General features: G+C 35.5%; 1 protein-coding gene across 1 annotated transcript; it reads right to left on the bottom strand.

Moving 5' to 3' along the window:
• Positions 1 to 29,437: 29,437 nt before the first annotated feature.
• On the bottom strand, positions 29,438 to 49,974 carry Tbx22 (T-box transcription factor 22). The gene is made up of 10 exons (XM_034485542.2): positions 49,822 to 49,974; positions 41,723 to 41,899; positions 40,992 to 41,163; positions 40,099 to 40,200; positions 38,405 to 38,579; positions 36,998 to 37,162; positions 36,604 to 36,668; positions 36,099 to 36,163; positions 32,837 to 33,483; positions 29,438 to 31,137 (listed from the first exon to the last, which is right to left on the bottom strand). The coding sequence occupies exons 1-9, from the start codon at positions 49,859 to 49,861 to the stop codon at positions 32,870 to 32,872; spliced, it is 1,575 nt and encodes a 524-aa protein (XP_034341433.1). The 5' UTR covers positions 49,862 to 49,974; the 3' UTR covers positions 29,438 to 31,137; positions 32,837 to 32,869.
• Between the last annotated feature and the right edge of the window lie 22,115 nt (positions 49,975 to 72,089).

Below are 72,089 nucleotides of genomic sequence, written 5' to 3'. Positions count from 1 at the left end.
ACACTCCAATCTCCACTTCTTTTTCTCTTCATGTTACCCAAGCTCCACTTCTTTTTCCTATCTGTTTACCACATACTTACACATGGCAGTAGTTCCCTCTGCAGGCTGGTCACATGCTGGCATTGCTTGGATGACAAGCTTGGCAGCAAGCAGGTACCTATGGTTTATATGTGCTGTGTGCAAGAGGGCAGGTCTGTGGATGATATGGCAGTCTGCAGGTCTGTCTTTGTCCTCCTTTGCTCCCTGGATTGATTTAATTTGATATGATTTTTTGTGTCCTAGGCATAAAACAGCTTTGGCTTGTTGGGAGCCGACTTTTAGCAGAAAGTGGCTAGATTATTTTTGCAGCCATCTGGAACCATATACCCTGATAAGAGATTTGGTTTTCAACAGCCTACAACAGCTGAAGCACACTCTGATATCCCACATATTTTGTTTTGCTGTTTATTGCCCCCAGCTGCAAGGCGCACGTGGTAGCCACGCCTGCAAGGCATGCAGTTCACGTGCTGTCCACGTGCTATCCAGGCCATATATGCCTGTAAGGCACACGTGGTATCCAAGCCTGCAAGGCGCACGGTGCATGTGCTATCCACACTATAGACGCCTGTAAGGCTTACGACATATCAACACCTGCAAGGCATGTGGTATCCACACACCTACAAGGCACGTGGCAAAAGCGTATAAATACCTCAGAATTCCCTTCAATAAACGAGACTAGAGACTTGAGACTTGAGAAAAGAGACTTGAGACTTGATCACACCCTGTTTTGTCTCCATTCTTTGCGTCTCTTCCCCTGCAGCCCCACTCTCTCTCTTGACCAGAGCACTTAGCCCCAAAAGCGTTGAGGCAGAGCACGGGTCCCAACACTTTGGCCCCCAAGCGAGTACGGGCTGCAACATTGGTTATTGTGGTGGTTTGAATATGCTTGGCCCAGGGAGTGGCACTATTAGGAGACATGTCATTATTGGAGTGGATGTGGCCTTGTTGGAAGAAGTGTATCACTTTAGGGGTGGGTTTTAATACCCTTCTCCTAGCTAGTTGGAAGAGACAGTCTACTCCTGGCTTCCTTTAGATGAAGATGTAGAACTCTCAACTCCTCCAGTGCCGTGCCTGCCTGGGCACCACCATGGTTCCCAGCATGACGATAATGAACTGAACCTCAGAACCTATAAGCCAGCCCCAAATAAATGTTGTCATTTATAAGAGTTGCTTTGGTCATGGTGTTTCTTCACAGCAATGGAAACCCAAACCAAGACAGCTACCAAGACAGGTATCGAACTAGTATGAACAAAGGACTTCCATCTACTCTGCCCCTGACTGATACAAGAACACCACCAACAACAAGGTGTCTCTTTGCTTCTTTGACCATTGCAGTAGGAGAATGGGGGAGCACGGGATGGGACAACACATGACTATTATTTTATTTGTGCTTATATTTCTGATAAAACAAGCTAAGTAAGTAATCTTTATTCATACATATTAATTTGTGTGTAAAAGATTTAAAATCTGCTTTTCCTTATTTGAAATATACAATTTAAAATGATTTGTATTGTTGAGAAAAAATTATATACATATGCCTTGTCATATATATGCATATGTACTGACATACATATATAAATGGATTAAATACACATTTTTTTCTTCAGTCTTGAAGTGATTCATAGCTTCTTTAATTTTACAACAGAGAAAGTTGTTGGCTTGGTATATGAATACTGTTATAAAGTAAATAATTGAAGCAATAGAGTAACAATGAATGTTCTGAAGTGAGAATAGGGAAATTGTCACCCTCCAAAGGATAGTTTACACTAATTAACAGTTCATATCTCAAGCACAAAATTCTATTCTGCAGACTTACATAGAATGGTAAATTAAATCATCTTCAGTATCTAAATCATATTGTATCTTACATCATTTGTCTCTTAGCTGTTTTTAATTAACTTAGCTATCTTCCTATTGAGTTTGCATAATTTCAACGCACTTACAAAATAAGACTATTGTTCTTTATAATCTCCTCTAGCCAAATGCAATTTACTTCTAGGATAAGAGTAGGTTAATGTTAGAAAATTTTAAAAAATATTATTATGAATATAGCTGTTTAATATATTAGATTATTATTATGAAATAATAAGTTCAATATTTGATACAAAGGAACTAGTAAGTTCAATATTTGATACAAAGGAATTTTACAAAGTTGAACTTCTAATCCTGACCACAAAATTTAATAATAAAATTACAAGATGTGCCAGCGACCTTTATGAAGAAAAACTTAAGATTTACATGGGATCAGTTTTTAATGAAATTTGACAGAATGAAAAGAAATCTTATTTTCCTTGAGTAGAAAGTGAGAAGTATTGCATTTGTTAAAAGCCACAAATTGTCTTTGAATTATCCTATAAATTAAATATGATATTATGAGAAAGATCTATCAATTAGGGGGTGAGAATTATACAAAGAGATTCATATAGAAAAATATATACATACATGTCTTCATTAGGGTTTTACTGCTGTGAACTGACACCGTGACTAAGGCAACTCTTATAAAGACAACATTTAATTTGGGCTGGCTTACAGGTTTAGATGTTCAGTTTGTTACCATCAAGGCAGGAGCATGGCAGTGTCTAAGCAGGCATGGTGCAGAATGAGCTGAGAGTTCTATGTCTTCATCTGAAGGATGCTAGGAGAAGACTGGCTTCCACTTGATTATGAGGAGGGTCTCATTGCCCACTCACACAATGACACACTCCCTTCAACAAGGCCACATCTGCTCCAACAACGCCATAATTTCTAATAGTGCCACTCCCTGGGTTAAGCATATTTAAACCACCAAAATACAATAACAACAAGGTTTTCATTAATAACAAGACTGTGCATGTGTAACTCACTTTCTCTGATTTATATCACTCTGCTACTGCCATATGAATAAACAGAAAAGGTTAGAGATTGTAGTAGCCTATATTAGGTCCAAAGAAAAGTTTAAAAGTAAATGTAATTGCCTGATTTGGATACAGTTTGTTCCTCAGCTGTTGATATATGCAACCTTTGTTCCTTGTGGTGAGTGTTGAGGTGATGACAATAAGTAGAAAGTGATGGTGGATCATCCCTCATGAGTGCACTGTTAGCATGTGAGAGTTGGGCAGATCTCATAATTAGTTTCTGTGACAGTACATAGAGACATAAAAACAATGCTAGTCCCACAGTTTTGTTCATTTACTAAAATACATGGTTGTTCTGCAGACAGACAGTTTCCATGCCTGTCTTGTGCAAGTTTCATGCAGATAGGAGGCCCTCTCTAAATTATTGACACCAGCTCTATATTTCATAACTAGGGGGATTATAAGACAAACTACTTCTTAATGCAATATATTTCAGTGATATTGTTTTAGCAACAAAAAAATGAATTAACAAAGTAGAAAACATTTCAAATTGATAGAGAGAATTAAGATGATAAAATTAATAAATTACATCTTTTCACCACATTTTCATAAACTCCCTTGAGCCTCACCTATAAAGGTACTAAACTCATTCATGAGAACTTCATACTTGTTACCTAATTGCTTCCCAAATATCCCACTTTTTAATTTCATTACATTGTTTTAATATATTAATTCCAGGTAGATAAAATTGTCTTACTCAATCACTCATTAAAGTCAAGGGAAAACTAGAATAAACCACTAGAAAAGTATAAATTTCCAATAAACATAAGTATCCTTTTTTACTCTAAATGAATTCAAGTAAAATAGCAATATAATCCTGTATTCTATCATATTGGCAACCACTTAAATGCTTGATTTACCACCACACCCTTTTCATCAAGTCATCAAAAATATTAAAGTGAAGATTGTACAGTTTTAAAAAACAGTAGTTGTAAGAGAAAGGTAGAGCTTAGCTTGTAGAATATCTGTCTGCTGTGTCCAAGGCCCAGGGTTTAGAACCCAGGGCCACAAAACAGCAGATGTGTCAACAGATTTTTTAAGTATTTATTTTATATATGAATATATCTGAGTATATATGTGAATAGTGGTGTAAATGCTCATAAAAGCCAAAAGAAGACATTGGATCCTCTGGAGCTAGAGTGACAGGTGGTTGTGAGTCATCTAATTTGTGTGCTAGGAACTGAACTTGGGACCACTGGAGAAGTAGCAAGTGGCCTTAACCACTTAGCCATCTCTCCAGCTCCAAAGAAATTTTATCCATACATAGGCTCAATGATATATATTCAAAGATGCCTATTACACAATTAATGGTAGAAAAATGTGGAATCAATTTAACTGTTAATAAGGGACCAAGAGTTAAATAAACTGAAACATGTTTATACTATGGACACCCTTAAAAGGTATGAGAAACAATTCTAGGCACTACTTTTGAGAAGATATGGAAGATATCCTATTAAAGAAAAGAGATACAGGGTGAAATACAGGCCAGAATTTGCTTTTTGCTTTTGAAAAATAACTCTGGAAGACAGAGTCTGAGGTAGCCATTATGATCCTGCCTTCTGGTAGTCATTGTTTGTGTACCACAAGTTCCTTCATTCATTGTTCCAGATACCTATATAAATCCTTTTGTATACTTAATACATTAGTAACATTTTTTTTTGCTAGATGGTTAACAAAAATAGTTGTCTTAACTCCTTGTGTCAATGCTATTGCAGAAGCAGTGGTGCTAGCAATTAATGAAATTAAAGCTGTTATACCAACAGTAATCAAGCCCGCTACTCTCTTGTTTCTGCTTAAAGCCTAACTCACTTCTTCCAGCACTTTCAAGCTTTTTTCAGCAAATCAATGTTTTCTAATACTCAGGGCAGTAAGACACATGCTGGTTGATAGATCCCTGTAACAGACATTAGGCTTCTGTTTTCTTATTGGTAATAATTACACCTTTCTCATAGCATCTTTTCAGAAGATTCTATAAGATATAAGTTGAGGATCTACATTAATTTTCCAGTAAATGTTAAGGTTTCATATGTACATATACTTTTAAAATGGAGATCTTACTAAACACACTGAAAGGATTTTCATATGGTCATGTGCCACATTGATACTATGTGAAACACAAAGGGGAAACCTCAACAAAGAAAGATGAAGCTCAGTCCCATAACCAACAAGAATATGATAGAGCATGGGTAGGTCTGCCTGTTCCCATTGCAATGCTTCTTTTGTCATGTTTAATGGCTGAAGCAGAGCTTGATGTAACTAGATATCAGACACCCCATTGCCTGCAGCGACTTCCTCTACTGTTTCTACTTGTGCACCAAGCAAAGGAGATATAATTGTTTATTATTGTAACAGTAGTGAGATCTGAGCAAGGAGGAATTTCCACTTGCTTTACACAGCCGTTTTATTCACTGTTTTCCTCTCTGCAGGTCTGTGTCTGCCACATGTTCCACTGTTTTCTTTTGTGTTACTTAAACTGGGCCCAAAGCTTGCAACTTGATGCTTCCTTAACTGCCCCCCACAGGCAGAGTGTCACAAGGGCACTCTCCTGGCATGTGCCTTCCCTCCTGGACACATGTTTGTCAAACTGTCACTTAACCTTTAGACCATTAATTTGTTAGCAGATTTTCAGCAGGCCTTATAAGGGCATAACAAACCTGACAGACCTACACACTTCCAGGGGGATTTCCCATTTAAGGACCTTTCCACCTGGAGCTGCCAGGGTCTGAGGAATGTGTGCTCTTATTGCAGGTGGCTAGGGCAAGTGTTCGCAGAAAACAAATCAGTGCGCAAGCCCCCAGAAGCCCACTAGCCAGGAGCAGTTTACACAGAGATGGCTGCAATAAACTAATGTTACTCAAGACATGCAGCGGTGTTTAGGAATGCTAGTTATCACATTGCTGGAGTTCAAGGAAGTTTTTAAGGAGACAGGGTAGAAAACAAGAAAGGGTAAGCATAGAAAGTACAATTGCGAAATGGAATATTGGTTGCAATGAAACAATTAAGAAGCATACCTGACTCACAAGTTTACAATTTCATTGGAGTCTACTTTTTAAATTAACAGCATGAGCTCTCAGACAATGTTAAGTGGTAAACAGACAAACTGACTAGATTTTCTAAAGTGGGAGTTATAGTGGATGGAATTGAGTGCATTAGAGAAACTAAATTCAGCTTTGTCCTACATTAATCTTCCAAGAAGAAAGTTATTTAGCTAACTTAAAACATATTTTAGATAGCTTTATATGCTCCCCCGTTTCTAAAAAAAATTAAAATAGGCTATGCATTAACACATAAAGGAAAATAGGCACCCTAAGGAAGAAACTATGTCAAATTGTCTCTATCAGTGTCTCTCAGATCCAAGTTGCCACCAGAAGTTTCTAAACTTGCTGCCCACCTTCAAAGTAGCCATTTCTGCTCATTTGTAGTGGGACATGAAATTCTAGCTTTCTAACAAGCTCTGGAAATAGTTTCAATGCCTCTAGTTCAGGGACCATACCTCAAGAATCCTTGTCCTAAAGAAAACAGAAGCAATGTTAACAACCCTAGGGTTAGTCACTTACAGCAAACTGACACTAATTTTGAAGAGAATTAAAAGGATTGACAAACTCTTGTGTGTCAGTGCTGCGTTGGGCATGCTTATGTTATCTCCTGTTGCTTATTTTATCTTTGGGAGTTTAGGAAGCTCTGTGAAAAAATTGAAAAATTGTGTTGTATTTTTCAAATTCTTATGAGACAATGTATGCATTTATCAGCAGAGACATATTTTTTTTGAAACCAGCACTAAATGTTCCCTTGAGAGGAAAAGAACTCCCCAAACCAGAATCAAGGACAAGGGGAAATAGCTATTGTTATAACCTCAACCCCAGTTTGTGCCTTCCTTCCATCATTTTGTTATTTTATGGCTATTCTTTTGCCTTTCAAAGGAAAACCTTGTTCCCAAAAGATTACCACAGAGCTCAAATAAGCTATCATCTGGGAAAATTTGTGAGCAAACTTCCTTCGTATCTACTTTGCAATACTTAGTGTCAGATTATACTGAGAAGACTCGTCCTACAAAACAATTTGTATCTTAGGAGGAAAGGCATTTAAGGAAGAAGGACTTCTTAAATGAATCTTGTTTACCAAAAGAAAAGTCTATTGTGCTAAAGGAGGGAAAGTTATCAAAATATATAATGGAATGCAACTAATAGATTTAGAAGAATGTTATATAAATAAAGACTTCTGATAAAAATAAAACTAACAACCCCAAAAAACTTGTAGAATACTTGGAAAATAGTAATGACTGAAGTAAAAAATATATAGTTGGAGATCAAACAAATAAACAGCTCAGGAAAGGATCACTCATCATAAATTAAAGGCCAGTACCCTAATGATGACTCCCTTTACTGCCTTCATGTAGAAAACCACATGTAAATGAAATTAACAATAAGTTATGCCTGGAACAACAAATGATTGAGTTCAGTTCATCTTAAGGGCAGGTCTTATATGAAATATGAGGAATATATGTGAGAGACAAAATATGAATTTATTCAAGAAATAATTTGTCTATGTATGTTTGGATTAAATTTAGCCCATATTCTTAAGACATAGGTATTGATTCTCTCACTAAACTTGCTTAAAATTAATGTACCTTATAATCATGTGAATAATTGTTATTTTCCCAAATAATGCTGGATAAATAAAAATTAGATACATATTGTCTCAAGGATTTGAAAACCTGAGAAATAAAGCAACTACAACAAGACTTGGGGTTCGATCCTCAGCACCACAAACCAGAAACATGTGCAGAGACTACTCGGTTTTTCTTTCACTGTCATCTTGGTAGATTCACTTTACCCAGGTTGAGTAGTAGCAACAAAACTAAGAAACAATATATATCTTTCCAGGTGTATTTTATTGTTTTGAGAAAAGTTCTAATTATATAGCTCAGGCTGGTCTTGAACTCATGATCTTCCTGTTTTAGCTACCAGAGTGCTAGATACAGGCATGTATCACTGATCCTGGTTGCTATTTTTCTTCTAGTGAAAAAATCGAAGCCATGATACATGTTCTAAGATACCCTACCACGAATGGTAGTATTTTATATGCCATGATAGAGCACATATTGATTCCTCTCAATTTATCTAAAAACAAAAGATGCTAAAATGGAAAAAAACTAAATTTTTTCTTCTCCCTCCGGTACCCATGATTTATTAATCTCTCATAATCTCATCATAATCAGTTTTTTGATGTATTCATCTATACTTTTCTCATTGATTGAATCACAAAAAAGTTACTTAAAATTAAAGAATTGATGTTTAAAGTAAAATCCCTCAATTTCCATGGCCTTTTCTGGCCACACTATCTGTAAATGGTGTGAGCATAGGTAATGGTGTGTGACTAAACAGCTAGATTCATTACATGTACATAGATTTTGGTACTGGTATGTTTATCCTACAAAGCTTAGCTCCCTTGCCTCTAAGAGCCATGTGTTCATGATGCCATTTACCACATTAGCTTAGTCTTTGGCATAAGTATTACGAACATACTAATGTAATTGCTTCATGAGAACAGTAGTGAAGACACCCTATAAACAGACACCTCTATCTCACTAATGGGCTACCTTTAGCACCACTAAGCAGACCCATTCCATAACGCTCAGCCTAATTATTAAAAGTTAATTCACAAGAACTTATTTTTTATTGTATATTTTATTTGTTTACATTTCAGACAGCATCCCCTTTCCCCATGTCCCCTCCCTAGAACCCCCTATCCCATCCTCCCTCCTCCTTTATGCTTTTATACCATTTTAATTATGTGCAAGTATTAAGGTAAGTTCTAGGTTGAGGAACTAGTAGTACAACAGATGCAAATAGTCAAGAAACGAGCAAGACAAGAATGGTCAAAGAACAAGCAAGGCAATAAACAAAATTCTGTGAACACTCCCTTGATCACTGTTTCTAAGGGTTTATCAGGATGACCAAAATATCTGAGCCAATTTTCCTGTCCTAGCCCAAAGTCATTTTCATGTCTGAAGCCTACTTCCTTGTTTAAGCCTAAAATTTAGATTCCTACCTGAAATTACTTTTTTGTTCTAGTCTAAGATTTAGGTTCTTGCCTGAAATTACTTCTTGGTTTGTGTGTGTGTGTGTGTGTGTGTGTGTGTGTGTGTGTGTGTGTGTATGTATGTATAATGAGGGGGCAGATGATCATAAAACAATAGCAAATAAATAAATGGGAGATTAATAAATCATGAGTACCTGAAGGAGAAGAAAAATTTCAGTTTCTTCCATTTTAGCTTCTTTTGTTCTTAGATAAATTGAGAGGAATCAGTATGTGCTCTATTATGGTATATAAAATGCTACCATTAGAGATTCATGGGGTATCTTAAAACATTTATCATGGCTTTGATTTTTTTAAAATATTGACAACAATACATTCAAAGAGACCCTACATACTTAAATAAATGACCAGCTTAATTTATATGAAAAATTTAATCAAGATACCTTGGAGTGTATCTCAGGAACTTAATAAATATTATTGGTTTACCAGCACTTTTGCCAATAAGTCATACTATATTTTGTGACAAAGGAATAAGTATGGATTAAAAGAAATGTGTCTTTCAAGAAATTTAAGAAAGATTGTATTTAAACAAGGAGACTATTTCACTGTTTCTCCAATTTCTTTAAAGAACACTTTGACAAGCTAATGAACATGTTGGTCCTTCATAATGTTTCTGCACATTGAAAGAGTAGTTGAGCATCCTTTTGTAATATGGAACTCAGTCAACTATAGTCATCCAGTATATTACTGTCCACCTTCACCCAGTGTTTAATAGTTATTCTCCCCACTATAATTTTCCTTCCTTCCCTTTCTTCCTTCCTTCCTTCCCTTTATTCCCTTTCTTTCTTTCTTTCTTTCTTTCTTTCTTTCTTTCTTTCTTTCTTTCTTTCTTTCTTTCATTCATTCTTTCTTTCTCTCTTTCTTTCTTTCTTTCAGCTACTGTGTACTGTTGCTATACACTGGGTGTATTTAGCTATTTTTGATATTTCAGGAATACAGCATTGATCTAACAAGATGAAATCCCTGCTCTAACACATTTTGACAATTGGAGACCAAGTATATAAGTGAAACAAGAAACCAGATGACTTAACTCTTATGATATCAATAAAATGAAGAGAGGAGGGAGGAAATAATAATTAAGGATATGAATGCAGAGCTTTCATCGTGAAGGGAGCTCATTCAAACAAGAAGCAAACACTCTGAATAAATAAATTAAGGATATTTGAGAGGGAAAATGATGCAAAAAAAAAAAAAAAACCCCAAAGATCACATTTCACATTTCAAGGGAAACAAAGAAACTTCAGTATAATTGAAGAATGTTGAACATATGGGGGCATTATGTAACAGGATCATGAATGGTAGGTAGAGAGCTAGATCTTGTAGAGTCTAGTGAGTATGCAGAGTATACCGGGAAGATAGTGAAAGGTGCTAATTTAAGTGGCATGTATTGTTTGTACTACTTTGTGGGGGGTAGGTGAGATTATGCAGAATTTTCAGGTAAATGAGGTAGTTGTTGTTATAAGAATTTATTGATTTTAGTTATAGTTTGGACATACAGACACAATAGGACTTGCTGATGCATTGAGTGTTCAAATGAGAAAAATGAATGAAGGATAAGTCTTAGTTGTTTCACCTGAGTTACTAGGGAGAATATATAAAATTCACTGATTCGGTAAGTGTTTGTGTGCGCACGTGTACATGTGCATGTAAGTGTGTGTGTGGGAATAGATGAGTAAGCAAGCAGTAATAAAGGATTTTTTCCTGAAGTCTTTCTAGAAAGGACTCTGAATATATTACTTAAATGGCTTGTAGACTAATTAAGTGATTTATTCTCTTTTCCATTTTCTTATTTTTATAGTAACTACCAAAATATTTTTCACTTTTCCTTTAATTTATTCTTTAAAATAAATGCTAAAGCAAAGTTTGAGAATTTTCTCCAAAGTTTTCAAATTCTAAATTACTATTTTGGATTTGTACTGAGAACACATGACCTTGTACTACGTAATTAACCCTTTATGTCAAGTCAAAGTTATAGATTATGAGATATCAAGTTCTAGAACTAGACTTAGAAGAGAATGAAAGAGCTCTTGTAAGTGGAGAGTGGCGCTAACTTAAAAAAAAAATAAAGACTATTTCTTCCCTTAGTTCTGCTTGAAAAGATGAGAAATGTATTCCTAGCATAAACTTTAAAACAGACAGGAATCACTGTGGTGTTGTGCTGTAATTCTACTTTCCTCTTAATCATACACTTTTGGATATGTTACTTAATTCCCCAAGGTTTAAAGTGATAATCTCGAAAATGGGTCATGATTTGTTCAATTTACCTCAAGGTCCCAGATGTTTTTGTCATCTTAAGCAAGAGATTCATGCAAACTATTCTTGAAAATGAATAGATAATTGAATAGGTAATTAAAATACCTTTCTCATGAATAAATGTATATCACTCTCCTCCATTTTAGAATAATCATCATAACTCTAAATTTGGCACTTTTTATCCAGATGAACTCTCATGACAGTTTTCACCTTTAAGCCTTGAGACTGTTTATTCATTCAGATTGCTGTGTTTAAAGTCAGGGGAAGTCTGTTATACTCATATCCAGTTTGGAAGGCAAAACAGGCAATGCATGTCACTGGCCACTGTATCTATATGGAGGAAGCTTTCACCTTAAAACTCATCTCTGCTTTTTCTTAAGTAAAACAGCAAAAGGCACCAAATGTCCCCTCTGTAGGTTAATGACCTCCCAAGAGCAGCCCCAAATACACACCATCTGCAGAGAGACAAAAAGCACAGGAGGCAGCCAGTGACTTCCACCCCAGGGGAGAGCACACTTGTTAGGTTATTATTTCCAGGCTGGAAGTTGACCCCCTGTTGATGCCTTGTGTGAGGGTGGAGTTTATTTGATCTTCATTTGCATGTGATTAGTCAGGCATAAACTATGTAGGTGCTACTTAAGTCAAGGCAGTCCTTTCCTAACAAAGGAAATTCTGGAAGAAATTCTAAGTCAGAGGCAAGCCATCTCTAAATGAGATTCCACATTGTTTAATTACAACTACATCCAGGTCAGCGTATACTTATTACGTTGATACAGGGAGATTTTTGCCTATTTTTAAGCAGCTATAAAATTGTGTTAACAGGAAGATTCTTTCAAGTCCCAGATCCCAATATGCCTGCATTACCTACTGCCAATCATTTGTCTTACCCATAGTTTGAGTTAAGTTTACCATCAATCATTCAAGCCAGCCCAACAAGGTCTTACACAATTGATGAGAAAAGTTTTCACCTTCCTTGTGTGTTCCTTTCACTTGCAACTCAACCATATGTTTTCTTTTTTTTTTTTTTTTTGAAAGCAGATACCTAAGAATGGGATTATATGTACAACCTTATGTTCTATAAGAAAGTTCCTTTTGGATATTTGCATTTTGGAGAATGAGATGGTATTAATAAAAGGTCAGATATATTTCTATTTGTGAAGAAGAGACTTAGAAGCCTTTTAAACCATGACCATCGATCAAATTACATTGCTTAAGTAGGACAACTACATCTCTTCTTCTTACAATATTCCAAACACTGTACTATGTGATTTTTCTATAATCTTCTATTTGATCATTCAACATGTGTTCGGTGTAAGTATAATGTTTCTCCTTTCATAGTTGAAAAAACAGACCTAAAAGGATTTAAGTAGATACTATGAATGATATCAGATTGTTTATGCATGGACTATTAAACCCCAAGGTGAAATCTTCTAATCTTTGAAATCTTCAAAAGATAACAACTATATCCCTAAGCTAGGAGTCTAGAAGAGGAGCCTACAAACATTAACTACATTAAATAAAAAAAAAAAAAACTTATCTGAAGACCTTCTAGGATTATCTAGTAACCTCCAGAGAATGAGGGCTGACTTCTCAAAGAATTGAAGATATACTAATGTTGTATATGCTTTTTATTGTTTTCTGTACCACATTGTGAAGAGGCCAAGTTTATTTGGTAGTATGTTCAACTCAATGACATATACATCCCCCACTTTTTATTTATTTACTTTTAAAATATTTTATTGTTTCTTTGAGAATTTTCTACAGTGTATTTTAGCCATAATCATTCCCCTCCCCCAAATATACCCTCTCTAACCTTACTTCCTTACCCAATCAGCTTCAAGTCCAATTTGTTTTGGCAAACTTCTCTTGGGTGTGGGTCCTCCCTGCAGTTTGATTGATATGCCAGGAGTCAAACCACTAAAGAAAACTGGCTCTCTCCACTAACAACTATCAAATTCCAGTGCTCCTCAGCTGGCAGTAGGATTTTGTGCCAACTCTCCATGTTTGTATATTGTCTGATTTAATCTTGCCTGGACCTCATGAGTGCTGTCACAATCATGGTGACTTCATATGTACAACTTTACACTGTTACCTTAAAATCATCCATCACCTTGGGTTCTCACAGTCTTTCTGTCCTTTCTTCTGAGATGAACTCTGAGCCTTTTGAGGAGGGATTATCCCTCCTCAAAACCATCCAGATTGTTTTTGATAGTCTCTTATTGCCTCACTAGATTGGCATACCAATAAACTTGAAATATCCTCCTATCTCTGCCTCCATTATGCTAGGAATTCAAGTATACACCTTGATAGCTGGCTATCTCCACAGGTGCTTGGGTTAGAAGTAAATGCCCTTATGTTCATACAGCAAACTACCAACAAGGCTATTCCCCAGCCTATATAAATAGTTTTATATATGTTATTCTGAGATGTGTGGTATGATAAAGAATAGTCTCCTATGTGAAAGAAGGAGCTTAAAACAAATTACTGCTGCTCTGTTTAAAATCTTTAATCAAAGTAGATTTGGGTGGAGTAAAAGTGGGGTTAGATTCTTTTAACAATATTTTAAATATATGATCTCAGTAATAATATATTTGGCTTAAAACAAATCTTAAAGATGCTTTATGTTGGCCTACTACGATACCAGAAATGGTTGGTTATCTAGAACAATGTAAAAAGTTTATTCTTAGTATCACTATGCTTTATTTGTTTAATTTTATTATTTTAAGCATTCACCTTACATCTTGTTCACTGCCCTCCTCCCAATCACTCCGTCCTGTAATCCTTCCTGCTTACCCCCTCCCCTTCCGAGACCCCCCCCCACACACACACACAGGTATACTCCTACCCTAGCACTCTAAGTCTCTGTGAGGCTAGACACTTCCTCTCCCACTGAGGCCATACAAGGGCATCCCAGCTAGTAGAACATATCACATGTACAGGCAACAGGTTTTGGGATAGCCCTGTTCCAGTTATTCAGGACCCACATAAAGGTCAAGCTACACATCTGTTACATATGTGCAGGAAGGCCTAGAGAACTGCTACTCATTTTACTTTTTCTTCTTAAATTACTTTTATTTTTTTTAAAAGTCCAGCCATTGCCCCCTCCCAGTCCTCCCTCCCATAGTTCCTTATCCCATTCCTCCTCTCCATGTCTTCAAGAGAATATTCCCCCTCAACCTCTACCCCCACCAGGCCTCCCTCCTCCCTAGGGCCTCAAGTCTCTCAAGGGTTAGTGTGGAAGACTGCTAGTCTTAGCCATGTGAACTTAATTAAGACTCATCGCACTGAAATAATTTATCCACAAATGCATAATGAATGGTTATAAGATATTATTACAATAGTCACTATCAGATTATAAATCTGAGATTGTACATACCCTAAATTGAAGACTTAGCTTCCTCTCCTGAGTTTGTTCTACCCAGAGCCATCCTATTTTAGCAGGTAGTACCTCCATCCTTTTCTTTGCTCCAAATAAAACTGTTGGTAACATCTTGGATTGTTTTAGCTGCTGTTCAATAATATACTTTGCCTTGTCAGAAAATTATGTTGTCTCCACATGCCAATACTTCTAGTAATACTTCCACTTTTAGTAGTTAGTTTTTGTACTTTCTCTCTGCTGTGTTTTTTTCAAGCTGTTTTCCCTTCTTATGTGCTATACTCACAGGCATGTCAATTCTTACACAACTTCTGCAAGGCCGACCCTATATCTGATCTTTTGGAATGCGAAATGAATAATACAACTTGTAAGAATCATTTTCTTCTTATTCTGCATTACAATTGTAATCAACACCTCAAATTTTGCTTTTTTTTCTGATAATCACAAAATTGTCTTCTATTTTTCTAATTTTATAAATATTTAAGGGCTAAATTTGTGCTTTGTAGGCCTCATATAATGCATAATCGTCTAATTATGTTATCTGTTAATAATGCACTGACTACACTCTTTTGATGCATTATGCATCTGGAATTACAATCCCAGATGTATCATTACAAAAGTCATGTGAAACAGAGTTCTTGATCTTAAGTTTTCTTGGAAGCTACTTTGCCTTAGTACTCTTCACTACAATGGAATTTTCAACGAGTTCAAAACTTTCTTGGCTAAATTCGTAGTATCATTTACTAACAATCACAGATTCCTTAGCTGAAGTCCAGCTAAAGAAACTGTTAGAGAAAATTCAAGTGTACTTAGTATTTGGTGCCAAAGTGGGGGAAGGAGAGAGAAAAATCAATGTTTACCAAATGGAAGGCAGCAGATTTTAATTTGGCATGAAGTACTCATGATGACAATCACTTACCAGCATGTGGTAAGAAACACATCCAGTGATAAACTGTACCCAACTGTGAATGACCTTTTGTTGGTATAAGCTTTCTGTGAGGTAATGGTCATAGAATGGGGTTGGCTAAATTAGTGCTACCATAAGTAGAATACAGGACCTCTGGCTGCTACAAAAGTGCAGAAAGCCTGGGGACAATTCTATTCACATCTCTAAACTTTAAAATCTGAAATACGTAGGAATGAAACTCAAAGACAAGTAGGATGAGCAGAAAGTGATAGCTGAAGAGAGAATGTGACTCTGCACACAGTACTACTGCACTTGGCTCCTGAAAGTAAGAAACGGGTGGCTTTAAAGAACAATTCAACACAAAAACACACTTCAGTTGCACCTTTAAAGTAAAATATGGCAAGAACTCCATTTTCCAATTCTTGATTGACTTGCTACAATTCCTAGGATATTAGCAGAAATGGCATCTCCATTTCATGAGGCTTTGAAATAGAAATTTTCAATCTGTAGTTTGCAACTCCTTTGGGGAGTCAAATAATCCTTTCACAGGGACTCACACATCATATATCCTACATATTAGGTGTTCATATTACAATTCATAAAAGTAGCGAGGTAGCAATGAAATAATTTTATGGATGAGGATCTCCACAACATGAGGAACTGGATTAAAGAGTCGCAGCATTAGGAAGGGTGAGAATCACTGCTCTGGGGTCATTTTCCAGAAAACTTTGGTTCAAAAGAACTGAACTCTATAATTCTCCACTCAGCAAAGCACACAGTGTTACCTACCCTGAAACATTTTATGCACTTTTTTTTTCAATGAGAAAACAAAATAGGAACTGAAAAGTTGTTCAAGTTTTTGCAGTCAGTTTCTCAGAACTTTATCTAATGGCCCTTCAGTCCTTGATAGTCAACAATTCTGAATTTTCTAATTGGCAAAGGTTCTTTCTGGAATAATCCGTGACTAGTTCTTATAGTTTCAATACTCTAATAGAGGTCTGGAAGTAGCCCAGTGTTAGATTTCTTGTGGTTCTGTAATAACAGCAGCAGCAACAACAACTTAATATATTAAAATGACTCTGGCAATCTGCATTATAATTTCTAAGTCACTGTGTGATCTGTAGTCTGCACTTCTTTTGCACAGTATCTCAATGTATGAATGCATTTGAAGGGCAAATTAAGAACACTGAATTCTTGTAGTTCTAGGTTTCATTACATTTGTTACCTTTCTTTCCATCATTTTCCAAAGTCACTAACATCTTAAGGATCAATTCGCAAACCCATATAAATAAGTTATCCTTATATATTTAGTTATGGCTTTCTGCTATGCACTACTGTTGATTGGCATGTGTCTGTTGAATAAAAAGTATCTTATTTCAAACAAAATAGATGTCAGGTGCCATGTTGAGACATGGTACTTATCTATTTCAGAATTAATAACCTGCAATAATTTGATTTGCTTCAAATTATCAGTTGGTACAAACAAGTTAAAGAATTTTTGAATTGAGATGATTAAATATGATAGGTCTATATTTAAAAAAATAATACCATCAACAAGACTAAAGAATTTTAGCATGCAGATTCTGAAACAGCCCCAAATACTTTTTTATTTAAAAAAAATAATAGAAGCAAACAAACCCAAAATAGCCTTATCTAAAATTTCCCATAAAGAAAATCTGTCTTCACATAAAAATTACCTGTCAAATCAGGCCAAGTCAATTCACCCTGTGAATAATATAATTATTATATAATTATACACCCTGTGAATAATATAATGTGAATAACATAATGTCTCATGGCACCTGAACATTCAAAGATTGAAATAATTCTCTGTATATTTGAATGTCTTGACAGAATGGTAAGTTGTCTCTGCCTATTTGGACAAATTTAGCATCAAGTTACCTCTTGTTTTCACTGAATAAGGGAAGTCTTTTTGCTTTCAAGCAAAACCTTACAATTTATTATCTACTCATAGTGTTGCCCACAATTTATGGAATAAACATTTCCATTTCATTTTAATTTCATATCATTGGAGAATAATAGAGACAGTCTAGTTATTAGCCACAGCTTTGTTGATGTTACTTGTAACCTTAAGAATTATGCTGTCAAGTCCACAGAACAAGGGTTACTGATTTTGCCTTAAAATCTGGATACAAGTTAAATAAGGGATTTTATTTAAAATTTAGACAAATTTAAGTATTATTTTAAAGCATAGCTTTAAAGTAATAAAGATTAACTCAAATTAACAAAATTTTGCTTTAGCACTGCCAGAGGATAACAAGATAATTTTGGCAGCATTTTATGAAACACAGAAGTGGTTTTTTTTCTGACTCTAAATTTTTACATTTCCCTATACCCCATTGCTACCATTGAAATGCAGGTCCCCCCAACCCCAGGGAGAGATGGAAAGTGTGTTTCTGTCCTCATAAACGTATAAAAAGGTTTTTGCAGTTGAGCACTCACTGAACAAAAGCCACGATTGTTTCTGTCTACGTGGATCAATAGTTATCATAGCTCAAATGTGACAAAGTACGGGAATGCACAGAAGGAGGAGGCTTCTGCCGGACATCTCCTAAGACAAAGTTGCTATAATGAATTTGTTTTATCAACAGTGTGGTTCACTATTGATACACAGTAAAGAGAGAGTCAGTCAGTGCATTTGAAAACAAGAATTGAGAAGTATATACTGCTGTGCAAAACACTGGGAAATTATTTTATTTAATACCTACTCCAGCATCTGGACTAATTTAGGAAGCAACAAAGAGTTCTTACACTTAGAGATAGCATATATTTCTTTATCTTGTTATCAACAGCCAGCTTGTACAAAATGAGAAGGCAATGTTAAACTAAATTGGCTAGTAGAACTTGGAATCAAAATTACTCAAGTAAGGCTTACTGAATCTATTTAGCAAATTTCATATAAATGGTATAAAAGACAACACCAAGTCCCATAAAAATAATGACATCTTTTAAGACATTTGCAGAAAGGAAATACCCTGCCTTCGTTTTTATTTCACCACGGGTACAGGAGTGTTAGATAGGAAGCGTGTTTAATAGAATAAATGAGGCAAGATTGAAACAACGTCTAATTGGAAATCATCCTGTTAAGAAGTGTTTGCTAAGTGGGAAGAGGATTTCTAAACGGCCAGATACATTCGGTTGTAAGGCAACAAGAGAGAGGTTTGGGATCTGTAAAAAATGTAGATTGCTCAAGGTCAAGTTTTGTAACTAGATTTTGTGTGGAACAAGTAAGGATGCTTTTGTTTGTTTGTTTTTGTTTTTGTTTTAATGAAATAGTCCATCAGTATAGAAGATTATTGAATTGTACAGTTTTGGGGTCTGGTTGACTTTGGTGCATGATTTGTTTTTCATTTGCAATGTTTTCTTAAAATAAAGTTAAAAATAAAATAGCCCATGAATGACACTAGATTCTGTGACAGTAATTTTCTTATCTCATTTAAAGGCTGACTTCTACTTTCACCGAAAAGCATCTAATATTTTGTACAAATAACATTCTTGGTGTTTTCTCACTTCCTAGAAAGCATGACCACTGCAGAGTGGTCAGCCCTGAAACTATATACACTCAAATAACAAAAAATGATCTTATCAGATTCTACTTATATATTTGTAGTACTAATAATAAAAGAAAAATAGGTTATCAATATTTGAATGTGGGGGTGGTGGAGATGGGAGAGATATGAGGTAGGTGTTGGAGGAAGAAAAGGGAGGTGAGAAAGTGACATAATTCTATTTAATTATAATATATCTTACATTTTAAAAAACAGGACATAATTTCTGCCTGAAATAATTCTATGAAGTAATGCAGAGAAAATGTGATGTTATATGTGCAATAGATTTATTTTTAATTTGCAATAAATTATGAAAAAGAAAGGAAGTGCTTAGTTGAAACCATTTATTCTCTGGCTTCAGGAAAGATCTGATGTATATTCTCTTAAACACTCTTGTCTTACAATATGGTTCTACAATGCTACTACTGTTCTCTGCTTCACATTGGTGAAACACTATGCTTTCTCTCTTTAAATTTGCAAATTTTTCTAGAAATCATATGCCTTAAGCATTGCCAGTCATTAATACCTCTATTTATATGGGCTAACCACATTTATTAAGTCCTTCGTTCACTAAGAATCTTCTGAGTACCCACTTGGTAGATACAGATAGTACAATGTAAGAATTCCATATCGATACAGCTCTCTGACAAGTTATAATTAAGTGAGATCTAATCAATAAAATACTTGACTAATTTGAAGCAAGCAGAAAGAATCAGTCAAAAGAACTTTCTGTTCTGATTGCTTCTGTGTCTTGTACCAATATTTGGTTGGAAAAATAGTTGACCATATATAAAACCACAAGAAATGCACTCTCAATGTCAGCCTGTATTTTCTATCTATAAAAGAATACGGGCACTACTTTATTCAATGCCTAATACTTGAAATCCAAAGTATTTTAAATACATCTCCTTTGTTTTACAGTAGGGTCAAAGTATATTATTAATAGCATTTTTAAAAGGATTATAAACAAGTTGAACAGTAGCTACTTTGCTTGCATGAGTCACTGCCAAGGACCTTTTGATGGGAAATGGATGTGATCATACCCAAGTATGACATTAAAGCAGACTAGGTAAGAGCTGACCTAATAAACTTGAAATTTCAAAAGAAATTCTCATTTCTGGCATAGGAACATATACTCAAAACTTCCCACAGTGATTTATCATCCTCACTCACAGTCTACTTTTCACCTACAAAATTAAGATATAATCCTTATTTTCACATGTAGTCTTTGATACTCCCAACAAGCTCTTGTGCATGATCAAACAATAACTATTTCACAGGGAACAACATTCCAGGAGAAGAAACTACTGTAGTATTGTTTGAATGATCAGATAAATTTGGCACTGGCTTGGAGGAGGAATAGGAACATAGGTCAGAACATTTGTTGCCTATTGATAAGGTGATATTTGCAAAAAAAAGCCATAATCATTCATTACATATATATTTATGTGTTTATTTTGCTGCAGAACTGAGGGTTGTCATGAGAGTATCAACGTGATACAAATACAATGTCACAAAGAACATTTTTTCATTTCAAAGATGAAGGAAATGATTTTAACATAATCTATTCAAATATATATTTATGCTTAACCAAGTTTATTTAGATTCTAGATAAAAACACAGATACTGGTGTGTATATATGCCTGCATGTGTGTGTGTGTGTGTGTGTCTGTGTACATGAATGTGTGGAGGTCAGAAGTTAACTTGTGATATCTCTCAACTGGACTTGAAGCTTGCCAGTTAGGCTAGACTTGCTTATCACTGAGGCCTAGGGATTCTCCTGTTTACATCTCTTCACCTTTGAGATTAAAGCCATATGTTGTCACACCCAGCTTTATTGCATTGGTATTGGGGACTAAATTTAGGTCTTCATGGTTATACTTTTTCTGATGGTGCCCAAACCCCAACACAACATCAGTCATTTTTAAGCCATCTAATTTGTCAAAAATCTATTTTCTGAGGAACCGCCAGACTAATTTCCACAGTGGTCGTACCAGCTTGCAATCTCACCAACAATGGAGGAGTGTTCCTCTTTCTCCACATCCTCACCAGCATCTACCATCATCTGAGTTTTTGATCTTAGCCATACTGACTGGTGTGAGGTGGAATCTCAGAGTTGTTTTGATTGGCATTTCCCTGATGACTAAGGAAGTTGAACTTTCTTTAGGTGTTTCTCAGCCATTTGAATTTCCATGGTTGAGAATTTTTTGTTTAGCTCTGTACCCCACATAGCATTACCTGAGGACACAGCTATACCACTCGTGGGCATATACCCAGGGACATATGCTCCACTATGTTCATAGCAGCCTTATTTATAATAGCCAGAAGCTGGAATGAACCCAGATGTCCTTCAACAGAGGAATGGATACAGAAAATGTATCCATTTATACAATGGAGTATTAGCTATTAAAAACAATGAATTCATGAAATTTTTAGGCAAATGGATAGAACTAGAAAATATCATCCTGAGGTAACCCAATCACAAAAGAACACACATGGTATGCACTCACTGATAAGTGGATGTTAGCCCAAAAGCTCACAATACACATGATACAACTCACAGACCACGTAAAGCTCATGAAGAAGAAAGACCAAAGTGTGGGTGCTTCAATGCTTCTTAGAATGAGTGGCTGGTGAGATGGCTCAGCGGTTAAGAGCACTGACTGCTCTTCCGAAGGTCCTGAGTTCAAATCCCAGCAACTACATGGTGGCTCACAACCATCTGTAATGAGATCTGATGCCCTCTTCTGGGGTCTCTGAAGACAGGAACAGTGTGCTTACATATAATAAATAAACCTTAAAAAATAATCTAAAAGAATGAGTAACAAAATACTCATGGGAGCAAGTATGGAGACAAAGTGTGGGATAGAAACTGAAGAAGGGGTAGTCTGGAGACTGTTCCACCTGGGTATCCATCCCATGTGCAGTCACCAAAGGTAGATGCTGATGTGGATGTCAGGAAGTGTATGCTGACAGGAGCCTGATAGAGCTGATAGAGCTCCTCCTTAGAGGTCTGCCAGAGTCTGACAGATGCTCACAGCTAACCATTGAAATGATCATGGGAGAAGAATAAAGGAACTGAAAGGGTTTGTGGCCCCATGGGGAGAGCAACAATATCAACCAACCAACCAGAGCTCCCAGGGTCTAAACCACCTTGGAACACATAGGGAGGGCCCCATAGCTCCAGTTCTATTTGTAGGGGAGGATGGCTTTGTGGGGCATAGGTGGGAGAGGAGGTCCTTGGTCCCCTGAAGGCTGGATGCCCCAGTGTGGGGGAATTCGAGGGTGGGCAGGTGGGAGGCCATCCTATCTGATGCTCTTTACCTCAGTTTCCCCAACTATATAATGAAGAATGGACTTCACAAAGTGCCTTCGACTTTTGTTATCCCTGAAATTTTGTAATTCCCTGAAATAGGTTTCTAAGCATGCCTTAAGAACGGTCCAGCAGTTAGAGCTCCATTTGCCTTAGACAGATACAGTATTAACCTTGTCCTGATATTTAATGAGGAGTACCTGGACTTTAGATTGAGCCAGCCTGTCTACATCTAAGTCTTACTAACTCTACAGAATGGACGTATGGATTTCTTATTTTATTCTTCTGTGCCAACAATTTTGCTCACTTATATAGACTTATAAAGGGTGATGAATAAATGTCTGGGAAGTTGATGCTGGCTGAACATGTCAGTTGCAAAGATGTTTTTAAAATTGGTTCTTTAAAGGTAGAAATTGCTACATTTAAAATGTATTTGACAGTTATTAGCCATTTGCCATTCCTTGGGGGAAATATTGACTGGGTAAAGTTTTTGCTATTTCTATTAGATACTACATTTCCACACAGAAGCAGTGTGGGTTAATATTAAAAGATCTAATAAGAGAAGAAGCAGCTCCCACTTCTTGCATATACACTAGCTACCTGTTATCTTGAGTAGCCTTATTTACTTTTAAAATAGATATATCTTGTTTCTCTGTAATTTTCTTGACTTCCATATACATGCTTAATATTGTTAGTCCCGTGGTGGTAAGACTTTCTCTTCTTACAACAGATTTCATATTTACTTCAATTATATAGTGATTACTGCCATAGTAAATTCTTTTTATGGGTGGTTTATATTTTTAAAAAAGATTTACAAGTAGAATTTTTATTTTGATTTTAGTTAGTATTTTCTCTTTTGAAATCTGTATTTAACTTTCTGGTTGTTTGTACAATATTTGTTGCCAACAGTATTTCTTTCCAATTATATGGTAGTCATTTGTTGCTAGAGATATGTTTAAATACGTGTATTTTAAAGATATTTTGTACCCTGAACTATACTCGAATAGCTGAAAGTAATCTTGCAGGTTCATTAGTTCTTTTCCCTTTAACTTTTAAGTCTTTTATGAGGGAAAAAGTGAAAATAAAAACTCCTGACTCAAAGCAGCTGGAGCTGTCAAGACTCACTCACACAGGTGAGCTGCATCGAGCTGATTAGTTGTTAACTGCTTGCAGCTGTTATGATCCCTTGAGGAAATTATAGAAGACTCCACCAGCAACTGGCAAAGACTGGAAACTGGGAAATGAAGACTATAAAAAACACATAAGAGAGCAGAAAGAATAAAACACTGAAAATTACCCCAAAAATAAATGATATGGAAACAATAGCAAAAAATAAAAAATAAAAACAAAAACAATGAAATAAGTTCTGTCTTGAAAAGGTAGATGAATAATGGTGATGGCGCTTTCAGTAGATTAACCAAGAAAAAAAAGAGAAAGGGTACAATTATTTATAGCTAGAATTAATGCATAATATTTTTGTAAACTTTATAAAGTCAAAACGCACTATGAGAAGTACCACAAATTTAAACAAAACAAATAAAAACAGATGAAGTGTGGGGAAAGTCCTAGAAAATACAGATTACTAAAACAATGAATAAGTAGAAAATTATACTACAATTGTAATAAGAGATAAAATGTGATAAAATACCATGCATTTAAAAAGCTCAGGTACAAATGATTTCAACTGAACGCTTCTACAAATATTTAAAGAAATAATAACATTCTTAACAAATGATTTGAAATGGGGGGAGAATTTTTCAACCTCACTCTGAAGGTAGTGTAATACTGATACCACAGCCAAAGAAATGAAGAAAGAAGGCCAGTTTCCCTGTCAGGATGCAGGTGAAAAAAAGTCCTTCCCAAAAATATACTAACAAAATAAGTACATCATCGTTTAAAATGAATTGTTTACAGTAAACATGTGCTATTTGAAAAATGCAGTAGAATATTATATTAAGATATGAATATAAGTCAATGTAGCATCTCATATTAAAATAAAGGACAAAACCTTCATGATAATATGAAAAGTCATGCAAAAAGTGTTTAACTACCCTTTCAAGTTTTGTAAGTAATTGCACTCAAGAATCAATTTGTAGATAGAACTTCTTCTACACAAAACAGATGGTCTATGAAATATAATTCTTACTAGTGGAAGAATGAAGACACAGCACTCTTAATGACTTATCATCAGCATATTATTTAGGCAGGAAAAGAAGCTCAGAAGTCCTAACTTAAAGTTAATTCATCTGAATTAAACACATTGCAAAGTAATTATGTGCTCATGGCTTCGAAAACTTAATACTGTTAATATGGCATGCTTAAGAAATAGATTACATAATAACTCTTTCTGATTATCTATCTGAGTTTTGCAAAAATTGATAGGCTATTGCTAAAGTTAATGTGTAAATTCAAGATATGATTTACCATATAGGCATAAAAATATACTCAGGATCATTAGACATTAGGGACATGTTAATCAAAACTATAATGTGATGCTATTATATCTCATTCCTATCGAGATGATCACAAAAAGCAAGATGGCTACCAACCAGCCAGAGCTCCCCAGGGTCTATACTACCAGCCTAGGAACACATAGGAGGGACCCATGACTCCAGCTGTATATGTAGGGGATGATGGCCTTGTTGGGCATAGGTGGGAGAGGAGATCTTTGGTCCCATGAAGGCTGAACACTGAGTGTGTGTGTGTGGGGGAATCTGAGGGTGGGGAGGTGGGAGTGGGGGGTAGGTGGGTGCACACCCTCATAGAAGCAGGAGGAAGGGGGGTGGGATAAGGGGTTCCTGGGTGTGGGGGGGATGGGGTAAGGGGATAAAATTAGAAATGTAAATATTATATCCAATAAAAGAGGGGAAAAAGAAAAGTTGTTAAAACCAACATCTTTAACAAAATGTCAGCCCTCTTTAAAACAATTATCTTGATACTAAAATTTGTTTTGAGAATTGTATATTGCAGAATACACAGCCTTGGTGTATCTACTCATCAAGCAAGCTGGGCAGACCTGCTCAAACCTCTGAGGTTTTGGAATTCCATCTGGATGCAGTGAAGACAGAGCATCAGAGGCTTATCAATTCACTCTTTCCCCGACCCCTCTACTAATATCTCAATGGCCCGTAATCAGCTTGAAGAAGTTAATGAAGAGTCAGCACCCCTATTCCCTGGGCTTGGGGACTAAGGTAGTAAATGTTGGGCTGTCTTTCTAGGAAAAAGTAGTGGTGTTGTGGGAATAGGGAGGATTAGCTAGAATTTGTTGCATAGCCATAACCTATTGGTAGAAATCTGTACAATTATTATCAAGATGAAGTTATAATTTCTTAAATGGCACAAATTTACTTTGATTTCAAATTTAAGGTTTTCATTGGTATGAGCTTCTTATTGATATAAAAGTGAGATGAATATTGATACTCTCATGGGCATTGTGCCTGTATAACACATTTAGGAATACAAGGCTTAGACCCAGTCCTTCTTTAACTTTTTTAACAGATTTGAGATGGTTAGCCTGTGAGTTAAGGGACTATAGCAAATTCATGGCTTGGAGTTTATTGTTAGGGTGTGTTCTATGTTTTATTTAGAAATAGCTGACACTGTTAATGATATTCTACTATACTTGCAGATAGGAGCCTAGCATAACTGACATCAGAGAGACTTCACCCATCAACTGAAAGACACTGATGCAGAGACCCACAGCCAAGTATTAGGTAGAGCTTGGGGAAACCTGCAGAAGTGGAGTGGGGGGCAGTTGTAGGAGCCCATAGTCTCTCACAGAGACTGAACCACCATCCAGGCAGCATGTATAGGACTGACATAGGCTTTCTTCACATATGTTACAGTTGTGTAGCTGCATCTTCATGGGGGCCTCCTAACAGCAGGAGCAGGGGCTGTCTCTGACTCTATTGTCTGCCTTTTGGACCCTTACTCTGTAACTGGCCTGCCACTTTTAGCCTTGATTGGAAAAGATATGAGTTCTCCTACTGCAACTTGATAGGCCAATCTGGGGAGGCCTCTCCATTTCTGAAGAGAAAGGGAGGAGGAGTGGATTAGGGAGGTGAGATGCACAGTGGGGTAAGCTCGGAGGAGAGGAGGGAGAGGAAACTTTCTCTGAGATGTAAATTAAATTAAGTAATTTAAAATTTCGAGCTATAAGAAGTGCTGTAAATTGAAGGCCAGACTTAGCTACATAGTGAGTTTCAGGGTAGCCTAGACTACCAAGTGAGAATTTATCTGAAGCAAAAAGTTATATAAAAAACACATAGAAATAGCTTAACCAAAGAAATGAAAGACTTCTATAATAAAAGTGATTAAAAAAAATTTGGGAGATCAAAATTGAAGATGATACAAATGAATTGAAATTATCTTGTGAACATGGATTATTAGAATTAATATCACCAAACTGTCTATACTGTTTGGAAGATATTAAATGAAAGAATATGTACAAGGAAAAAATACTATATTAGGGTTTTCAATTTATTCTCATACATTAAAGAATAAAAGTACACTTACCAGTCACTAGGAAGGACTGGATGCTTTAAAGTATCAGAAGAGAAATATCAATGTGTATTAAGCTTCAGTTCGGTAGAATAAGTCTTGATTCTCTTTTATATAATACCCAACTTAAGTATCAATATTGAACAACAGCTAAAAGAATAAAAGAGACTTTGAATATTATACCCCAAACAAATGAAAAATATTTAAGGTGAAAAATATGGAACTTACTCAGATGTGATGCACAAATATCACAACAACACATTGTGCCCCCTAAACAAGTTCGGTTACATGCATCAAACTTAGAACAAAAGATTCAAGGGGATAAAAATAAAATTTATTTTTCATAGAAATAAGAAAATATTAGTAAAAGGGATATAAAACCACTTAAGGATGATCCAAACTAACCAAAGCAATAGTGATAATGAGATAGGTTTAATGTATTTTTGGTTATTTTCTCCTAGTTTGGGGGACCTTAATTTGGAAAAAATTATATATGAGAATCACTGTTAATATTGTATGACTTCACCTATGTAAAATTTTCTAGCATGTGTAAACACTCACAGTCTGTAAATTGAACTGTAAACATATATTGGTTTTGGAACTCACTGGAATTTCTGAGTTCGAGGCCAGCCTGGTCTCCAGTGAGTTCCAGGATAACCAGGGCTATACAGAGAAACCCTGTCTCAAAAAACCAAAACCAATAATAGTAATAATAATAATAATAATAATAAATAATAATAATAATAATAAATAAAGGTTTTGCTTTTTGCACTCTTTTAAGTTTTAGCACACACACAGACATATATATATATATATACATCTGTATAAATACATATTTATTTGTATCTATAAATATATATTATATGTATATATAAATATATGTTTGTAAAAATTGAAAAATAAACAATTTTCTCAAAAATATTCTATTCCACTTTCACTCACAGTTTAGTAGGAAAGGTATGCATATGAATAAACTAAAGTAGTGCATGTGTGTTTGTGTAGTCTGAGCCCCTTGTTAGGTAAATTGAGGTGGTTATACTCACTACCCATTGTACGGCCCAGGGCCAAGGGCAACTAGTTGTCTTGCTTCCTCACATCTGCTGAACTAGGTGACAACATTTGAGTGCAAACACCAGATTAATTTACCTTAATCTCATATGTGTGGAACTTGGGCCCACAGATCCTTCTATAACACTGTGTTCATTCAGCTTTTCCTCACTAACAATGTGGGATATGAAGCCTGAAGTAGTCATATCCAGTAACCAAGGTAGACTTTCAGTGGAGGTGCTGGGACACCAACCTAGGCACAAAACCTTTGACGAACAATTTGTCCTGCATGCAAGCTGTTCTGTGGTAAAGAACTTGTGGTACAGAAATTGTGCCATGAGAGGGACCTCACCCCTGACACTGCCTGGAGGGACAGAACCAGAAGCTGGACAGCCTGAGACCCACAACAGAATCAAATACTAATGGGGAAAAAGTCAATGAAATAACTCCTAATGATATTCTGCTACACTCATAAATTAGTGTCTAGTCCAGAAGACTGTAGGAGCCAGAAGAGTCAAAGACACCACAAGAAAACCGGCAGAATCAACCAAGCTAGGTTCATAGGAGCTCACAGAGACTGAACTGACAACCCGGGAGCCTGCATGGGCCTGACCTAGGTCCTCTGAGACATCCAGGGAGCTTGCATGGAACTGAAGTAGGTCTTCTGAGACATCCAGCGAACTTGCATGGGACTAAAGTAGGTTTTCTGAATTTTTGGTTCAGTTGTGTAGCTTGGTCTTTTTCTGGAACTCCTAACAGGGAGCAAAGGCTATCTCTGACTCTTTTGAGTGTTTTTGTAACTCTTTGCCTTCTACTGGGTTGCCTCATGCAGCCTTAATATGAGGTATGTGCTTAGTCTTATTGTAGCTAGTTATGCCACATTCGGTTGATATCCCAGGGTGTTTGCTCTTTTCTGAAGGGAAATGAGGGAGGAGTGGAACTGGAGGAAAGGGAATGGGGAAAGGGACTGGGAGAAGTGGAGGAAGGGAAAATTGCAGTTGGAATGTAATAAATGAGAGAAGAATAAATAAATAAATTAAAAGAATCACTGTCCATGAAAGATCACAAAATAATGATATTTTTGCCAGTTTTCTCTGTCAATTAAAATACAGTTTTGGAGAGGGTGCTAAATTTTGAATTTCAACATTGATTTTTCTTGCCTCTTTCAAAGCAAGATCTATATATGTGTGTGTATGCGTGTGTGTGTTGTTTCTATGACAACATTCTTTCCAAGAATATATAAAATTCAACAAGGCAGAAAACTAGTGAATTCATTTAAGTGACTAGAAGTCACACATTTTTATTTTATAAACTAAATATGAAAATTTCAGGGAAATTTTAAATAAAGGTACGTACTAAAGCACTACATTAAAACACGGCTGTAAAAGGGAAGAAAAATTAATTATATATTTAAATAAAAACACAGACATCCAATTTTTTCTAATACAAGATTATGATTTTATTCCTTTTTACATTAGTAAGATTTTAATTGTTAACTACAATATAACATAATATCATCATGTTTATAAGAATGTGATATTAAATCAAAGTCAAAATTCTTTTATGTTAGACAATAACAATATAATATTTGACTAAAGTGTTTAATGCTACAATGCATTGCATTATACTTTCAGAATTTTCTATCACATTTAACTTTAACTGTTGTAAGTCTTTTAAGCAGTTAAAAGTGAGCCAATAAAGATATATATGCATTTCAACTAAATACAAAGATACGATAACATTTTCCTGTACATCTGCTTACCATAATGTATGTTTACATATTAATGTGCAGGACAAATTTGTAAACATGAACATTTGAAACTTTGAGAGGAAATGATACTCATCGTTTTACTCTCAATATTTTATTGAAACAGCATGTTAAATTTGGCCAGCCCCACTAATGTAAATAGTTTTACATGTGGGATATGTTTCAAATGTTCTATATTATCTCTTCATTCTCTTTTATGTTGCCATCCAAACCATATTTATTTATACAGTTTTAATACAAAATATTATTTAATTAAAGATCAAATCTAAGAAGATTAAGTGTATACCAAGGTAGTTGTATCAAAGCAGCTACCATCAGTGACCAAACTATTTGGTTTGTTTTTAACTGCTCCAACATGCATGCTAAATTCCAGTGAAATCAACTGGTAAACTGTTGGTACATACTAGAATATTATTGTTATTTTGGCTGGTTTAATATTTTTCAGTAGAAAGGCAGCAACATATTTTTTAATTGGAATATAAAGCATTGTACTTCTACCCTGTCAATTCAATTCTCAAAGTACAGCATATGCAATTAGACATTTCTAAATATATTTAAATATGCCTCTTCACATAAGTATACATAATGGATAGTAGATGTCAGTATCTTGTGAGTAAATTTTCTATACAGCATCTCTCTTTAGGAGTGAAAGAAAAAGCATAGTGTAAATTATTTTTCAAAGAAAAGTAAATATTCCATTGAAGATCACACACACATTGTGTGTGTATCTACACATATTAGAGTGATATCTTTAATTTAAAAAACTATACACATATGTTAAAAACTTGTTAGTGATATTAAATTAGGAGACAACAATGTAAAAAATGTCCCACTTTATACATGATATATATCTACAGTTCTGTTATATCAAACATACTAAATTTGTTGTTAGCATGCATATAAATTTTTGCAAAATATATGTTAGTTTTTATAGAACACATTTATTTCAGCTACATTCTGGTTCAGCCACAAAATTAACTGGCACATCAGTAATATTTAAAAGCTACATTTTTAACTGCTTTGTGTGCCATGATTTCCCCCAAGGTGCAAAATAAAAACAATTAAGAGAATTTAAGAAGACCCTTCCATTATGTCCAGTGCAGATGCTTGTATTTATGCATTGTAGGTACCTGTGTCATGTTGTCAGCACATAAGATACTGCTAGTTAAAAGACTGATTATCCATTGAGTCATTACTTGCTTAGACTAAGAATTCATTCCTTTTCCTGCCACAAACATACTTCAACCTCACAAAAAATAAAGTCATGTCCATCTTCAGACCATATGGAGAACGCATGTCTGACAACAGTGTGAACCATCCATCTCTTCACAGCTTGAGAGTTTTAAAGAAGCCTCTTCATTTCCAAGGCACACTAAATAGAAGAAATAACATTAATTTGAAGATTCTAAAAGTATGTAACCTAAAATGTTGTAGTTATACTTTGGTGTTCCAAAATATAATATTCATATAGTTTAGGCACCCTATACTGAATGTTGTAAATTCTGTTCCATAAAGTCTTGTATAAATGTTTAAAATGTAATAAAACAATCTGTCTGTTTAGAGCTTCAACCAAGCTCAACTTTTGTGATTGATTTCAGCTTGATTGACTGTTCCACAAAACCCTTTCCTGACCAGGGAGGGAATCTGACTACAGGTCTAAGCTTGACTGAGAGCTCTATAAGGATAAACTATCATTTATTATTTCCTTGCTCAATGTGCAAATTAAAAAATATGACACATGATTTATTTTCTCTAGGTTTATTTGGGGGATATCACATACCAGGGCAAGTTAAAAACCAAATATCTAAATGTAAACTGATTTTTTTCAAATGAGGAGAGGAGTACATATATATTTATCTTCCAACCAGGTAGAAATGATGTTTTAATTACTAGAATTTGTCACTTATACAGTATCATGTGGCTACTTTTACATAAGTACTAACAATTTCACACTATGTCTAACCAGATGCTTTTGGAAGTTTTTAAAGCAAGGCAGCTTGATATGGACAGATATTTTGTTTCATAACCATAGTCACAATATATCAACTTTTTTGAGTTCCGTATCATCTATTTCACTATTAAATAGTTATGTGCATGAGTTAGTGGTGTTAACAGACCTGAGCCAATTGACACCTTAGTTTAAGGAAAATGGGCTACTTGATTCATTGTTTAATATAATTAAAAATGTGAAAGGACAATTTATAAACTATTTACAAAGTAAAATAAGATAAACTTGTAGCATTTAAAATGTTGTCTCTTTCTATTAATTACTATTACCAGTGTAATTACATGTGCTTAGATTCATGACTGTAACACATAACAAAATTATCTGTTATTTAAAATATATATATGTATATATATATATATATATATATATATATATATATATCCTGGAATAACTATAAAATTAATGTCTTCCCTAATATAATAATTACAGAACAACTCAGGGATGTAATTTAATTTTCAGTTAAATAACTTCTTGTCACTTAATGAAGTAATCACATATAAGCTATCAGATAGTTTTCAAGTGATCTTCGCATCCCTTCATTATTAAATATTATTTGAGCTACACAGGTTAATGGGAAACAATACTTGGCAACTATCTATACCTTAAAACTGTAATTACTATTACTTTAAACAGAAAAATATAAATCAAGTGAATGATTCAATTTTGACATAATTGCTTGATATTTATAGTGTAGCCAATCTTCATAGATAAGAGTAAAATACTTTTATTGTTTTTACATGAACTATATCCACCTCTTTTGTTGCCTTAGTTAACTGGTAAAACATAGATATATAGTGAATTAACAATGTTGTAATTGGAGACTTAATCTCCTGGAATTAATTATCACTGATGGCATATCTTATCAAACAATATTTATTAAGTAACTTATTTGAGGACCAAGGTTATAATGTCATATTCTAATATTAAGTCACAGATGACATTATATAGACATTCTTGTAAACATTTGTTAAATTACTTTAGAAACAAGACAAACCAATGCTTTTTGGTAAGAAAGTTTTTAAGAAATGTTCTTTCTTTTGTTAAAAATAAAATAGATGCTTACATGTAAATGTCTTAAAACGTGGATGTTGTCCCATTAATGGTAATGGTTGATGGCTGGATACCAATGAGAATGATCACAGCTGCCTTCAGTAAAAGAAATCTGACTGGTACCATTTTCACTGAGGTGATTGGTAGCATTTTCCAGTCTAGGTGGCATGGAGACGTTGTACGTATAATAGCCATTGGGAGGATGAAAAGGACAACTGATTGCTTCTTGGGCAATGGGGTTTGGATGGAAAATGTTTCCAGAATTCTGTATTTCATATAACATTTGATTGGCAGAATGAGATGCTTGTAGACACTGCCCATTGCAATCTTCATGTAAGCCACTGTTTGGATTGATGATGCCCCTGGAGGACACCACAGGGACTTCCATCATGAGTGGGGGTAAGATCTGAGAACTGCTGAAGCTTGGTAGACTTTCAGGAGTAGGTAAGACAAAAGGTTGTGGTTGCCAATAATTAGTCGGACAAATTCTATAGTAGAAGGGTACAATGACACTGTGCAGGTATGTATCTGGATAGGTCATCGCAAAGGAGCTTGGAGGCATGTAAACCGTAGGTGGAGAACAAGATGGAGAAAGTAAGGAGTTCATAGGAGAGGGGGCTCCTCCACTAGAGGTCACTGGAGATGAGCCACTGCTTCCACCTGCGAAAATGACAAGTCAAGCAGAGAACAATGAACCTTATTTTCCTGCTCAACGAGTAATCTTATCAATTGCCATTTCTGTCCCATTCTTGGAGTGGGTTTCTTTGCAAATTTTTCAGCTTGGAAAAAGATATTTTTATTCCTCTAACTGATCCTGAATGCGGTATCTCTACTACTGGAAGTACTGCTGCTGTCACACTACTACTGTGTATCACACTGAACATTCACTATACTTTATATTTTGCCCAAGAGTTAAAGAAGCTCCATATATAATTTAGCCAATGATATATTACAAATAAAAACTAAGGTTTAATATATTTAGACTGAACATGACAATTTGGGAACTTACAGATTGTTTCAGCATAAAAAACAAGTAAATATAAAAACAATTTTATTGGTGAAGAAAATATTGATATTTTATGTAAAAATAAGAAATGGGGCGAGGTCTATGGTTCTCTCTATCAAGAATTGAAGACAGTGTTTCAAGTTAAGAAACATCAAGGTGAGAAGGAAAGTGTTCACTCAATGGAATCCAAAATCTTTTATTGTTTAACATAGTGGTTTTCAACCTGTGAGGCATGCCCCTGTTGGGAGTCACATATCAGATATCATGCATATCTGATGTTTATATTATGATTCATAACAGGAACAAAATTACAGCTATGAAATAACTGTAGCAAACAAATGATTTTATGATTAATGGTCATCACAACCTGATGAACTGTATTAAAGTGTTGCAGTATTTGGAAGGTTGAGAACCTAGTTTAACAGATAATAAAATTATTATATGGCACAGGAAAATCTAGATTCTCAACTTTATTGTTTTAAAAAATGTCCAGTAAATTATGTTTGACTATACTTAATGAAGTTGTAAAATTTTATTGATAATTGTTATTTTTCTTGAGTATATTTGTATGTAAATTAACACTAATATTTTAGCAGCAGAGTGACAAATATTTGTAAGAAAGCAATGAGAAGTTATTTTAAAATCTATTGCTCCTCTCCAATTTGAGTGTGCGTTACACTCTGTAAATGATGAAGTTAATGGTGTTTTGAGTGATCAGTTAATGGTCCTTTTTGAAATTAGGCTATTTAATATTTTAAAAGTATGCTCCCTGATGTTGTCAGTTGAACTGATTTAGTAAAGCAACTGTTCATACTTTTTATGCTACTCACTAAAGTACATCATTTCATCAAATAATTACACTTAATTTCTTTACATTACAATTACTTGTTATAGCATCATGTGAAACTTTAATGTAATGTTGATGTCTTGCTCCATAAATACAATGTTAAATAAACGTCCATAGACAAGCAACTTTAGTGGGGCTAAAATTAATTGAGACAGTTTTATGTTGTTTACAAATAAAATATTCTATTTATAGTTAACTATTTGAGTAACTAAAGTTGCAGATTATTTTACTAGAACACATCCATTATCCAACTATGATGATGACTCATCAGGCGATGTACTGCTTGAGAAGAAACACATTACAAAGATTTGTAAATATTTGTGACAACTAAATTGGTTGTGATGCAGAAAAGCACATATTGTATGGTTTCACTCATATATGAAATATAAAAGATGATCTTGTGACAACTGAGAACATAATAATGACTACCAAATACTGAGGGAGATGGAGGTCAAATGGGAGTGGGCAAAAGTTGAATCAGAATGTCCTGAGTTATAATTAGAGACTAGCAAGAAGTTCCCATGTGCTATATAGCACAGTAGAAAGTATAGTATAGTTAATAATAGTATATTGTGCTTCTGGAAACACTACAATGGATCTTGAAAGTTTTCACCATATAAAGGTGACAACTACTTGAGATAAATATGATTCAATGAGTCTAAATATTTTTAATGGATATGTGAATAAAAACATCACATGGAACCCCATTAATATAATCAATTTTTAATGCATACATTAAAAAGCATTTTAAAAAATTTAAAAGTAGGTAAATTGAACCACATTCATGCTATATTTAGTCCATTTTGTGTTTTTGCATGGTGAGAGTCATTTCTTGGCTTATTAATCATAATTTCTTAATTGTTATTTTCTGTTTGTAGTATTCATCTTTTGCTTCCAGTTTCCCTGAAACTGAAGCGTTACAAGTAGTAACATGCCACATCCTGTATATGAATTTGGAGCATTATACTTGTATTTATTTCTTTTTAACGCTTCTACTGTGCTCATCATACATCTTACCATACATGCTATAAATTTCACAATACGTTGTTACCATGTATCATATGTTCAATGAAGTTTTGAAGAATGTGAAAATAAGAGCAACACATACATGAAAATAACCTAGATTCTTCATATAAAGGAATGAAATAATGTGGAAATCATGTATGATATATGATATCATGATGTAAGTGTAAGATAATTCAGTGAGATAACCAATATATCCACCTACAACATAACTTCACTATCTCCCTTAAGTTTCAGATTGTGTCTGTCTTTGGTACTTACTTTCCCACATAATAAATACATATTGCTTTTTTTCTGGCATATAATTATCCCCTTCAATAGAATTTGGTATAAGAGTTGTGCCTTTTGTTGCTGCAATAAGATGTAAAAATAAAACAGAAAGTTAAAAGTTTTTCTTACTTTGTGTGTCTGTGACAAAAGAAGGCCTCCATGGGTAGGTCTCTAAAAAGCCATCCAATACACCCCTAAAAACAGATAGATTTATTTTTTAGTAATGTCAGAAAAACACTTTGTGAATATAATAATTCATATAAACTTGTTATACTTCTTGAGTGATCATCTGAATTATTAGTAAGAGTCCCATAAATGTCTGTAAAATCCATACCCATAGCTATAGTCTGAGTACATTTCTGTAAGTTCCACAAGTCTGTACTATACAACATCTTAACATTGGGTAGGAGGGATAGTAGAAGAAGGCATGGTTTGGCATCCAAAATAACCTGGGCTTATTTTCCTACCTGTCAAAACGTTAGCTTCTGAGTCTCTGATTCACAGGTACCCTATCTTTTATACTCATAAAAGAACTACATAAATACTGTCTGATTGCAATTCTATTTACTTATTATTTTTTAGTAGTTATTAAAGGGGCTACATAAATATTAAATTTGATTTCCATGTTACATACCTGTTTCTCCCGGGATCTCTAAATCCTTTGGCAAAGGGATTCCTGTCTATTTTCAGTTTGGTAATCTATGATTCAAAAGAAAGACAAAGAGAAAACATGCAGCCTATGTTCTTAGCAACAATGCTGCCTCTATAATGGGGTACTTTAAATAAATGTGAACACATAGATAAATCAGAATTAAAACAAGTTTCTCCTTTGCCTACTGGTCCCTTTTTGTCCTGATCTCATATTTAACACAAGATCCACACAACTTTCTATCAACTATGACTGGAAAATAAAATAAAACCATGTTATTTTTCTCCATTGTTTAAAATGTAACCTATACATTACTGTTGCTTCTATCCCAATATACCAGTGGGGCCACTCCCACTTACTGGGGTCTAGACAGCTTTACCTGCTGGTTTTGGTAAGCTGTCACAGTGGTGAATTCAGTTTCTTTAAAGGAGAATGTTTTAACTCCTTCAGTAGGAAAGGACTGAATCAGGGACAGGTCAATCCTGCTGTCCTGCTCCACCACATGCACACGAGGTTTGTACTTATGCATGGACTGAAGAATGATCTGAGGAAGAAATGGTTAAATGTCATCTTAAATACCTACTTCTCCCCAACACCATCCCCAGTTTATAATAACCGCCAGTGAAGACACAGCAAAAAAAAACTAGATATAGGTATGCCAAGAAGGACTTTGTTGTGGACTTTAGCCCCCAACAGAACCCTTCCTGGCTGAAGGCTTTCCAGAGGAAGGCACCACAGTGACACTGATGCTATGGAGTAAATTCCATATCCAGCCTTTCCTGCTTCCAATTGTGGATGACCACGTGATATGGAAGTGCCATGAGGACCCAATCAACTGATAGGATCTCTCTGGGCAGTAAAAGATGTTCTCAGATATTGCCAGAAAACTGATATTCCACACCTCCTAATCCTGGTCCTTTTCTTCTTTTGTGGCTGGCACAAGACTAGGTTGACAGAGCCCAAGGAGTCTACCTAGGGAGAAGGCTCAGGATCTAGGAAACCTCTGGCTTCTGTAACATCATCGATATTGGATCCTTATCCTTGTCACAGAAGCCAGAGATCTGGAGCCATAGCAATGACTCACTTCAATGAACATTTGCAAGTGTAGATGTGTGGACAGAGGGATAAACTGTAGAACAAATTACAGCTTCCAAGATGAGATGTTTGCTACGCTTTGTGTTTTGGTTTGTTTTGCTGTTGATGTTTGTTTACTTGTGTGTTTTATTTGGGGGAGGAAGATTGCAAGAACAAAGGGCAGGTATGAAGTGACTGGAAGATAAACATGATGTGGGTGCATAATGTAAAACTCACAACCGATCAATACAAAGTTTTAAAAAATTCCAGAAAACCTGAAAACTGACACCCGTGGCAGCAGGTTATGGAAATTTCCAGCCTGGCTTCTCACTTGCTCCCCTTTATCCCCCAACACATCAAAGGTACCCATGTAACAAATGTGTTGACTCTAAGGAAAGCAGAAGCCCATAGTGTTACCTAGGAAGCCAGACAGCCCTGTGAAGTGTTCCCTCCCATTCCCCAGGGCAGGACACACTCTCTCCAGCTTAAACTGCTCTCTTCTTTGGGGTCTTTGGGCCCTTAATCTCCCTGCAGTCAGTCCTTCTTGAGTCCAGCACTCAGGTTAGAGGAGCTCTTTGTGGTCTATGAGTTACAGATCCAAGAGCTTTGCTCCCCAAACAACACTTACAAACAAGAGTGACCTCTTCAGGACTCCCTCTGGCCAGATGCCTTGGCACTTACCTCTTTTAGGAGAAACATTGTGCTCACTTACATGGCCCTTGTCATCCATCTCATTGTTGGTGAGTTTTACTCGATCAAAAGAGATGATTTGACGCATCCAATTTTCTCCTGAGCAAGGGGAGTCCGGGTGGACATAGAATCTGGGAGTGATGCACGAATGGTCAGTGTTTCCAGCTACCATCCACTGTGAGCTGTGATACACATACCTGAGGGAATAAAAAAATGAGTGAAATGTGGCTTTAGGCTCAGCCAGCATAAAGCAGAAGGATGGGAGACTTCAGAGTTCTCCAACTAAGAGCCTTACCAAAGATTAAAACGCTTATCCCCAAACCTAGTAAATAAACAGAATATCTAATTTCATTTTCAAAGAGTATTTAAGGGCAACACACAAACAAATGAATGAACGAACGAACAAACAAGCAGTAAATATACATATGCCATCAGAATGCAATGAAATGTCCAAAAGAATAAAAAATGGCGTGGGATATCTGAGTCCGGTATTTCTTCACAGAAACTGGAGCAGGAATCAATCTGATTTATTTTCCCACTGTAGCGATGCCTAAAATATTCATGAATGACAAGCAGGCAAGAAGAGCGAAGAAACAGAGGTGAAGCACTAAGTCTGTCCTGCCCACGCTTAATAGTTTTAGTCAAAGCCCGTTTTTTGTTTTGTTTTGTTTTTGGCTAGGAAACCCGTTGTCAATTAAACTTCACAGCAGAAAACTCCAAAGGAACCCCGCCCCGTGCGTCCTCCAGGCTGATTTTTCTGAACTGTTTCCGATCTCAAACTGTGTTTCGCTCAGCATCCCCCACCAAAACCAGCGACAGTACCACGCGGAAAAGCAAGCAGCTGCTTCTGTTTCCCATCTGAGGAGGTTCCAGCTTGCTGGCGAGTTGCTCTTTCTTGCCTTGAGAAGCAAGCAGCTAAGAAGCTAGATTGGCTCCCCTGCTAGGGCCAGGCACCGCAGGCGTCCAAGGTTGACTGCACACAGCTTACTTTGGGCTATTTTCACCTCACCCTCCCCTTCACTTCCAGAGTTCCGAGTCAAAGCGTCAGAAGGACAGAGCGTCTTAAACTGCTAGCTCAAAAGGTTCTGATCTTTAGAACAGTTAGTACATATTTGATCCAGCCTAATTAAGGGCTTCAATCCCGGCACTGTCTGAATCCTGCCATCCCTTCAGGTAGAAATCTAAAAGGGAGACAACAGATGGGCGAAAACCTAGCCCAGACCCTAAAACCCTTACCACTATGTTGGGGCAAATCATGGCAGCATTTGAGAACCTGACCAGATTACAGCCTGTTCCCAGAAGCCAGGTTCCACCTAGAATCTATGACATTTCTCCGGAATCTATGATATTTCTCCCGATGTTTTTTAAACTGCTTGCCTCCAGGATGCCAGAGTCCAAATCAACCGCAGTTTACATATCTAAGGCACAAAGAGTGGGTGGTCAGAAGGTACAATACAGAGCCATTTAACATCAACCTCCAGGAGGAGGGAATAGAAAAGACCAGCCCTTCCTTCACTTTGAACCCAGATTCAAATGAGAAAATTCGGCTATTTATCAAAGTCCAAGGATGAGCAATCATCTTTCCTCACTATGTATACTTAAAAAAAATTCCTGCTGCCAAGTGTCAAGATGCAAGACCATGCTCTGAATCTGTGCCCTCAGCCCATTTGGACCTTAGCTATGTAAACTGGAATATCCCCATATCTACCAAGTTACCTATAACGTTTGGAATCCACCGGTACCACGTCCAAAATCACATAGTACTGCTTCACAGGGTCCATCCCTTTCACCTTGATCCGAACAGAAGGAAACATACGTCTGTGGGAAAAGAAACAATGGTTCAGACAGAAACTAGAACCTGAGGTGGGCTATATGCGAGCTGTTGTGAAGGAAGATGAGTTGTGGACAAATAAAGTCAGTACTCTTCCCTTTCCATGATGGGCTCAGGGAATGGCATTTGTTATATAAGAAAAAAAGATGGTTGATTTAACAAGTCTGAGATTTCCTAGTGGTGCAGAATATCTTTCTGAAAAGTCTTCATCCATGTCCTCTCTCACGTGATATTAAAATTATAAGAAAGTAGGACAGGAGAAATTTTGTTTCTTTCCTGTATTTAGAAGAAGGGTATGTGAGGTAGATGAGGTAAATGGTTGAAATTGGGAAGACTAGTTCAGTTCGGAAGCTGCCCTACACCGAATGGTTAGCTTGTGGAAAGGCTGACTTCCTAGTGGAGCGAGCCAGGGATGGTATGCTGGATGGTGGATGGAATAATACTCGCTAGGCTTGCACTGAGAGGCTGGCCACAACAGTTAAGAAGTTGGAGGGACATCTGGCACTTGCTTGCCTATACAGGTCTGGATTTTTGCATACATACTCTCAGGCAGGAATTGGGAGAGTGAGTACTTGGAGTAAGGATGTATCAGAAAAGAGGAGTAGACCATTTAATGCAGCTAAATACTTCCCAGAGCAAATAGATTGAGTAGTCCATGGCTTTCTAACATCCGCCAAGGAATGGGAAGAGGGAGGAGCTTCACATTACAAAAACTGGATTCTCCTCCTTAAGTGCCTACTGTGTGATTCAAGGAAGTCACTCGCCCAGCTGAACTAACCTGCCAGCCTTGGTAATGATCATCTCAGTGCCAATGTCGTGGAATCTCTTCCATAGGTCAGATCCCTGAAGCTCCACTTGGATAATACTTTCTTCTTGCAGACTTTCCTGGCTGTTGCTCTCGTCAGAGCAGGAGAAATGACTTTTTGAAGATTCTGCCTTGGGTCTCTTTTCTGCTAGACAGGGAATTTGAGAGTTTGGAAAGTTGCACGCATCTTTTTCTCAGGAGACTATCTTTAGACACTGTCTCCCCACCCCACTCCCCAGGAAGTCTGACATATAAGTTCCCCACAAAACCCTTTGTGATTTCTTAATGAAGAGAGGGTGGGGGGGGGGCAACTTGTGTCCCATGAAAGGTGGGACACTTAAAATTCTCTCTGCCCCAAGCTGCCTTAAACTGAATCTAAAGGTAGATTTCCTTGGGCTTTTGGGGGTCACCCTGCTTCTTAGGATTTTATAAGAGGTGTGTAAATCACTCATCTAAAATCAAGTGGGACCCTCCTTTTCATTGCAAACAAACCACAGCACTTCAGTGAAATTCAAACTCTCTGAAATTTGTCCTAAAGTCAGGTGGCTAATGTGTTACACAATCTACAACCCGACTTGTGGGTCCGGCCGTCCGTGCCAGGACATCCTTGTCGCTGCGCAAAGAACAGGCAAAGAAGATACGATCCAGCCAGCGCGTGCAGGAGAGAAGCGCTCAGGGTACAGAGGCTGCTTGTGTGTACTTACCCGGCTGCTGACTGTCCCCAGAAGGGCTCCTCAGTATCTCCTCCCCTTCCTCTATGAACTGCTCCTCCTGCAGCTCAAGCTGCATCTCCTCTCTTGGGTCTTGAGCTTTTCTTTTTCTGGGTCTCCCCATCAAGGCCTCCACCGAGAAGGCGTGCGCTCGAGAGCTCAGAGCCATCCCTGGAGGGGAAGAAGTGAATGCGTGCTGCAAAGTTTCAACCTGAGCTGGGCTGGGGAGGGAGGGGGAGAGGGAGGGCGCAGATGAGAGGCATGGGAGGAAAAACTCACAGAAATAGTCTTAAATCTGAAAACTACCTATTTGATCGGTACTCGACAACAGAAAAATCTCCCCCTCTGCTATATATGAATATATTTTAATTTAAATAGACAAAATAAAAGAGAAGAAAGATTAAACTTGAGTCGAAATCCTATGAGGTGTAGTCTCCCCCTCCCCCCCTTTTTTCGTTTTCTTCCCTCTCAGTGGGCACATGTGTACCATCAGTCCTCAAATCCTTGATTCTGGGACCTGCCAGAAGCCAGCGAAACAGACCTGCCACCAAAGGCAGCTCACACCAGTGATTGGGAGATACTGTTGTATCCAACTGAGTGAATGCCCAGTCGGTCACAACCTCCACTGTTTATTTTGGAAGCTGTTGAAAGTAAGAAAGCACTCTGAGTGACACTTCAGAGTCTGATAGAGAGGAGGGGTTGGGGGTGCTTTGAATGGGGCTCCAGATAGGCAGGAGGGAAGCCGAGGAGGAGACACAAGGTTACTGCTTTACATTAAAATTTAAAAGTCTAAAACATGTGAAACAATTGCACATGAGGGGCCACATTTTCAAGAAAGAGCAACTATTACTTAACTAGAATAAAAAAAAGATGGATCTAGGATTTTTTCCTCTCCAGCAACCTCACTGGAAACTCAGAAGACAGTTTAAGATTTCAGGGCTATGTAGTTAAGGCCTTAAACTGGTAATGTAGGTAAATATGCCCGAATAACCTCTTTTTCTTAAGGGGAATGCCCAAGCAGTATCAAGACAATCCCAAGACTACAGTCAAATATTAATGCCAACCTGCTTCTGCAGGACCCTCATACCCTCTTCAAATTCACACAACCAATATGAAAACACAGCCTAAGGTCTAGAGGGTTATCAGCAGTAAGTCAAAGCCTTTGCTCCCAACTATGTGTTGAAAAATGTAAGTGTTGAACTATTGAGTTTTGGTGTCTTCTGACATACTTTCATGGGTTGACCTTTGCTTGTCCTTAAAATTAACAACACTGTGCTCAGAAGAAACTATCCTTATCATTTCCAAGGAATACTGTTGTCTGAAATGTGAGACATGTTTGCCTATGTAGTTGCCATTTGCTCACTCACATTTCATCAGAAGTAGGACATCAAACACTCTTAGACTCTTACACATATGCAAATTTTAGGAAATGTTCACCTGTTCTCCTTTGATACATTTAGTCAAAGGATATCGAAAGTCAATTCAACACCAGTTACAATAGAATGGAATTTGAATGAAGTTACAATATCTCAATATTGGGGTCTAAGAATGAAAGGTCTTCACATCATTTTTTTTCAATTTTAACTATATAACTGCAAACCTAGATTTTCCATGAGATTATTGTTACAGTGGTGGTGGATCATCCAGCCTTGGGGGTGGGGCATCCTCAGACAACTGGGAATAGATTAAAGTACTCTAATAATGTTGGATGCAACAGCTTGAATGCTGCTGAAGGGTATGATCCCATATAGAAATGGGAAAACATTACATTTATCCTAGGGATGCAGAGTAAAGCTGACATGTTAAGGAGAATTCTAGTGTACAAAGCACTTGGGTTGAAAACATAAACAGAGCTGGATATAATCTTTGCCACAACTCATGGATATTTTTCTTTATCTGCAAAATATTTGTTATTAATTTCTAGCATATATATATATATATATATATATATATATATATATATATTCTTATCTAAAAGGCACAGTTCAGAAACCGATAAGTCAAGAGTTTATTGGTTAATTTTAGTCTGCTAACAACCATATAACTTTTGAATTATTCTCTCTTTATCTGATAATTTTCCTGCTTTTGAACCCAATTCTTTTTATTTCTCAAAGACAGGGCGAGGGAAAGACAGGGGAAGCTTTGCTTAGTAGAGATTTTTGGAGAGATTTCTATAAGAGTTAGGTAAAGGATGTTTGTTACAATGTTGGCTCTAGTATTTCAGGCTGTCTACCCTGATATGATTTTCTTTAACCAAGGAAATAGCATATCTTGGAATATAAATTCCTGTATTACAAGAAATGTCTTCCTTAATATTTATTATATGCAAGTAATTTAGTCATCCAGAACATTTTTATTTGTGAAACCTAAACCTTTCCTATTCCAGTTTTAGTAACAATCTGATGACATTACACTGAGAAAAAAATGTAGCTCTGTTCCTGCTCAAGTTTGCTATACCAGTGTGCTAGTAATTCCTGTTATGTTGTGTTTACAAGAATAAACATGGCAGAAGCAGGTTTTCAATCTGCACAGTTGCTCATGTACAGAGTTGCTGTGCACAGGGATGGGGGGGTGGGGAAGGAGGCTTTTGGGACAATTCACTATGTTTACCCTATCTATATCAAGAGGTCTTTTTTCTGCAGACTGTAGCTTTAATCCAGAAACATATATATATAATCCTTCAAAATAGATTCTCTGTAATGGTGAGGAAGTGAAAAATAAAAAAAGAAAATTGAAGACTTAAATATGCATTAAAAGGCATAAGAGTTATTATGATTCTTCTTGAATATTGTTATCTAAAATTATAGAAAATTAATTTATACTCTACCAAACAATATATTATTAATAACTATAAATAGGTACATTATTAAAGTTTTATGACACAAAGTATGAAAACACTGCTTCTAATGAACTGTAAATATCTATCTATCTATCTACCTATCTAAAACCATAGTCTAAAGGGGCTCATTCTATCTAGAAGAAAAAGTATCCAGGGTTCATAGCTGTTTTCAACATTATAGAGGTAAGAAAAGTTAATTTCAAGACCATGTTAATTTTTATATCAGCTACACATCTGTACATCTTTTGAGTCCACATCCTAGAAGGAGAAAAGAGTCCGGCCAATGCCTAAATTTTGGCTAAATCTTATATTAGATTCAAAGGTCAAATGTGTTAAGACTAACCCTTCTTAAATTGAGAACTTTTAAAATAGTTAAAATCACTGAATGAAACAAAAATATTGGGCTTTGATTTTTATTAACTTTGCTTTTGTAATAATATTTTTGATATTCTATCAATGCAATGCAAGTACATAGTCTCACATAATTAGATGAATTTGTAAATGATAAGCCATTAACATATTACTGTGTTCTTACTCCAGGGATTTGAGGAAACTGCCCTAACAAATATTAAATAAAGTCTCACAGTGGATCCTCCAATTTCTGGTTTGCATTAATTTGGTATGTTCTCCTAAGTTCTGTGAATTTATCAATATAAAAATTGAGTTAGGCTAGCACATGAGTTATGTATGGCAAACATTGTTAACATTGTTCCTAGGGAGAATTGGAGAACAAAGAGAAGGGAGATGAATTCTTATCTTTACTAGTTGTATTCTTCTCTAGGGGAGGAATGGAAACATTAGCTGAAGGAAACGTTATTTTATTAAATTTAATTATATTTTATTACCATCAAATACTGAAGATCTTCTTAGGATAATAGAACATTAGGATTAGGCTCATTATTTTTATCATACTCAAAGCTATAGAATTGTTTTTCCAGTTAACTCATGACTTAAAGCTACTAGATTTTCTCAGTTTCTTGTTGGCAGTTTTGTCCTCAGAACTCTAAGGATAATTTTATTCTTGCATGATTTCTGATAAAGACAAGGAATAAGACAGAAGAATAAAATGAACACACAGTGTAGCCCTATTATATAGTGACTTGAGTAACTTCCAGAATAGATATTGTCTATTCACTTCAGTTTCTTCAGAAGCAGTCATGGCATACATAATTAATAATTGTGTGTCTTACATTTTTCATTCTTCACTCATTAAAACATCAAATAAGTCAAATTTACATTGTATTTTACCATTTGTTGTTCTATTGGCACCATTATGATACTATATGCTGATTGTGTACATGTATCAAAACATCACTTTGTATTCCATCACTATATTCAACTATGTTATTAATACAATATTGGAGTGTGATGTCAAAGCTTCTGTCTTAGCATGTACTGGACCCTGTCTTCAATCCCCAGCACTTAAGCAAATAGTCAAATCAACAAAATTGCAAGAATATAAAAATTATGGCCAGCGTGGGTCGCTTAAAAAGGAATATGCCACGTTTTTCCAAAATGAATTAATTGAAGGTTTTGTGATGATCTATTTCTTTTCTCTAAAGCTAAGTGAAAACATGATTTTATAACTTTATTCCACATACCTTTTAACCAAAAGATAACCCAGGTACCACAAATATCAGTAATAAAACAATAAAGGTAAATATGGAGAATTATATTATAGGAACTACTAAAACAAAACAAGAGCATTCACTTTGTATTTACCATCTTTAAATTCGTAGAAGTGGAAGGAAGAGCAAATCTATGGTTATGTGTGTTGCCAATAGAATGTCAGCACTGGAACCTTTGTGTTATGATATATGCCCTGAAAACACATCACTTAAATTATTGCTTACTTAGAATAATTTTTAAAATTACATCAGTAAATCATCTCAGTAAAATACCTGTGACTTCTCATACTCTGCTTCTGTGTCTCTAGACTAATACTTGACACACATGTCATTATCAATAAGAATTATAGATAGTTGGAACATTCAACTACATATTTTATGATATTGTATCCACAATTGTTTAAATCATATTGCTCATGGAGGGTGATGGTTATTAAGTTTTCAATACAGTTATGCAAATGACATTTAGGTAAATAGTTGGATTACAAGGTTCAATGTTCTAGTATTTTAGTAAACATTAAAGCAATTAATATTAATATTCAAAACTGATTCTAGATAGTGTTTCTGATATATTTTATCACATAGATATGCATTTTGAAAAAGTAAGTCTAAATTAATGACTACTCATTATTTTATATTTTGGCTGTTAAACTTTCTTTTTTTTCCCCTTATGGAAAATAGATTCTTTTTTCATCCAATATATCTTGATTACAGTTTCCCCACCCTATACTCCACCCAGTTTCTCCCCTACCCCGCCCCCAATCTGGAACCATTTCCTTTCTGTCTCTCACTAGAAAAAAACCCAGGTTTCTAAGAAATAAAAACAAATCAAAATAAAATATAATAAGATAAAATAAAAACAATCACATCAAAGTTTGTCAAGGCAACTCAGCAGAAAGGAACAAAGCTCAAGAGAAAGCATAAGAATCAGAGACCCACTCATTCACACACAGAAGTCCCATAAGTATACTAAATGGAAAGCTATAATATATACCTTTGAACAAACAACTCTAAATAATATGTCTCCATCAAATCCCTCCCCTCAAAGCCCAGGGAATCCTGAAGAAGAGGTCACAGAAAGAGTGTATGAGCCAGAGGAGATGATGGACAACAGGGGAACACGTCTCCATAAATAAACTGAACAAAGCTTATATGAACTCATAGAGACTGAAGCAGCAAGCACAGGACCTGCATGGATCTGCACCAGGTCTTCTGCATGTGTATAATGGCTGTTAAACTTTCAGTAGTTTTCACTGGCAGGCATATACATTTTCATTTCCTCCTCATCTAACAGCCATCTGTTTGACATCGGTCCTTGTCTCTTTAACTAGAGTATTTGTTTTAAAAGGGTTTAGTATTATTGTTATTGTTTTTGTTAAAAGTATGTGTATCTCTGTGTGGGTGCCTCCATGTGAGAGCAGGTACTTGTAACATCCAGAAGAGGAGGTTGAATCCCTTAGAGTGGAGTTAAGGCAATGGTGAGGTGCCCCATGTGGATCCTGAGAATAGAATTCAAGTCCTCTGAAAGAACAAAAGTTGCCCCTTAATGGCTGAGCCAGCCATTCCTCCAGCCCTGACTAGAGAATATCTCTTGATGTTTTAACTCACTTTTACTTTTTCTGCTAGAAGAAAATTTCTGAATAGCTATTTGTGTTTGTATCTCTGTATGCTGTGAAAATTACCACAGATCTTCTTTATATAATATGTGTGACAGCTTCTGTAAAGTACTATAAGCATTTTCTTCCATGATGATTTTATTTTCTTGGCTGTAAATTTTATCCACATCTCATACCAGAAGAGGGCATCAGATCCCATTACATATGGTTGTGAGCCATCATGTGGTTATTAAGAATTGGACTCAGGACCTCTGGAAGAGTAGCCAGTGCTCTTAACTGCTTAACCATCTTTCCATCCAGCCCAAGGATGAAACCATTAATAAAATATGATGATAGGGGTTAGAGAGATGACTCAGAGGTAAAGAACAATGACTGCTCTTCCAGAGATTCTGAGTTCAATTCCAAGCAACCACATGGTGGCTCTCAACCATCTATAATGAGGTCCGATGCCCTCTTCGGTGTATCTGAAGACAGTATAATATCTATATATCTATATCTATATATATAGATAGATAGATAGATAGATAGATATATTAAATGTGCAGTTTGAAGACTCCTAGTTTATTTTCTCAAGTTCTCCAGAAACAAGAAAGCAGCCTTAAGGATGCTGACACTTACACTGACAGAATGCTCAGAGGGTCTCTCCTCTACTTTTTCTCACTCATCATTGCTTTCTGTTTCTATATGTTTGCTTTTCCTTATCTCTGTCATTTGTTACTGTGTTTAAGTTTTCTTCTTTGTGTTTCTTTATGTCTCTTAATTTTTAGCTTTCTCTCACTTATTTTCCCCTGTATTGGTCTCCCTCTCTTTGTCTCTCTGTCTCTCTTTGTCTCTGTCTCTCTCTCCTTCTCTTTCCTCTAATATATTTTAATTTTAGTTTTCTACATTTCTCTTTTTCTTCTCTTTCTTTGTACCCTTGACTCTTTCAATAAGAGGCAGAAGAACTGGAAGCAAAGAGATGCATTGCAAAGAATATGCAGTAACCTCTGTAATATTCTTTTCACCATTAGCTATTTTTTGTAGTACCTTTTATGAATCTCAAAGAAGGAGTATATGGTGTCCATTCTTGTGTAGTGGGGGTAGATGAGTATGTGTGTGTGTTTGTGTGTGTTACAACTACTGTATCTGAACAGAAGTTCTTTAGAGAAAACAGGAACAAGTAAAAGATATCCTTTGACAAACTCTGCTGCCCCTTGTGGGCTCAAGTGAGTACAAAGAGGCTTAGGGAAAGAGAAAAAAAAAAAAAAAAAAAAAAAAAAAACCGGCAAGCAGGAGATCCTTAGAGAAGAGCTTGTAAAGAAGGCATCAGTGCTCACAGACTTCAGCCATGGTCACCTCCCAATATTACCCACTCAGCTAACAGTCTTCCATGGTAGCCACCACTTTCACTTTTTCATCTAGGCACAGGTATCTGTTCTTACTCCCAGGCTCTGTAAAATCACTTTGTCAATCCTAACTTAACAGAGGCATAATCTCATCTGCACCAGAGCCTTTGTCCTAGCTAAGAAGCAGGACTGTGCTGCTATTTTGGATATTACATTCTGTCAACAGACAAGCTAGGTTTAGTCTTCATTGATTTTGAGGAGCACTCATTACATTTCAAACTCCAGAGGAGTGGTTCTCAAATTTCCTAATGTTGTGGCCTTTAATGCAGTTCCTCATGTTGTGGTGACCCCAAACCATAAAATTATTTTCATTGGTACTACATAACTGTCATTTTGCTACTGTTATGAATCCTAATGCAAATATTTTTGGAGTGAAAGGTTTGTCAAGGGGCTTGCTACCCACAGGTTGGGAACTGGTGCTCTAAAAATAGTGGTTTTAGGATCTCTGCCAGAGTTTCCAGGTGAAGGACTATGACACCAATACATCTGACTTAAATTGAATTGTCCTAAACTGAAGGATATGACTAATGATATCTAAGAGAAGTGACAGAAGCTATAATTAACACATTTGCAGAAGGCACCCAAAGAAAAGCAACAGACTGGCCAGAAACATGGGGGTATTTACCTGGTAGGCTAGAATCAGCAGTGGGTATCTGTCTGTCCATGACGGTAACAGCAGATGAGTCTCAAGCTGAGCTCTTCCACTTCAAGGATGCCCACACTAGCTCTTCTGGGAGCCCTGAGGTCACTCAGCCTAGGGTTGAAGCACAAGAGAACTGACTGCACAAGAGAACTTGAAGTTTTTGCCAGCAATGGGAGGGGCAAAACTTGTTACTTCCTAGAACTGACCCTGCTGGAACTTTCTTGAATACAATTTAACCTGTTTTGACTCAAGGTCAGCCTTGAAAGCATAATGGCATGATTTTAGCCTTCAGGGCCTCGGGGATAGTGGAGGGACCTCATCGTCTCTGTGTCTCCCTTTGCCTCCTTGCCTGGCTGAGTCTTAATCTGAGCTTTAGGTTGGCATACTAGAAGGAATGGTAAGGGGGAGGGAATGTCTCACAATGACTGAACAAACAGAAGATGTGGATTGGCTTTAAAGTGCAACATTCTCGTTTCTATCCCAAACTGAGACATCTACAGTTGAAAATCTCCTTTAAGCCCCCAACCAATAGCAGTTTAGCAACCTGACAGGTGAGACCCCACTCCACACACACCCTTTCCAATGAGCCCAAGAAGGTAGTCTGGTAAGTCCCGTGACCTGGACACTGGATACTCTCAATGCCTGTTTAGTCTTCCAGTCCCAAGAATCACACATTAAAATGATAACTTGGTCTTCTAATATATTTCAGAGCATGTTTTATTTTATTATTTTTTTCTGTCAGATTTAACATCTCAGGCATGCTCAGAGAGAATGATAAAGGACTATGACCTTAATCAGAGCGATCCACAGTGACTTAAAAAATGTTACCCTTCACTTGGAGAGGTTCCCCAAGAAAACAGATCAATGATTGGTATAGGTTAATTGGAACAAAGCTTCAACACTTTTCCTTTTATTTTTTTCTACTGCTGGATGCAACATGTTTTTCAAGGATGGAGGACAACTTCTGTTGTCTGGCATTTGGCTAGAACACAGCAAAATCCTGTGCCACTTGTCAGGGTATGAAATCCCTGAATAATGAAGGTGTGTGGTCTTTGAATAAGATCTAGTGACCAAAGAGGGCAGTGGGTCATAGTTTTCTCAAAGTTAGACTCCAAATTGTGAATAGAAGCTCAAATTCTTGAAATTTCCAAAAAAATTTTGTAATAAATATCTACAGAGGAGTGTGATAGTTTCTAAAGTAATTTTCTGGTGTTTATTCTCTTTTCCCCAAGCAAAGTAGAAGAGAAACTTTGCTTCCTGCTTATGAATTTCTTTGATTTTTTTCAACTTTAAAATAGAAAATATCACTGTAAAAAAAGGAATTTCAGCCATTTTTTTCAACAGGGAAATCAGAAACAAGATTCTTTTAATGTTTTCACAATTTCTAAAAATGTGTGTGTGCGTGTGCGTGTGTGTGTGTTGCTGAGTATGTGGGTATTCAGGAGCAAGGGATGGAGGGTGCACAGGATAGAGGAATAACATGCCTGCCTATTCCTGAGATGAACATTTTGATACATGGACAAATCTGCTTCTGGTCCTTGTTTCATGTTGGAAAATGTGTTTCCTGTTGTAATTGGAGCTATTCACTTTTGGTGATATTTAAAACTGGCCCAGCTGAGTGGAGCTGATGTTTGGTTAACCATGAAGGAAATGGCTCTTGATCAGGCAGGCAATTACCAACCAGATCTGATCACTTCCCAAGTAAAACAAAGAAATTTGTATCTATTTTTCTTCTGTAAGAATGCACATGACAATTATTATTAATGAAATAGTGTGTGTGTGTGTGTGTGTGTCTGTTAGCAACAAACATTGGAGAGAGTTTGGGAGTTTCATTACAGGACCATTCTGAGAGCTTTTTAATGTCTCTTTAGTGGGTGTGCAGGGAAAGGACCATATACAAGTGCCTTCTGAGGGTGGCTTGGCAGCCTACAGAGCTGAAGAGGTTAATTTGTCCACTGGAGTAACTTGAAAGAGAGGCAAACTCTTCCTCCCTCTGATGCCCTTTGTGAGGTCACAGTACTCCTTTTCAGGTCCTCATAACCAGTTAGTTAGCTGATTGTTCAGTTTCAGCCTATTAGGGTGAAGTGTTCTGAATGACTAGTCTATGGCATTCCACAGAATCTGGTGGTCAGTGGGGGAAAAGCTTGCCAGACCTTGCTTTTTAGCATACCTATGGGCATATAAAGGAATAACAGCGAGCCTGCATGTGATATAGGTAGGCAATGCCAGAAGAATTAATCAATTCTTGATGGCTCCTACCAAAAGTACTTAGAGTTCAAAACATAAAAAGAGCTTGGTTTCCCATGCAAATTTCAAATTATTTTGACAGCAGGAAACACCAACCCGGATCAGCCGCTTCTAACAATAACCCAAAAGATAGGACATTAATGCTCCAGTGAGCTAGATTCTAATCTACCAGATTATAATAGAGATTAGAAAGTGAAGGATCAGATAATTTAGAGTTCTGAAAGTATGGAATTTCTAAATTCTGCCATCATTTTATACTCCTCTCTTGCCTTAGGTCCTTTCAGTGAGTCTTAGATTTAGGATTTGTTCCAAACACACCTGCAGCCACTCTTAGCTGACAGGAAACTTACCTTACAAGATTTTCTGGCCTTGCATTTTTTGGTATTAACCCCTGAAGGCAAACCTGTGCACCAGAGTAGGTAACTGGGTGATGTAGAGAATTCTCTGCCAAGAGCTTAGCTTTAGTGTTTTGGCTCTCTAAAGGCTGGATCTTGATTCAATGAATCAGGTCTAGAGGAGTGGCTCTGTGCTCCAGATCTCACTCCAGGATGCATTTTGAAATTTTCACAGATACTGCTGCCATTCATCAGGGCTGCCAATTGTTCCCCACTCCCCACCCTAGGTAATAACAATGTTCCTTCAAGGGAAACTGAGTCTTTCCTTTTCTTTCTTATTTTTAACATTTTTAATTGAAAATTTTTTCATACAATATATTTTGATGTGTTTTCCCTTACCCTAGGTCCTTCCAGAACCTCCCCCACTTTTATACCCATCCAATTTTATGTTCTTTCTCTCTAAAAATCAAACAAAACCAACAATAAACAGGGAAGAAACACATATATACAAACACACACTCCTGCACACACTAAAAAAAAAACCACAAAAAACAAAAATAAAAAAAGACCAATGAGACAAAAAAAAAAAAGTATGCTCTAAGAAAGAAAAATGAGAAAAGTCTCAAAAATACCATTCAGTTTACTTTGTACTAGCCAAGTACTCCTAGGCCTGGAGCTTGCTCCGAGTTATAGTTAATATATCCAGTGAAGAGGAGAAAAGTACTTCTTTCTTTTGCAAGCAGGTGTCAATGCATATGTTTCTTGGATAAAGGTGGGCTCCCATGGCCACCTCCCAATCTCAATTCTGTGACCCTGCCTAGCCTGTACCTCTGCAAACCTTATGCATGCTGCCACAGTCTCTGTGAGTTCATGTGTGCATCAGTCCTGTTTAGTTTCGAAGATACTGTTCCCTTAAACTCATCTATTAGTTCTGGCTCTTAGAATCTTTCTGCCTCCTTTTCCACATAGATCACTGAGCCTTTAGTGGAAGAGGGCTTTGATGAAGACATCCCATTAAGTACTGAGTGCTCCTAAGTCTCACTCTTTGTTCTAGTTGGCATTTAATGCAAGAAGCTTCTCTGATGAAGGCTGAAAGAGGTGTTTATCTATGGGTATAGCATAATATCATTAGGAGTCATTTTATCATATCATTCTGCTGTGATCCTTTAGCAGAATAATAGTATTAGGTTTTCCCCCGGGTTCACAACTTGTCTAGGCTTCTTGGCCATTTTACTAGTGTCAAGTATGGATTCTACCTCATGCATTTTAAATTTAGTCAGAAAGTTGTTAGTTACTCCCATAGCATTTGTATCACTTTACAAGTATATATTAAAGGCAAGCCACTATTGTAGATTTCAGTTCATATATCTATCTTTTGGGAAGCTTCTACAGTAGTAGATATCCATATGATTTTCAAATAATCTTTAGTGTTAGATGCCCCTCCCATATTTCCCTTTTTGCCCTTCTCTTCCATCCTCCTCACCATTTAATATTCTTATTTTAGTTTCTATCTGGACTGTTTTCACAGACTTCTTAGAAGCCAAAGCACAAATGTCTGTCCTTGCTACTGTTAGAGCTTCAGACTTATTGCTTAGTTTCCTACCAAATCCTAAAAGACCCTTGAATAAACATGATCCGTGAGATAACTGGGTTGTTGAGGATTTTATTTCATTTAAACATTTGCAAAAGTTCCTTGGAAATCAAAAACATTCAAGAAACTTTTTTCCTTGTAGTAAACACTCACCAAGCACCACTTTGAGTAGATGCAATAGACTTTTCTACTTCAGATCCTGAATGACACTGCCAACTGTTTAACTTCAATGGTAATGTGATGCTGAAAACACAGTTTCTAATATATGAGCTTTTTATGATGATTTAAGTGTATAATATTTCTAAAATGAACTTTGTAAAAACTTAAATATTTCAATTTCTTTTCATCACTTTTAATTTTCAACACCTAAGAAAATGTATTGATTTCATCCAAATATTTGTAACTCAATAAAATTTAGACATTATTTTTTACAATTGGAAAATATATATTCTGGGTTGAATTTTTAAGTGAAACATTTTAATATAGTGATGTAAGTATAACTTTTATGTTAGTGGGCTTCTTTTTAATATTTCAAAGCTATGTCTACTTGATGAAAAACATGAATTGAAAAACGACTGATCTCCTGTATAGGGTCACCCCAGCAACTGAAGCAGACTAAACAGCACATCTAATTGATTGAGGAGAGATTGGTTGTAAGAACAGTTGCCACAAATGACCTTAAAAATTAAAGGACCGTTTATTTTAAGCAAAGAAGGATTGTGGGGATTTCAAAATTCCAACAAATTAAAATGGAGGACATGCTTAAGTTCACAAAAGCTGGCTATATGTGGAAAGTTTTATTTTATTGCATACATTGCTGTCTCTCTTAATGTATAAAGACTTTCTTAACAGAAGATATTCGATGATAGTGTAAAGTATAGTGTTCTGAAATAATATAGTGTGTAAGATTTTTATTGTTTGTTTTTTCCTAATTGCCTCCCCCAATAGTTAGTTTTGTTTGGTTGAGTTTTAATTTAGTTGTAATCTACTTATTTTTATGGTATATTTGTGCTCAACGAAACAATAATAAAATAAGAAAATTTATTATCACAATGACAATATCATTCTTTATTCACTTCTAAATTATTCAAGACTCTTAGTTCTCAATGGCATAATTAGAACACATGTAGCAAATATGATTATTAGTACAGTGACATTTAATTAAAATTTTAATAGTTATAAAAACTATAGGATTCTTTTGGTTTTCATTCATGAATTATTTTTCCCATTGGACCTGGAAGAACACATTTGAGGTACCTTTATCTCTAATCAGATAATATATTATTTTAAATCATGTCAAATGATGTTTCATTTCCTTATTATAACACATTTCAAAAACATGGACAAAGATCAACCAAATCATTTTAATTTTCTATGGTGAAAGTAAAAATAACCAAAAAATTGCAAATGGGAATCGTATAATCAGGAAGAGTTTTTGAAGTCGGTATGTTGAAGAACCCTTTATACTGAATTTGTAGAAAGCTTTTCAGTGTGGGTTGCTTTTTGTAATTGTTTTGAATTCTCCCAAATTCGCTTTCTGCTATATATTAATTATCAAGAATAATTTATTTTATTAAAATGGATCTATATTCCCTTAACGGAAACATCTTATTTTCATATATAGATAACAATGTTTTAATAATATATTATTTTTAAAAGTACAATGTAGGCACTATAGCATAACTAAATTCAATTGGCAGGTGATTTGATATTTCTGTGGTTGTGTTAATTATTTAATTCTTACACTAACAAAAAATAATATGTAATTTTCAGGTAGCACTTCTGTTTGGCAATCACCTTTGTTTAATTTTATTTCTGATATTATTAGAGTTTATTCTTTGTAATATTAAATTTATAGTTTTATGCATTGTTTTAATATAAGTCTGATGCTGGATATTTACTATTATAGAATATGTTGCAATTAACCCACTCTACATTTCAATAATTATAAGCTAGAATAAAAAACATGTGAACACCTGGTAAATTCTTAATTTTTCCCCTAGTACATCACAGTACTAGAGTTTTATAGGAAATGATAAAAATAAGTGATGGTCTTCCTCAGTTCTTCAATAGGCAACAACTAGCACTAACATTAAAGCATACTAGTTAAGAGAATTGGATTTAGAATAGGTCAGAAGTTTGAATTTACTACTCATTTTCTTCAGCTTCCCAGAGCCTCAATTTATTTATCTATTAAATATAGAAAAGTTCTTATGCTATAGGTATCTTATTGGAATGAGATTGTGTATGCCTACCACTTAACTAATTTATTGAGTACTCATCTGTAGCCACCTCCACAGTAATAGTTATTATTGAAATGCATCCAATAATTTAAAGACAATTCTTTACATAAAACAGTTGGTAATAACTATTGTTTGCAAACTTAAGATTTGATTTCTTTCTGTCATTTCTGGTACTAGCCTATTCAAGTTGAAAATAAAAAGAAATATTTTAACATTGAATACATCTACCTTAGTTAAAAAGGAAATTGAGTTGTGAACTCTAGTTTTCTTTCTTATATATATCAGAAGTGTTTAATTTGAGAAAATGTCTCTATAGGCTTTACCTGTAGACAAATCTGAGGAACATTCTCTTGACTAATGATTGAAGTGAAAAGACCCAGTCCACTGTGGGTGGTCCACCCCTGAGATTGTTCTGGCTTTTTCTTCATACCAGGATGGGCCAAGCCATGAGGAATAAACCAGAAAACAGCATTCTTCAATTGTCTCTGCTTCAGTTCCTGCCTCAAGGTTCCTACCTTGAGTTCCTGCCTTGACTTCTCTCAAGTGACAGATCTTAACTTCTCTCAAGGATGATCAGGAGTTGTAAGCTGAAATAAACCCCTCTCTCCCTAAATTGTTTTTGGTTACGGTCTTTATCACAGTAATAGAATGTAAACTAGAAAACTAATCATCTACTCAGAGACTTTAGATTATTTCAAATGTTTAGTGACCACAAACATGATAACAGCTTTGTACAGATTTTTAAAACCAATGGCAGCCATCATTACCTACTATTGCTTTCACTTTATCCTCATGTCCACCCTTGTGAAGTTTTCTTAAAAGATTCAACTTCGGTTTTGTCACTGCTCAACGAGTCATTTTCACATTAAAGTTAATGGGAGGCATGGCAAAAGGATCAAATTCCATTGATAAGTTTGGATTCATCTGATCAATATAATGGGAAGGAAATTCTCTGATTACTAATTATAATTAAAACATTCCCAGTTTCCTGGCAAGTAATTTTCTTCCTGTGGTCATTCTTTTATGTTGTTTTGTTTGAAATTTCTGACAGAAAAGAACTAAACATCCATTTAAGAACAAGGAAAACCATGTCACAATTGGGTTAATGATAAAACAGCATTTTAATAGAAGTACATTATACTCCTATATAATTTTGAAACTTAATTTTTTTGAATTATAATGCCTTGGACTTTAGGAATATTCTATTATTAAATATTTCAATTTTATTTTCATTTGGCAAACTCAAGAGAGGTTAATAACATGTTTAAAAAGCAAGGTTTATAATACTAAATGCAGATGATTTTAATAGATTTGATAACAGAGAAGTTTAAAATATCCAAGATAGATTTTTACTCCCCAAAGACTCAGTGACATATTTTCATTTATCTTTGAAGTAAAACTCTCAGAATAATATGATATTTTCATACTATCTTTTAAAATTTGGCTGAGGTTCAGGATATGTAATCTTCCATTTCTCTTCATATCTCCATAGCATATAATGAGGCCCTGCAGAGTTTGATTTGATTTTCATCTTAGTGGGTTACTCTGATGAAGATGTGGCTTGGCAATAGTTATTTACTTTGAATTTTAATATTTATGTAGCAAATAATCATGTAACCATATCAATAAAGCACTGTGACTGTGATCTGAAACTAAGAATTATTTTCCTAACAGTGGTTTTAAAAATTATAAACAGGTGTCATAATAAAATTTTATTAATAAATTAAATTATTACTTCATACTTCAGAACTTATTATAGTTAGGCTTTGTAGGTGCAAATAAATCAGAACCCTTGAAACTTGACAGGCTGAATGCATTTTATTTGCCACCATAGACACTGAGGTCCTGTACTTTGTCAGTTTCTTGTATGCATAGGGGAATTATCTCTGTTTCAGTGGGTAAGGATTTTCTTCCTTCCACAGTAATATGAGCTACTGTTATCTAGCATTGTACCACCATATTTAACTGTACCTTGAAAAAGATGGATTTATTTTTCATAAAAGTATACTTTGACCCCTGCTAAATATATAGCAATAATCTAGCAATAATCATATTTAGATTATTGTCACTACAAAATAAAAATATTGAAATTCAGCAAAAATCCATTGTTACTAGTAGATGCTTCTAGTGCCTGCTTTCAAAATATTTTCAAATTAGATACAAATATATTCCATTTTTAGAGTAGATATGGAGATGCTTTGAGATTAAGTAATTATAAAGAATGAAAATACATATTAGTGAAAATTTGACAAGATATTCTGAAATTAATAAATCACAAAGTATGGTGTTATATATAACATAAATTTTAATTTCTATATTATCTTAAATATTTATGACTAAAAGTCAACTTTGTTTCTAAAAAGTAATTTTATATTTAATATTTTGTTTACTAATTAAGATAAAACCTCATACAAGAATCCCACTGCTATTTAAAATTTAGATTACATTTTAAACATGCGCTATTATCAGTGAAAAAAAATAAAGCTTAATAAATTTGTGATAATAAATTTAGTAGAAATTCTTCATAAGACACATTATGTCTATTTGTATTTGAAATACAGACATGAAATTGAAGGTTCTGGTCATAACTTATTAACATGCAATATGTTTTAAAACTCTGTTACTTTAAAAAACACACTTAAGGTTTTTCACCAAAGACACTTTTGGACATTTAGATTCAATTATTGCATATTATCAAATTAAATCATTAGAACATTTTTTTAAAAACCATCTTTCATTTCAAAATATCTCAAAGATTAAGTAAACACTGACAAAATATCTAGTAGCTTATTCTGATTATTGTGAGATAATTTTCCTCTGTGTTCTCAAATGTCACATGTTTAAGCATAGCTTTCATTTCATCTTTGGGTTTACTTTTCTTCTAATGAACTTTTATGAACTTTGGACATCTTATTTATATAAAATATATGCTTAAGTGCAGAATTTTGACTCCTACAAAGTAAGATTATATCTGAAAGGAACTCTACCCTGAAAGCCAGAGAAAACCATATGATAATGTACATAAAATGAAAACACAATTTTGAATATTTCTAGGCTTTCCTTTATATTTTACTTAATATCTTTTAACTGTGACATAAATTGTAGTTCTTCCTATCTTTTCATGTTTTACTATGTATGAGTCTTTCCTGAATTTCTACGGTTTTACTTTGTATCACTGATATTATTTCCTACTATTATTTGCATCCTTTTTGATTAATTATGATTGATTGAATAATAAATTCTCATTTACTATGGATTATTCATTAAAATTTACAGATAACTGATGATTAATTATTTTAAGGCATTGCTTCTCTCATTTTAGGTTGTTTTACAGAGATGAACTCTGTCAATCCTTGGCATAATATATGTTTTGAAATGACTTTTATTCATCAAATTTATTCCTGCTGATATATAAAAAAATACAAGGGCTAAACTATTCTAATAACAAAACTTCTACAAAAGTAAAAGCAAAACTGTCACTTCTAAATCTTGGAAATGAAAGAGAAAATAGTTAAAATTGATAAAGAATAACTTTTAGAAATAAATGTTAGGCATTACAGAACTCTCTCTGAATTTTCCTCATTTACTTTCTGGTCATCATGATATCTATTTTAAAGTATTTAGAGAATATAATAGCCTTGTAAACAATTTAAGAGTATGATAAAATATGCAATATCATAACACTAGATACTAAAGCATGAAACACTGAAAAATAATGAGCTAATCATGCAATCACTTTAGTAAGAATAATTCCAGAGGGACTGCAGGTGGAAGTCCTTACTCTGTATACAGCTAGACACATTAACAGAAAATGTCAGTGGACTGTAAGGTATGACAGTGGAATGATAAAAGTAAAATTTAAATATTTGTTTTTGAGTGAGTAATTCATTTATTAGTTGGCTTTGGAAGTTTAAAGGAAAAGTACCTATGAATATTTATTTAGTTTAAAAACATTTATAATTTTAGAACAATTGAAGTTAATGTTTTTTTCTTTTGTTTAAAATAATAATTAACTGATTCCATTTTTGCTGACCATATAATACTGGATACAGAGCAATTCACTGGAGCACTATCAAACTACCAAGACTCACATCCTTAAAGAAAGCTATCTTTCCTCCAGAAGCCATGTACTGTCCATAACTCCTCAGTGATGGGTGAAGACTCACAAACCACTTCCCACTCCATACTAGAATATTGACAGGCTTAATCTTGTAAAGGCCTTGTGCAGGCAACCACAGGTGCTGTGAATTCGTGAGTATAGCAATCCTGCCATGTTCAAAAGACACATTTATTTCTCTCGTCTTCTCTGACCTCTGGTTCTTACAAATTTTCCATTATTCACTGAAACTTCAAGTCTCTGTGAGGTTATGCACTTCCTTTCCCACTGATGCCAGACAAGGCAGCCCAGCTAGAAGAACATATCCCATGTACAAGCAACAGCTTTTGAGAAAGTCCTCATTCCAGTGGTTCAGGATCCATATGAAGTCAAAGCTGTACATCTGCTACCTATATGTGGAGAAAGGGAGCTAGGTCCAGCCTATGAGTGCTCTTTGGTTGGTAGTTTAGGCTCTAGGGGCATCAGAATTTTTTTTAAGAAAAATAAAAAGTTAAGATAAAAAAAAACAGGAAGAGATCAATATTGGTTTCTGGACTTTCGTTATTCAAATCTTACAATTAATAAACTTGCTTCCATATTGTTTGAGGTGTATTTATCTGTAATTATTGTTTAGTATAGGCATTATCTTTTCAAAAGTGTCATGACTGAGTTAAAGGACTACCCAATTATTTTGCTTTTCCCATCAGCTTTATAGGAAACTTTTTTTTATATAGGAAAACTTCTCTATTGACTTGTAAAAACTGTACCTTAAATTTATGGTTATGTAATTGTACATAAGATTGAACATCTTTTCATGTTCCAAGGAGTAGTTCTGTTTGTTGTAACATGGACTTTTCTTGGTACTATGAATATTGTTCACATATTTTCACTCATTTTATATTGACTTTTTAATTCTTTCCTTCTCTATTTTATGATATGCTTTATGTTAGAAATACTATATACATTTTGTTATTTAAATTGCATTCTCTAAGATAACAGCAAGATGATTCTGCCTAGAGTATTTTGAAACACGTATTTTTATGCTTATGTGAACCAAATTTACAAATCTTTGAAGTGTACCAGAGAGTAAGCTTTGATTTATCCCTTTATTTGTATTCCGAATCACTTCCCATGTGTCTCAAACTACATAAAGTAAAGACAATCTTTTATCCACATTATTTACATTTTTATGTGAGTCTGTATCTAGAACCGGTGGTTTGTCCAAATGGTTTGTCTATGTGTGGTCACACGTGTATTTAGTTGTTCAGTGTATGTATATATACACTCTTGTTTTCTTATCTTCTGGACCATCATTGTTCTTCCTTCTCATTTTTTCTTCTGGCAGTTTTTGAGTGTTTTCTTCATATCTTTTATTAATAATTCCTGGCAATGTATATGGGAATCCATTATTTAGATTCTGCCTACATTATGGTATTAAATGGATAAGGAAAATAGTTCAAGTAACATGCGATGAAAACATTTTTAAACAAACATGGTTAAGCATTACCAGTTTTAGAAATCAAAGTATTTATTCACACAGTTTTAAACTGAAGTCAATTCTATGTGTGTTTTCATTTTGAATTTTAATTTATACCAAACAAAATGACTAAATTTTAAGTGTAGAATATAATGGGTTTTGAAAAACATATGCATTCATATAAAAGAAAGCCAAAGTAAGATATAGAACAATTTTACCAGTTGTGACTTCCCCTGAGGCTGTTTCCAATAAATCCCCAGTCTCTAGAAGTAGAAATTGTTTCCTTTTTCATTGAAAATGATTAGGCTCTACTAGGAAGCCTATAGTTCCATTTTCATATAAATGGAACTGTACAATATTTACTCTTTGGATCTGGCTCCTTTGTTTGGCTTAAAAAAATTGGTGAGGTGAGGTTCAGTCTTTCATTACTGTGCATTTTGGTAGTTTCTTAAACAGCTTTTCATTGTTTAAGAAAACCTTGATTGTTTCTGGAGTTGGTGCTGTGAGCAAATCTATCTTGAACATTATTATGTAATTTCGTGTGAGCTTGTATTTCCATTGCTCTAGAGTAAATTCATATGTTAAAAGTTATACAAGCTAAACTAACAAACTATTTTACGAAGTATTTATTGAATTTTATTGTTTCCCAAGCAATGTATAAGAGTTTCATTTGTTTAATATCCTCACTAATGCTTTCTAGAGCTACTCCTTTTAACTAACCATTTTAGCACTTCTGAGACAGTGTCTATTATTATTTCAGATATAGTTTTTATTGACAATCCTTATACTGTGCAAGTTAATTGCACTAGTTATTGATAAATGTTCTTCTGTGAAGTGTCTAATGGGATATATAGCTTTTTTCATTCATTGTCTTTACGGTGTCCTATTGTGGGAGCTACTTATAAATTGCCTTAGACCCTGGGAGCTCTGCATGGTCCAGGAAGTTGATACTGTTCTTCCTATGGGGATGCAATCCCCTTCAGCTCCTTCAGTCCTTCCCCTAACTCCTCCATTGGGGTACCTTGGCTCAGTCTGATGTTTGGCTGTGAGCATCCATCTCTGTATTTGTCAGGCTCTGACAGAGCCTCTCAGGGGACAGCTATACCAGGCTCCTCTCAGCAAGCACTTTTTTGGCATCAGCAATAGTGTCTGGGTTTGGTGTCTGCAGATAGGATGAATCCCTAGGTAGGGCAGTCTCTAGATGGCCTTTCCTTGAGTCTTTGGTCCACTTTTTGTCCCTGCATTTCCTTAGACAGGAACAATTCTGGGTTAAAATATTTTGAGTACATATGGAAGGATCCATGGCTCTAGTTGCACATGTAACAGATGCCTTATCTGACATCAATGGGAGGGGAGGCCATTGGTCCTGTGGAGGTTTGATGCCCCAGCATAGGGAGATGCTAGAGCCGTGAAGCTGGAGTGGTTGGGTGGGTGGAGGAGCACCCTCATAGAAGCAGGGGGAGGGGGAAAGGGATGGGGTATTTGAGGAGGAAAACCAGGAAAAGGGACAACTTTTGAAATGTAAATAAAATCACCAATAAAAAATAAATACATTTCCTTAGAATATTTTATGACTTGTGAATTGTAAATAGAGCCTCTAAAGATATAGTTTTTTATTTAGGAAACAAAATACCTTGATTGGCAGAACTTTTAAATTTTTTGAAATGGCATTCACCATTTTTCCTTTATGGTAAGTATATCTTTTTTGTAAATTCAATACAAACAGGCATAAATTGTGAAACGTTTTTTCAATGTTTTCTTCTAGAAATGTGATAGGTTTGTTTAGCTTTTATTTTTTTCTGTCTTAAATCAATTTTAAAACATCCTTAGGTTTATTTATTTTACTTTATGTGTATAAATGTTTTGGCTGAATTTGTCAATGAGCAACACTTGTGTGCTTAATGTTTCAGAGATCAGAACATTGAATCACCTGGAACTATAGTTACACATGATTATGACCCATGTTGTGGGTGCTGGGAATTGAAACCCTGTCCAAGATACAACTGTTGAATTTTACAGTAATTACAGGTCTGTTCTAAGAAAATGTCACATTGTTAAGCCTGCCTAACATCTTCCATTCTCATTATAATGTGTTACTTAACTAGTTTCCCTTGTGTATTCATCCACATTTTATCATTGTTGATTTTAGTCATTCTGATAAATGAGTGATCATAACTCCTTTGGATTTCAGTTTTCATTCATTTAATAATTGATTAGTTATTCTTTTCATTATGTACACTTATGGTTTGTGCATATTCTTCAATGAAATGTAGCAAAGTTTTTCATCCATTTGAATATTCTAATATTCTAATATTGTAGAATAATATTCTAATATTTTACCCATTGCCTGTTAGGTGAATTACAATAACATCACTCCATCTGCACACTTTTATTCTTTCTACATAGGCTTTCACAGAACAAGTTTAGATATTAGTTAATGTAGGAGGAACTAAGGTGGGAGGAGTAAAGACAGGAAGAGGAGGCATAAGGGAGGAAGAGGGGAAGGAAGAGGAGGAGCTAGGAGAGAGAGATGGAGACGAGATGAGGGGGGACATGGAGGCTGATGTTTGTTTGTCTGTAGCAGTGAAAGGTAGTTGGTATATCTAGGCTGGTATTGGGTTACACCTCTGATTTTAAGGGCATCTTGTTATTGATCATTAGACAGTATCCCTAACTAAGAAGCTACAGACCAGTGGTTCTCAACCTGTGGTATCAACCCCTTTAGGGGTTAAATGATCTTTTCACATGTGTCTCCCATAAACATTAGAAGTTACAATTATAAAGTAGCAATGAAATAATTTTATAGTTGAGGGAGTCACCACAACATGAGAAACTCTATTAAAGAGTCATAGCATTGTTGTGGTTGAAAACCACTGCTCTAGACAGTTAATGGTTTCTTGGGTAGGGATAGTATTTTGGGTTTTTTGTTTTGTTTTGTTTTTTTAAGGATTTGACTCCTGGTAGGTAGACCATACTCCATCAGATGTCCCCATACCCAGCACATTGACAATACAAGTTAGAGCTGATGGGTTATTCAATTAAAAACAAAAAGGGGACATGAATTTGAGGTATAGGGAGATGAGAGTGGATCTGGAAAGAGGTAAAGTGGGGAGTGTGCAGAGTAAATATGATCAAAACACTTTATATGAAACTCTCAAAAATTAATAAAAATGTAAAGATGTCTTTTCATTTCACAACTTCAAGTTTATAACAATCTTATCATTATATATCAAGGCTTTTATTAATACTTACAAAAGTTTAGATTGAATGATTTACAAGATTATCTCCATCATAATTATTTAATTTTTATATCTACATAGAAATTTCCTGGTTGTTCAGTTTTATGACTCATTCCCCTATCTTCCTCCTCTGTCAGCCATTAATCCCCATGCCACTATCCTTAAACTTAGTATTACCAATAATGCTACATGTCCTTAGGTATCCACATCTATTACCAACACTTAAATATTTCTGGGTCATTCCTCTAGGGTTTCTATTCAGAGCATCAGCTCCATTAGCTCCTACAATTTATCACTCTTACCTTTTCAATTTTCTTTATTTTGTCCTGACCTCACTTCTCCTCATTTCCATCCCCTTGCTTCCCTGTTAAGCTAAGCTAAAATGTACAATCATTACAATAGTTCACATGCATGGAACTTTAATGGATTCACCCTCTGTCATTTGGTTTATCAGCCAGAGATATCACAGCCTTTTTACCTCCTGTTTTGTATGCAGTCAGCACCTCTGAGCAGATGGAGGACACTTCAAATTCATACCCTTGTCTCTCTTTCCTATTCCAGTTTTCATCCAACCCTCTGGTGACTTAATTGGCTTCACAGTTAAATACTTCTAGGAGGCTAAGTATCATGTCACATACTTTCTATGCAAATATAATATATATTTCCAATAAGATAAAATTTATCTCACACATAAGGTGTGAAATTTATATTTTAAAAAATAACTCTACCTTTTAGGACAGAATCCCCTTTGTTGACTTTTTTTTTCTTTAAAACCAGTTTCTTCTGCTTTGTACTTCAAAAAGTAATTAATCAAAATTTAGGAAACCAAACTTTAGAACTCTGAAATCTCACTGTAACTAATGAATTTGAATGGTACTGGAGTTGGTTGTCCAGTTAGACATCTAAGACATGATATTTAATGATTTAAAGAAAAAGAAAAATAGGGGAATTTCCCAAAACTTGGCTTATCAGTCTCCCTTTATAAAGGATGCTACATTTCTGTCCCTGGGTTTCTCAATCAATTTTGACTCTGCTCTACTCTTAACTATACAAAGGTTCCCTAAACCCAGAAGGGCAAACTGACATGAAGGCCATGTGCTATCATGAGTGATCTACCTCCCCAGCCCTGTTCACTTCTTCTTTATACAACCACTTGTGATGATTTATGGAAGACTGACACTTCTAGAATATCTGGTAGAATTCTGTCTTGAAACTGGTTGGACTCAGTTTTCTTTCTTGGATACTTTGATTCATGACTCTTTTTCCACCATAAAAATGCTCACATTTCCCATCTCCCTAGATCAGATGTTGTAGATTAATTGCAGAAGGATGGATGTACTGTTTATTTTGCTTGATTTTTCTGATTTATTTGTGACAAAAGCCTTAATTTTTTCAAGTTAATAGTTTTAAATTACTTCACAATTTTATATATACCATCTCCCTTATATTTTCAACATTACATGTGTTCCTCTTCTCTGTCATTTAAACTCAAAATGTTACAGATTTGCTAATGTTATTAATTTTCAAAGATTCAGTATTTGTTTCTTTTTATCTTTATTAAGTCTTATCACATGTATCTATTCCCTTTATCAGATTCCAGAGAGGCTGATTCTGTTGTTCATTCCTTAACATGTTAAGTGGGATATGCCTTCAAAAAATATAAAATACTTCTCTGAAAATGTATCACTTTGGCATCTTTTCAGAGTAAAACTAAGACAAGTTGAGCCATCATAATTTTGAGATAATCTGTATAGTAATAAACAACTCTGATATTTTGCTATGGACCACATTAAAATTATTAGCTAATAAGCCTTGGTATACTTATTGTGTTGAATACTTCAATTCATGAACATAATTGCCTCCTATATTCTTTTATTTATCTCATTATTATTTTGTAAGTTACAACACTCTGAGTTCATACAAATTTTATTATTAAGCTTATATTTACTGTTTAATATTATCAGAGTAACAGAAAACCTCTTTTTATTTTTATTGAAAATATATATATATAAATTACAGTTTCCCCTCCCTCTACTCTCCCAGTTCCCTATCACCTCAACTCCTATCTGGATCAACTCTCTTTCTGTCTCTCATTAAAAAAATGGGTTTCTGATCAATTACAATAAAACAAACTATAGTACATAAAAATATAATAATATAATACAAAGCAAAAAGCAACACTTCAGAATTGGGCAAAACAAACAGAAGAAAAAGAGCCCACAAGAAAGGAACAAGAATCAGAGACACACTCATTTGCACACTCAGAAGTCCCATAACTATACTAAACTGAAGCTATTACATATACTCAAATGATCTGGTGCAGACCAGTGCAGGCATTGTGAATGCTGTCTCTGTTTCTGTGAGTCCATATGAACTTAGATCCTATTGATTTAGAAGGCTTTATTTTCTTGGTGTCCTCCATCCCCTCTGACTTTTATATGCTTTCTGCTTCCTATTCTGCAGGGTTCTCTGAGCCCTGATGGGAGAGATTTGATGGAGGTTTCTGCATAATATCTGGTTGTGAGTCTCTGTAGTTGTTCCCTTTGCTGAATGAGTAACCTTCTCTGAGGATGACTGAGCAAGATACTGATATATAAGTATAGCATAATGTCATCAAGAGTCATTTGATTGCTATGTTACTTTAGTACAACAGCAGTAATTGGTTTTACTCTAGGTCTTTGGGCTATCTAGTCTCAGGTTCTTGGTTATCCAAGGTGTGTCAGGAATGAGTTCCACTTCATTGATTGGACCATAAGTCAAAAGAGATATTGATTTTGTTACTCCCACAAGCTTTGTGATGCCATCGCCTTAGCATACCTGAAGCAGGACAACATTGAAAATCATAAGATTTGTGTTTATAACGATGTTTAAATTTTTCTTTTGGTAGTGTCCAGAATATATTCCTGTACTAAAAATTCTAGAATGTATTAGTGAAGGCTCTGTGTAGGCACCAGATCAACTTCTCCATGTTCAATGAGTTGTGTAGGTGTTTTCTTCAGCAAAAGACCTTGCTGTGAATTTGTGGAGACCAACCTATAATCTTGAAAATAGCCTGGTTGTTTGGGTATTCCGATAGTAAACATTTGGCCAACAATTTAACCCTTTCCTAGGATTGGAAACTTTGGTGGCAAGGGATGGCCAGTGGTATACAACTCTCTCCCCATCCACACAAATCTTTGGCATACTTTCATTTATATCACTTTCATATATGTATATAATTTAGAATGCTTCTATTGTATTAGGTTTCCAAATTATGTGTTCAATATTCCTTAATATTAGCTATCTCCATATTTCCTCCTTCTTTTTCTCTACCCTTCCCCTCCCATTTAATCCTCCCATTCCAGTCCCCTCCACCTATGCATAATTATATTTCCTTTTCCTAATGAGAAATATCTTCACCTCCCCTTCCCCTCATCACCCCCTCCCCACTGTTAGTTCCTTACTTTATATCTAACCTCTGTGGTTCTATGACTTTCATTGATATCTATATTGTAATGTGATTGATTTTTGGTGATATTGCAACTCTGTGATCTCATTTAATAATTCAATACCTTTTGGTAGATAGCTTTGATTTTATGTACAGAAAATGATCTCATCAATAAATAGTGACTGGTTCATTTCTTCCCTTAGTTTTCTGCTTTTTGCTCTTCTGTATTTTCTTTTTTGCAGCAAATAGATCTCTCAGTTCTGTGAAGAAAAGAGTAGTAATAATGGCAATTTTTCTTTTTCCACTTAAAGTGCACCAATTTTCACCATTAAATGTTTTATCTATGTATATATGTATGTATATGTATGTGTGTGTGTGCTACTTAACCATAATTAATGTTTCCTCTCAAATTACCAAGAAGTTTTAAAAAGTAGACATAAGGAAAAATGAATGTTGCTTCCTGTTATTTTTGTTATTGGAGGTGGAGTTATGTTTGGAAGATTGTTTTTCATCCTTTTACTCTGAGGTAGTGTCTGTCTTTTTCACAGAGGTGCATTTCATGTATGCAGCAAAATGCTGGGTAGTGTTTATGTATCCAGTCTGAGAGTCTGTCTTTTTATTGGAGAATTGAGTCCACTGATTTAAGAGATATTAAGGAAAAATGAATGTTGCTTCCTGTTATTTTTGTTATTGGAGGTGGAGTTATGTTTGTGAGGCTATCTTCTTTTAGGGTTGTTGGAAGATTACTTTCTTGCTTTTTCTAGGTTGTAGTTTCCCTCCTTGTGTTGGAGTTTTCTACCAATTATCCTTTGAAGTGCTAGATTTGTGGTAAGATATTGTGTAAAGTTGGTTTTGTCATGGAATATCTTGGTTTCTCCATCAATAATGATTGAGAGTTTTGCTGGGTATAGTAGTCTGGGCTGGCATTTGTGTTCTCTTAGGGTGTGTATGATATCAGTCTAGGATCTTCTGGCTTTTATAGTCTCTGGTGAGAAGTCTGGTGTAATTCTTATAGGTCTGCCTTTATATGTTACTTTACCTTTTCCCTTACTGCTTTTAATATTTTTCTTTGTTTTGTACATTTGATGTTTTGATTATTATGTGGTGGGAGGTATTTCATTTCTGGTCTAAACTATTTGGAGTTCTGTAGGCTTCTTGTATATTTATGGTCATCTCTTTCTGTAGGTTAGGAACACCAATGGCTTATGCTCTAAGATCAAGAATTGACAAATGGGACCTCATAAAATTACAAAGCTTCTGTAAGGCAAAGGACATTGTCAATAAGACAAAATGGCAACCAACAGATTGGGAAAAGATCTTTACCAATCCTACATCCGATACAGGGCTAATATCCAAGATATACAAAGAACTCAAGAAATTAGACTCCAGACAACCAAATAACCTTATTAAAAATGGGGTACAGAGCTAGACAAAGAATTCTCAACTGAGGAAACTCAAATGTCTGAGAAGTACCTTAAGAAATGCTCAACATCCTTAGTCATCAGGGAAATGCAAATCAAAACAATCCTAAGATACCACCTCACAACAGTCAGAATGGCTAAGATAAAATCTCAGTTGATAGTAGATGCTGGCAAGGATGCGGAAAAAGAGGAACACTCCTCCATTGTTGGTGGGATTTCAAACTGGTACAACCACTCTAGAAATCAGTCTGGTGGTTCCTCAGAAAATTGGACACAGCATTACCTGAGGATCTAGCTATATCTGGGCATATACCCAGAAGATGCTCCAACAATAACAAGGACATATGCTCCACTATGTTCATAGCAGCCTTATTTATAATAGCCAGTAGCTGGAAAGAACCCAGATGTCCTTCAGCAGAGGAATGGATAAAAAAATGTGATACATTTACACAATGGAGTATTACTCAGCTATTAAAAATAATGAATTCGAGAAATTCTTAGGTAAATGGATGGAACTAGAAATTATCATCCTGAGTGAGTTAAACCAATCACAAAAGAACACACATGGTATTTACTCACTGATAAGCGATGTTAGCCCAAAAGCTTGGAATAGCGAAGACTCAACTCACAGACCACATGAAGTTCATGAAGAAGGAAGACCAAGTGTGGATGCCTCAGTCCTACTTAGAAGGAGTAACAAAAATACACAAGGGGAGCAAATATGGAAACAAAATGTGGGACAGAAACTGAAGGAGGGGCCATCTGTAGACCATTCCACCTGGGTCTCCATCCCAGGTACAGTCACCAAAGGTAGACACTGATGTGGATGGCTGGAGGGGCATGCTGACAAGAACCTGATATAGCTGTCTCCTTAGAGGTCTGCCAGAGACTGACACATTCAGAGGATGATGCTCACAGCTAACCACTGATATGATCAAGGGTTTCCCAATGGAGAAGTTAGAGAGAAGATTGCAGGAGCAGAAAGGGGTTGTGACCCCATGAAGAGAGCAACAGTACCAACCAACCAGAGCTCCCCAGGGTCTAAACCACCAGCCTGGGAGCACATAGGGAGGGACCCATGACTCCAGCTGTATATGTAGGGGAGGATGGCCTTGTCAGGCATAGGTGGGAGAGGAGATTCTTGGTCCCATGAAGGATGAACACCCAGTGGGGGAGAATGTGAGGGTGGGGAGGTTGGAGTGGAGGTTAGGTGGGGGCACATCCTCATAGAAGCATGAGGGGGGATGGGATAAGAGGTTTCTGGGTGGTGGGGGGAAGTGCGGTAAGGGGATAAAATCTGAAATGTAAATATAATACCCAATAAAAATAAATTAAAAATAAAAAAGATTTATTTTATGTTAAAAAGTAGACATAAATTTTCATTGAATTTTTCAAGTGCACTTGTGTGTGAATTCATAAAATATTGTTTTCATTATTTACTTGGCTACTAAGGCAGACATTTTTGATTGACTTTCAAATTATGATTGAAAGTTGTCTATATGGAAAATAAAATGTAAAATCATCACATATAATTTTATTTCTTTCCTTCAGTCTCTGCTCTACACTTTGTCTATGTATTTGATTTCATGAGTATTTTGTTCTCCTTTCTAAGAAGAATGGAAGCACCCACACTTTGGTCTTTCTTCTTGACCTTCATGTGGTTTGTGAATTGTATCTTGGGTATTTCTAGGATTTGGGATAATATCCACTTATCAGTGAGTGAATACCATGTGTGTTCTTTCGTGTTTGGGTTACCTCACTCAGGATAATATTTTCTAGTTCCATCCATTTACCTAAGAATTTCTCAAATTCATTATTTTTAATAGCTGAGTAATATTCCATTGTGTAAATGTACCACATTTTCTATATCCATTTCTCTGTTGAAGGACATCTGGGTTCTTTTCTAGCTTTTGGTTATTACTAATAAGGCTGCTATGAACATAGTGGAGCATATGTCTTTGTTATATGTTGGAGCATCTTCTGGGTATGTGCCCAGGAGTGGTATAGCTGGGTCCTCAGATAATGCTGTGTCCAATTATCTGAGGAACTGCCAGACTGATTTCCAGAGTGGTTGTACTAGCTTGCAATACCACCAACAATGGAGGAGTTAATGTTAATAAATAATATATGTATATATATATAATATTAATCTAAAAAGAAAAATCTAAAAATTA

The sequence above is a fragment of the Arvicanthis niloticus genome, chromosome X, assembly GCF_011762505.2.
Source record: "Arvicanthis niloticus isolate mArvNil1 chromosome X, mArvNil1.pat.X, whole genome shotgun sequence".
NCBI classification, from domain to species: Eukaryota; Metazoa; Chordata; class Mammalia; order Rodentia; family Muridae; genus Arvicanthis; species Arvicanthis niloticus.
This window is presented reverse-complemented; position numbering and strand designations above follow the sequence as displayed.

Coding starts and splice junctions, on each gene's coding strand:
- Tbx22 (XM_034485542.2), bottom strand. CDS start 49,861: ATGGACAGACAGATACCCACTGCTGATTCTAGCCTACCAG. Junction 41,900..49,821: donor TGCTGATTCTAGCCTACCAG/GTAAATACCCCC, acceptor CTTCCCCTCCAG/GGATGGCTCTGAGCTCTCGA. Junction 36,164..36,603: donor AGAGATCCCGGGAGAAACAG/GTATGTAACATG, acceptor ATCTGTTTTTAG/GGGTGTATTGGATGGCTTTT.